Source organism: Caloenas nicobarica, chromosome 1 (genome assembly GCF_036013445.1).
Source record: "Caloenas nicobarica isolate bCalNic1 chromosome 1, bCalNic1.hap1, whole genome shotgun sequence".
NCBI classification, from domain to species: domain Eukaryota; kingdom Metazoa; phylum Chordata; class Aves; order Columbiformes; family Columbidae; genus Caloenas; species Caloenas nicobarica.
Genome location: NC_088245.1, coordinates 148,223,551 through 148,287,524, shown reverse-complemented (window position 1 = coordinate 148,287,524; position 63,974 = coordinate 148,223,551). Strand labels below are relative to the sequence as shown.

The following is a 63,974-nucleotide window of genomic DNA, read 5'->3' as shown; positions in this document are numbered from 1 at the left end:
GAACTGAAGGGGCCCAGAACTGGACACAATATTCCAGATGTGGTCTCACCAGGGCAGAGTAGAGCAGGAGGAGAGGAAAGGAGAACCTCTCCCAACCTACTATGGATATGGATATCTATGGATATGGAACTAGACATGGTGTACATTTGGAGGGACCGCTTCAAGTATCTCCAGACTTAGTGCAGACACTGAAGGTGGACACACAGGACAGGGCACAACTATAATTCATGAACCTTATACATTTCCAGGCCCTTACACAGTACTAAACTATAGTAATGATACTATATACAATAGTCCAAACTCTTTCCAAAATTTATGTTCAAATTATCAATAGATAAGAAGACTTTTTTGATACTTTTTTTCTTCCAGACTGCATTGTGTATGCTAGAAAGTGGTCAAACAGCAACACTAAAAAAATGCAGGCAGACTATGCTCTCACAGTCAGTACCATGTTGTAGCATATGCACGAAAAACATGAGTCTTCGAGACTGGTGTCTTACAACACTTGTCTCTTCACTGATCACATCTGCATCCACCTCTGGGAAATTACATATTCCAATCACCTGTTTGGATTTGGCTTTGTTTAAATTTTTCTACTGCACAAATATGACATTTATTGTTTGTGGAGAGCGGGTCTAACAACACTCTTGCTTTTTATTGCATTTTTTTCTTCTTACTATAATTTTGATTTTTTACTCTTACTGCTCTCTAACTGCAGCAAAAACAGAAGCCACAGATGTGGAGAGGGGGAAAGGAAGTTTTATTAAGTACAAAAATTGAACAAAAATGCATGATAAATCACAGGAATGTCCCATTACCTCAAACAAACTATCATGTGAATTCACTTATAAGTTGACATATGCATGATCAGGCAAATCAACACAATTACTGTTTATAAAAGTCATATTAGCAGCTCCTTTTCTATAGGGATTGGTAAACAGAAAGCAGACATTTCCAAGCCCTGATTGAAGTCAGTAATTCAGGATATAAGAGCAACAGCAACAACATCAGGTGTTAAAATGAGGATATTGTTAATTTCCCTTGTTTCCCTTTATCACAGCATGGGCAGTGATGATCAGCTATAGAGATTAAATGACTGTGTCATGATACCACTCTGTGCAAAAATACTTGCCCTTTCACAGATATTGAGCAGTTCACTGTACTACATCTGAATGTCTGTTTTGCTGGCATTCAAACGACTTTGGAGTTAATACCATTTAGCTTTCAACCTTCCTTATGTATAGTCCTCTGGTACTGTGTAAAATCTTATTGTGGTCAAATTCTGCATGGTCTCACGATCTTCAGGGTACAGCTTCCTGAGTTACAGCAGGTACATGCAGTAACATCATCTCTCCAAGCTGAAGTGAGGGGGCATTTGTGGCAAATTCAACCTCAATTTATAGTAGCTGATTCTCCTAGAGCATAGGTTCAGTCCACAGCTTTTAACAAATCACTTGTACTATCTGTATTCACATGCAGAGTACATTTGACACTTATATTGTTAAGAAGTACGTTGATGACAGCATGTGAAAGACTATGTGGCTGAGGAGCAAGTTTAAAGCCTCAATTAAGTAGCAGGAAAATTACTACCTTTTCTGTCAGCTGTTTGGCCAAGAAATGGATGTGCCCAGTATGTCCAATGGCATTTCTGAAGTAGAGGCAATCATTAGTCCTGCAAAAAACTGTTGAAACTGATCTGTGATTACAAGTTGCAAGAAACACTGGTAGAGAATAAATGAACCTTGGGAAAGATTTGGAAATACAAAGAGACATATCTACAGAGCAGAAAGCCTCTTCAGTAAGAGCTTAAGCCAGGGAATGGCTTTTGCCTAAGAATCACGTTTTAATAGTTCTTTAGTTGCCTGACAGAAAGAGAGACACCTCTTGGAGCTGATCGGAAGGACATCACAGGTGAGTGCCTTATTCTTTTGTTCCTTTTCCTCTTCATGTTAACCTGGCAACTGTGTTGTCTCCATTTTGTAAATCCACATTTAGCCTTTACTTTTACCTGAACTACTGTCAGAATCTATGCTTGATTACAAGATCTTTGACAAACAACAAGGTATTTCATTCTCATCAATCCTGAGACATGTCATTGCCATAATACCCAGCATTCCATTTGTGTTCTCAAGTGCACTGAGAAAGTAATGGAGCTCCTCCACTACAGCTGTATAAATTAAGTATCCATTTCAAAGAGAGCTCTCCTCAGAACTAGCATTAGTTGAATGCAAGATGATGATGAGACTGGGCTGAGCCTTGGTGGTCTCCTAGCAAACTGACAGAAGATCTTCCAAAATGATTCTCCATTGATTTCTCCCCATTCGTATTAGGAGGAAATACCATTCCATTTTATCCAGGAATTTGTGTCAGACTGGTATCTTCTGTCAAGCAAGTAATAATAAGGAAGATTTACCATGGCTTTGAATGGCATTTCTAACTTTGTTTTTAAAAATAATACTAAGTACAAACGTTCCAAAAGCTTAGGAGTATATGTACATACCAGAGATCTTGTTTTCACATAAATCCCTTACATCCCTCAGCTGAAGGCAGCTCAGGGTACAATGTAGATATCAGTGTCCATGAACAAAATACCATTATCTCTATCACATCCACCTCTTTTCCCTGCCAAAATGAGCATTTATAGTATTTTCAGTGGAACAGGAGGTTGGAAACAGTCTTTACCATTCCTCCAAATCACTCCCACTTGGCTTGTCTAGAACATATACAAGCCCGTAGTAAATACTGGTAGCCCAATCAAATCTGCCTTACTCTTTCTAACCTTCCTTTTCTCTGTTTTCACTTGATTTTTCTGCTTGGCATTGCCCAAAGCCTGCATGCCAGGCTCTCTGGGGCAGGGTCTGTTTGGGTCTACTCTCAAGCAGGATCCTTAGGAAATACCAAAATACAAAACCAAGAGCATCTAAATAATAATACTTTGCAAATGCTGATATATTTATTGAGGTGGCCTCAAAAAGTATGCAAGTATGACTAATATCATTCTACATTATTGGAAAATGTAAAACCAAAATGTTTTGCATTGTGCTTTGTGCCATAAGTCCTAAGCAGAATCAAATTTCTGCTCCTTGTGCAGATCGCTGAGGAAACTTTCTCTGGGACAGCATCTAGCATCAGGGTTAACATCATCCTAGCCACTGTAACGATTTCTACATTCTTCTCAAATCTCAGACTCGGCCTTTTATGAACGCTATCTTCCCAAAATAAGTGTGCAGATTGTGTTTTCAAGTAGTTAGCAAAATGCACAGTTTTCTGCAGCATCTTCTGTCTCCAGAATTGTTATACGACTGCATTAAAGTCACAGACTTCAGTCCGTGGTTGAGGCCCTTCTGAGCCTAGGTCAAGATTATTATAGTGCCCTTTGGTGTTTGTCTTGGTAGGTTTTGCTGGCATCAGGTACCGAAGGTTCTTCCAAAATCTGGAATTCACAGGAAGAGATTTATCCTTTTTCCACTTCACAACCCTCTTTGATGATAAAAGAGACAGTGATTCTGGCAAGAAATTGTAGTCACTTATAGGCATATATTCAATTAATATGATCTTAGTTTTCCTTTCAACTAGGGCTTTATGCAGTCCACTCTCAAGTTCATATATAGCTCTGTCAGAAATGTAGTTCTGGCTCAGTATAATGATTAATCTTCGGCTTTTGTCAATGAATGAATGGATATCATCAACAACCACTGCAAATTAAAGATAAATGTGTTATTAAACTAAATTGAAAGGATAGGCACTGGATTGACTTATCCTTTAACAATCACACGTACCAAAAATGTTCCACTTATAAAGTGACAGCATGTAAGCATCCTGTACCTAAGAAGAAATTAATATGCATTACAGATTAAGAGTCTGCAAAAATGAGCTCAGGTATGGCCCAAGCTAGTTCTCTGAAGCAGACAAAACCCACATACAATCTCCAGATGCCCTAGACAGCTGCCTGTCTGTAGTCACACAGATAGAAGGTAACAGCAAAATGTATTTTTCCTCCAATGAGACATATCTTTGGTTTTTCATAACAGATACTGTTGGCATGTTTACCCAGAAAGTTGCCGAAATCAACCTCTTTCCAAATATTCAGTAACTCCCAGGTTAGTCCTATGTTTATGTCACCCAAATAGCCAAATCTATTGCCAGAAACAGAAAGGTGAGAATGCTAACATGTGAAGACAGAATGAGTTCCAACAGTGTTTTAGACCCATGACTTTGTCATGACAAGCGATGCCTGAATCAAATGGTGATAAACTTCAAACAGTCATGCACCAAACTGAATTCTCACACACAACTTCCTGTGCTTGCTTCAGGACCATGGGACAACAAGGTCTACAGAAACCAGAGATCTAGAAAACATGCCTTGCAGGGAAAGGCAAAGCAAACTGCAAGAGTAGGCTAAAGAAGAGAAAACTGAGAGGAGAAGGAATCTGACAGAGGTATTACAACCCACCAAAGGCTCCTGTAAATAGAAGGAAATAGTCTTTTTTCCATATTCACAATGAATCAGACTAGATAAAAGGGAATAAGATAAAACTCTTGCCAGGAAATAAACCAAAATTATTGAAAGAAACAGGCCAAACAATTCAGAAAGCCTTTTCTTTAATCCTTAAGGAGAGAGAATAACGGGAAAAAAATATGGCTTGGGAGAATTGTGGCGTCTCTCAGGTTAGAAAAATATGTCAGGAATGGATACAAGGAGAGAAGATCCTGCCTTGTGAAGGAGGCTGACTGACCTTATTGTTCTGTGTTTTTAACAATGAAATCCTATTACTCAACTAGGTCTTTTAACTAAACGGAATACCCCACTATCTTTTTTCCAAGCATCTGCAAAAGGCCATCCATCCATAGGCCATTTAGAGAGACAAAATTCCATGTTCTCATTTCCATTTTGTTATGGCATCCATTACGCTCACAAAATGGTTTCAAGCACCACAGTGAAGATACAGAAAATATACAAGTTACATGAGAATAAGTAGTACCAAAGATACCAGCTGCTCTGTGCAGTAAATGTGAGTTCATTCATAGGCACCTGCTCTCAACAATAGTAGAACAAGAGCTTTGTGAGATATCTGACCTCTTCTGTGTTCTCACCTTAACTTTCTCCATGCTAGTTTTTTCATCTGTTCATCTTGGTTCTGTGTAATTAAAGATATGTATATGTGTGTAGGTGTATACAAACTCATAAATATATCTATAAAATATGTAAAATGTGCAGTTGAATTTTGCATTAACGTAGTTTAGATTAGATGAAAAATGTAGCATTTCAATGCAGAAGACATTTGACAGAATTCGTTCTGATTACAGACTTTTACATTTGTGTAAAAATGATGTGCCTATTTAATGATAAGAATATTCAATACGCTTACCTCCTCCAGGGGATATATCTCTCTCAAATATACATAACTTGTACCCAAAGTTTTCTTCTAGTATTGTGGGTAAAATCTTCAAAGCAAATTCTCTCTCTTCTTCAGTAGGAGAAATACAATCCTTCAGGTAAGACACAAATGCATCATATTCTTTTCCATCTGGAAAGAAATCACCAATTGTTGGCTTGTTAGCAACCATTAGAAGTATAGTATCTGATCCACCATTCTGGGTTTCAAAGTTACTGTCTCGGCAGCAAAACATCTAGAAATTCTTGTTTTTTCCTTTAATACCCTGAACAGTCTTTGAACAAAAAAGAAATCCCGAATCAGTTTAAATTTGATACAAAAGATACTGATTGCATTTGGCAAATATTTGAAATTAACATATTCTTTCTACCTTAAGGTGGTTTTTTTAAAAAAAAGGTTAATATAACCAGTCAGTGTCACATCTGTGATGATCAAGAAAATGAAGGGAAGTAAAAATGTGTCTGTAACCTGATAAGAATGCTATTTAAGTGATATTGCAAATTTCCAAATTTATTTTACTCTTTGTCTAAAACTATCAAGTAGTTCTGTAGAATGGGTACTGGGAAAAGAGAATAAACCAATTTATTATTTTAATTATGAGAGTATACCATATTTGGTTATGCTTTGATCAGTAATTTACAAACACAAAATCCAAGACTAATTCAGAGGCCAGTCAATCACATTGAGTTTCTTCCCTGTGTTTATCTGCTGTTACTGCCCCAGGTGTATAACAAACTCACTTTAACACCTGACCATCAAGTTCTTTCACATATTCTTTGCTGTTTCTACTCACAAAACTCCTGGATTTATTTTGTCTCTTCCTCATAGATTATTGTTTTATAGAACCTACCAGAAACTAATTTTTAATCAATACACTTATTTCAATTTTCAGCATTAGCCAAGTCATACCTCCAGCAGTGTCATCTCTTCTGCATATGTTCCTGTAAAATAGAACTAAGTCGACTCTAAACATCAGACAGACAAACACTGCAGCTACAGCAACACATGGAAATAGTACAGCAAGGACCATTCCAGTTGTAAACACGTACACAGGCAGATCTCTAGTGTTCCCTGTAAAACAGAATCCCAGGAAATTATAGCCTTAATGAGAGTATTATGTGACAAAATTACTGTATTCAATACTGATGGCATCTTAAAATCACTACGAAAAGATTACAATGTTGACGTGAATCCTTTCCTGCTAATATTTCAAGCATGCCATTTGTCCTGAGATTAAGAAAAACTACAGAACGTAGATTACTCTAAAAACTGGAGAAAAAATCTTGCATGCATTCATACACCCTTCACACACATAAATGAACTGCATGTGGGATCAAGACTGGCACTACAGATCCTCATCGAGGTATGGCATCCCAGCTGGTAGTCAACTACTTTTATAATGAGTTTTCTTCAGATTCTTTATTATTTCCTGTTATCCTCTACCTTTCACCCCTCTTTCAGTTGATTCATAACAGTCCTCAAAGTCTCCTTTAATCTCTTTGGCCAAGATATTCTTTTTTTCCTTGTGTCTTTGGTTTCTTTCAGGCTTTTTTTTTCTTTTTTCTTTTTTTTTTCATTATTATTCTGTTATCTTTGTATTTTTAGTTCCAAATATAGATTTTTAATCATTAAATCTTTGTGAAGTCTTTATGAAGGCACTGTCAATTCATGCTCATTGTAGTCTGTATTTAATTTGATTTATTACATGCACCATCTTTCAACTAGTCTATTTTCGCATATTTTCTCCCAGTAAAGCTAGGAAAGGTCTGAGAGAGATGCAAAACAAGAAGGGAATACCCATTTGTTATGAATCTCCAGGCTGACTGGACTATAAATGTGAAGTACTACTACAGGATAGAGGTCAGCTTTCCATAGCCAGACAAATAGAGTCCCTGACAAGAAAGAAACCATCAACCAGAACATTTCAGGCATTATCAGGTATATAAAAGATTGACTTTTCAATTTTAGAAAGAGCTGCCTAATAAACAAAGTGATCTAAACAGCAGACACTGGGCTGCACCAAGCTTTGGGTAGGTAATCCCCCTGATCCCAACAATCTGGTGAGTAGAAGAGCACAGGGAATGCTCTGTCATGGGATCTAAAGAAGTGCCATGCAGACGTAGCAGCAACCCCTGGTGCCCCTGCCTCAGAGCAGGAGGAATCATTCAGGGGGGTTGTTAGGTCCATCACTAGATGGACCAAGGCCTTCATAAGGACACGGGCAGATTTGGAGAGATGTTCTGAAATCAGTACCCTGCCCTCAGGATTGAGAAGGCTGACATGATTAATAATTACATATGAGAAGTATGATTCATAGATTATACCGTACCTTTCTTCAGTTTCACTATTTTTATTTGTGTTCTATCGTCAGTTTGCAACATGCAGGTGAAATTATGATGCATGTCCTGGTCTGTTACTTTTTTAATCCGTAGTAGCCTTGTGACATAGAACCTGTTTCCCAGCCTGCAACAAGAAATGGTGTTAGGAGAACTATCTGCACAGAAAACTACAGCCAGCCGAGAGGCAGATTTTGAGAAAAAAGTTCTAAAATAACCCCAGACTCTTTACTGAATTTGCAGTTCAGAAAGTGCAGGACATTATCACATACAAGTACAAGTGCAATATTTTCAGGAAACCTACTGTAAGTTTTTGAACTCTTCTTCACATATTGAAGGTTCATTCTCAGGGATACCCAAGCATTTTTCTGGAAACGTTTGATTAATTAACCAGTAGAGGCTGGCATCTTCTTGCATAGAATAACCTAAGAAACCTGTGCAATTGAGTATTTCTTCTTTACCTAAACAAAGCATAACATGAGAAGATCTAGTCAGAAGTAGCATTCATGTTCACAGTGTAGTAAAACGTCATCTTTCCAGGCAATATATCCCACAAGTTGTGCTCCCTTCTGGACTTCATAGCCCCTGCACAGTGTTTCATATGTGCTCCAGCTGCACTGGTGGTGGCTTCAGCAACCATACACAGGGCTCTCTTGCACCCTGTTGCAGAGTGACAGTCATCCACAGCTTTCTCTCAGATAAACTCTGTCACAGCCAGAAGAGTTCAAGTAGGCCAGTGTGTTTCAGGCTTTACACAGCTAAAAGGAGTTGGACTCAATGATCCTTTTGGCTCCTTTCCAAATTAAGGTATTATATGATTCTATTATATGAACTAGACTGTGTGCTGCAGGCAGGGAACAGGAGAGGACAACCAGTGCCCCAGGGCCAGGTGTAAGTAAGTCACTGGTAAGAGGAGTTACAACCAATTGATTCTAATAGCTGAAGTGCACACTACTGCTCAAAGGAAAAACAAAACCTGTTAGAAACCCTGCTGAAGTTTTACAGAAGAAATTCTCATCCCAGCTTCACACCTGAAAATCAGCATAATCCTGAATGTGCGAATAAATCACTTAGGCAGTCCGCTACTTTGTACCCTTTCAGAGCACTAATTGGAAGTGACAGGAACCACCCCTTAGAGTCTGGTTAATTATAAGAAAGGGCAGAAGTAAAAAGACAACTGTACGCTCAGGAAAATAAAGGCAGGAGGCTGCAGCTCTGCAGTGTGAGATTTGATGATTTGCAAGGCATTTTATTTTAAACATTGTCACGGGAAACTTGACCTGAGGTTAGCTGCAGCCTTACAACACCACTTCTAGGCTATGCCAACATCATTTCCAGGGAACACATCCAGATTGCCCTTTATTAAGCCACAAAAGCTGCATGTTAGTTCTTGTTCAGATCATCATGCACAAATGCTTTCCAGCAAGGGAGGCCTGCCCAGGAATTCTCTAAGGGCACATGTTATAAGCTGCCTTCTTGAGATTCATCAGAAGTGATGATTCCAGTGGAACCTTTAAAGTGGGATCCAGCTGAAAATCTGCTCATCTTAGATTCGGACCTTAGAAACCCAAATCGCAGTTGCACAGATTGAAACATAGACCTAAACTTCTAGTATCATCTACCTTGCAGCTCTAGCCCTTTCATCATACACTACAGCTGTTTTCAGGGAAATACTACAGAACACTGCCTAAGCAATGACAGGTTTGAAAGGCCATCCAAAATTCCCTTGAGTCCCCAACATGCCATCTGTCTCATCACTCACCAGGTAGTTCAATGACCTTATGAAATGATCTCATCAAGGAAGATAAGAGATGGAAGACAGATCATTCATAATATTTTAACGCTGAACCCTATTACTTTCTAAGGGTTGAGACAAGCACAGTAAGGAGGAAGAACTGTGCAGGAAGGGTATCCTGGGAGGCTGGTAGACATGAGGCATCATTGGATTGGGGTGGTGCCTCTGTAAAGGTGTAAATTTAGGCTACTTTTATATCAATCATGGAGTACACTAGGGAAAACATAACCAGGTGTGAAGATGCATCAGATGCAGGAGGGTGCGTAGACAATTCTTAGTTTGATTACACTTAACCAAACCACCAACCAAAAAGTGATCAGAACAAAAAGCATGTACATGCTGTAGTTACCACAAATATTCTTGTACTAATTTGATACCTATTTCTGTTTCAATTTCTTCATTGCGTCCAACTATCTCCAAAGTCACAGCCTCTGGTGCATCTAAAATACAAACAAGTATTGCTATTGAAGTAACAGCTTACTTACATTCTACCACAATAAAAATGACACATTTGCTTTATTTCTAAAACTAATCACATACATTCCATTTAATACAAAGAACAAAATCTGGACTCTGGCATTACTGAGTAGTATCTCCTGTTGAATGTTTTTCACACACGCATATATATACTGTGCACAATTTACAACGGTTAGCAAAGCTCTTCCCCAGAACTCTTAGTAAGTTTGTGTGACTTACTTACAGCAGCTAATAAAAAAAAAAAAATAGAGAATATACTAAATAAATTTTCCAAAATTGGTAATATGTCATATAAACTTCTTCTGTTGCTTTTTTATTTTTGAAATCATTGCCAGATAGTTCAGATTCCCCGATTTGATCACCCTTGTATATATTTATCAAATGAGAACTGTAATTAAAAATCTCCATAGTATGGAGAACCAAAAACCATGCTTCAAAATTTTAGAAAGCTTTCTTACCTTCTTCTACTACCAGCTTAATTGTATTTGTGCTGTGGTATGTCTTTCCTTCATGATGTATTAAAATCTTACAGGTATATATCCCAGAGTGCTGTACTGTTAAGGTTTTAAAATCCAGTTCCCGCTCTGTTTCATTTTCATAGCTCTCACAGTCCTGCATCAATAAAGACAAAAAATACTATTCTGTAGCAAACATACATTTAAAACCTTACAGAAGATAAAAATGAATTTCGAAATGAAGTGTCACCATCACTCTTTCACTATCTCAATGATATTTATTGGACCCAAAAGAGGTGGGGATCCTATTTTCAATTTTGGGCACTTAAATACAACATTTGAACATTTAACCCATTAGGAGTTGAGAACACTGCAATTCCAACTAAGTATTTGAGTATAAAAATATTGTATCAGGATTTTAAAGGCAATCATGTGCTTTTTTTCAAAATGATGGCCCGTGTCTGTAGGTATCACCTGTTCGTGGCTAAAAGTTATCTAGACTTATGAGGAGCTTTCAGGCTAAAGTAAGATGCCTCAACAATAGGGAAAGTGACCATCTCAGAGGGTGAAAAGAGTTGGACTCACATTGGCTTACTCTCCCTATCCCCCAAAACTAACTCTGGTTTGTTGTTCCTTTTTTTTTTTTTTAATTCATGGCACATGACAAGATAAATGTCCTATGAAAATCCACCAATATTTGGTTCTGGTCTGAATTACCTGAATGGGCATTTACTGGATGTATATGCTTACTACCAGGCTCTTATACAAAAGGCATGTGTGACCATCCCCGTTTTATCTCAGCTTAAGGTGTGATAGGAAGCCTTTGAAAATTTTCACCCAATCAAACACTGAAGGATATTTAGGCACAGGGGCAGCTGCTTCATCTGTCTCACACAGTATTAGGCATTAAAATATTAAGCATCGGTATACTCAGCTTAGCCATGAGACGGGTCAGTCTGGGATATGGTCCTTTAATGAGGGAAACATATCCACCTATGGCCCTGTCCATCAATGGTCCCATCCTCCCAGGTCCTGAAGCACAAGGGCTGGGACTCATTCTGCCTGGCAGAATCCAGATGCCTGTATTTAAGCTGCCAAAATCCTTTCTTGAAACTGATTCAACACAGAGCATCTGTTACTTCAACCAAGACACCTGAGAGGAATAAGGAGCACTGGTCAAGATGATGTATAGGGACAGGGTGGAAGAAACCTATTCAGGGTGCTTCATCCAATGGCTGAGTACAACACCTAACAGTTATTAGGTTGGTGCAAAAGGAATTGCAGTTTTTGCATTGTTGAAATTTGCCATTTCATATAGGAATACATTCTTAAATAAATGTGGTTATGTCACACATCATTTTAATGTGCTTTTCTTGCCTTTTTTTTTTGCTACTGACTTATTACTTACTGTTTATTTTATATTTATTTTAGATTGTGGAAATTGTGTTAGACAAAAAGCAAACTTAAGCAATGTTCTTATTCAAGTTCAAAATGGGTCATAAAGCAGCAGAGGCAACTGACAACATCAACAACGCATTTGGCCCAGGAACTGCTAACAAACATACACAACAGCAGTGGTTCAAGAAGTTTCTATAGCAAATGATTTGAGTGACACTGTTTCAGTAATTACCTTGTACCATGTTATGCTGTCATTTTCATTGACAGACAAATCACTGCATTTCAGTGAATAACCAGTTCCAGCATTTTTAGTTTCTGTGGTTAAATGATTTTTGTTGAAACAGCTGCTTTTATTTCTTTCAAGTACATTCAAGGTCCACTTTTGAATTGTGAAATTTTGTTTTCCATTGCTATGAAAAAAAATAGTAAAATCAGTTTTAGGATCTTTTTAAAGGAAGGTAACTTACTGAGTTGTGCAACAAAACACAAACAAATTCTCTAACATAACTGTTAGGTAAAAAGTACATCTACAGTGACCTATATTATTTATATTCCCCTTTATTACTTTTCCACCCCAAAATATATGTTATTTCCCATAACAAAAGAGGTTATCTAAACTAAATCATCTATCATAAAACAGTTGTCAATAGTTATATCTATAAAATATGACAATATATACTATATTGCCCAGAACAAGAACGCAACAATCTGTGGCATCATGTATAGATATAAGTGAGTATAAAAGAGTTTTAGGACCTTCAATCAGCTAGTGATTTTGCAGATTTAATCTGCTATGCATTGCTAAGGTTTAAAGCAGTAACTGAAAAGTGTATCTGTAAAATTATGTCAAAAATAAGATGGGCATCTCTGCTATTGTTCACAAAGCAGAATTATTCATTGTTGCATCCTGTGCAGTCACTGATATTTTGGAAATATTTCTAAACCATGCAAGTCTCATGAATTACAGAATCACTTATGGACTCGAGCATGTCTGCAAAATAAGGCATTTTGGAAAGGATACATCTCTTTGTCTTTTGGTCTGCACTGATCAGAGATCCACAGTAGCTGGCCAAACCAGGTTGACTGGAAGAGCCAGGTAATACCTCTTCTAAAGCAGAGTCATCATGTCCCATGCAGCATTTATAAAAGATCAGGTGAATATGCTCCAAAAATGCCTCTTTCAAATACTTAGCAGCTGACCATTCTCATCTGGATATCTACAATGCTCTATCAACATATTCCTCTAAAGAATCACATTATAGGTGTGAGTAATTTCATTGCTAGATACATCTAAATACATGGCTATCAAGGGAAAAGAAGCTGGAGGACTTCTGGCTTAAAATTGGCAAAGGTGGCCTAATTTTGACAAAGTTAGGGCTTCAGAGAAAGTCATATGCTGCTATAAGTTAATGAGTAAAATTTCTCAGTTATTGCATAAAGCCCTCATTTTTTTACTGAACAGGTGGAGTCTGACAAAGTAAAAGTAACAATCACAGAGCACTTCCCTTCTGTGCCAGTCTTCTCTTCATAAATATGTTTGAATCTTTCTTTCTGTCTCCAAGAACAGAAAAACGAATCATTCCCAGGAGAACTGAAACTAGTAAAATTCATTTTGATGAGAAGGGCTAAGGGGACAAACAGTTGAAAAGGAGAAGTAAGCCTGATGAGCCTATCAGCTTAAATGCTATTCATGACTGACATGCCTTTTACTGTTTACAAGATTCAGAAGAACTATTAGCACATCACTTATATGATGAATTTAGACGAGGTTTTAGGTTGGGGTTTCCTTCCATTTGAAGTTCTCCAAACAGATGTATTTATGTATTTTGTTCAACCTCTTCACATTGTAGCCCTTTTTCAGCCCACACGGGTTCTCCTTGTCCTCCTTACTCACTTGAGATATCCTTTACTCATAAATTGCAATTGACTAACTAAATCAAAACATACTGTTTTGGTTCCTTGATCAGTTAACTGTGGTGTCATAAACAGGAAAAACGTTATCAAAACTTCCCCATCAGAGATGTACTCATATGGGTATTCATGGTGGGTGGAGTCCATCTCACCTATTCTTCAACATCCCATTTAATCACTTAAATCAGAGCTACTAATCACAGTCAGCAGTGGGACCACAACCAATAGTCACCCTTTTAGAGTGCAGTTTACATGACCTATTTTATATGTTCAGTTTAGGACAAGGTAACCTCTGCCCCAGAAAGGCCTCTCTCCCCCTAGCAATAAAGGTGCCTAACGTAAGTAGCTTAGATGTACATATAAACATTAGTTTCAATTAATTCCACTGACTCTGTGTGCTTCTTTACACTAGTGTCTGAATACTGCTGGAGAAGCAATTATGCGATTAGCCATAAAATACATATTATTTTTTATCTAGATTCAGCAAATGGAAGAAAAGGATCAATAAAGCCACATGTTCTCCTCAGCACTGTCACTCCACAGAGGCTTTCTTCTGTGATCATATTTGGTGAAATCACTTCAACAAATACGAGGATTTCACCTGAAGTGGATAATGATATTCTACCTGATAAGCCAAAGTCTAGCAAGGAGCAGCTCCTTGGAAGGTGAAAAAACCACATCTGTGAAAACTAAGATGAATTTGGCTTACATAATTTCTAGCTGCCTGCCACATACATGGTTTTCAAAATAGTTTTAACTGCTAGGGTCTGAGCTGCTATATTTCTATCCTGGTTTTCACTTGGTGAGACTTTTTAATGATAATTTTTGAGGATCAAAGCCACTTGTGGCTTAACAGCCTTTCAGTTTCACCCCCCACACACCACCAAACCCACCAAGAAGGAAAACTAAAAACTAGCTTGGCTCTGGAGAGGTTACAGGAAAGTGAAAGTCCTTAGAGAATATAAACCAAATTTACTGGATACATAACAAACTCTAAGCCATCCCTTAGCTATTTCATTGCAACAAGCCAGTCTTATCTCAATATTTCAATCTACGGGAAGAAACTGACCCTCTGCCTTCCAAACTACAACATGAACTCTAAATGTATGTATTCCCACTGCTTTCGGCTGCTCTAAACACAGTGGAAAAGTGAGCAGTATTAGGATCTTAAAACATATCATGTGTTTATCACAGATCTCTGTACTTTCATTTTCTTCAGGAACCTGTGAGTTCCCTCAGTTTCAAGGTAACCAACACAGAGCACCCAGATGACCTGCTTTCTTGTAATCTGGTTTTTCATTTGATAACCACAGGATACAAGTTAAGAAAAAAACACACAAATTAGAAATCCTGCCAAAGGTGTGACAAAGTTTTTCTGTTTACCACTCCCATTGCAAGTGGATATGAAATCCTCTGTTTTCAAGAAATGTTGCTGCAGATGGAGACACTCAGGCTTACAGATGATGTTTATTCCTGAATGTATATCCTAAATCTACTATACTAACAAACACACATGAACACATCAATGCAAACATACATATGCTTTAGCTATCTATGGCATGTGACTTCATTCTGATCCTAACCAAAAAATTAGTATCTGTATGGGCTTAAAAGAAACTTTGGGGGGAAAAAAAAAAGTCATTTCACACTTGTCGAAATATATTATTTTAGTTAAGAAACTTTTTTTTTCCAAAATAAAAATGCTTTCTTTCAAAACTGAGTTTTCAAATGTAGTAGCATAATGTAGTCTTAGAAAATTAAACAAAAAAGCAGAAAATCAAAACTTTTAATTTCAAATGAATGCTTTGATGCACACAAAACCTTTCGTCTGAGTTTCTTGCTTAAGCAAATCAGCAAATCAAGACATTTCACAAAGGATTCAGACATTTTTGTGTTTTCCAACAAATACTTATTTTAACAAATTTCATCCTAGTAGTTTTACTTAAGGTCTTTTCCTGTCGTCTCCTTCTTCTATACATTAGACTGTATCCCTCAGTTTCGAAGTTTACATTTTTTTCATATTCATCTTACAGTGTTGTTGTAATTTACTGTGGATTTACTGTCATTACTCCAAGTCCTTGAAATATATAATCACAAAACTGCAAGGATTGTGAATTAAGGTGGGGTTATCACAGCTTTCCTCTCTTTTGTCCTTTATTTTAGACTCCTTACAACGACCTCCTTCAGTAGCCTGGCAATTCAGGTGTGCTCTCCACCTATCCTTCCCATGCCAAAAAGCGTGCATTTTATACTACTGGTTAGGTGCTGGCAGTAGAGCGAGTTGTTAGATTTAATAGCTTTTTAGCACTATATTTAGTGAAGTGACCATACAGACAGCTGATCGAGGCCACCAATAACACTAGAATTTAAAGCCAAATTCAGACTTGATATGAGAAGTAAAGGTCCATGACAACAGACAAGCCTATGTCAGGTATTATCTAATGTTAACACATTCTGTTTGCACAGAAACCATAGTTCAGCTATGCCACTCTGTGTTTGTTACTTTACTATACTATTAGACCACTTGGCTGCCTCATAGCATGAGACACACTCAACACAGTAAGAAGAACAAGTCTGGTGGAGAAGACAAGCAAATGTTTCCTTTTACTTGGCAGTGGACAGAAGGGTTACCCAGCACTCATTTTGCTTAGGTAATTAATCACAAGCCAGCAGAAATGCTACCTGCCTTATCAAAAGGTTTACAGAACTTTTTAAATGCTGCAACTGCCTATAGCTATTTGTAAAAATTACAGGTCTGCCTGGATGGTTATTGTGAAATGATGTGGAAAATGACAGTAGAGTTAATGCAGTTCCCTGTACCTCCTTTGTATGGATGCCACTAGCAATACAAAGCAAGACCAAGAAATTAGCTTCTTCACAGACAAGTGCAAAGGCAAGATGTTCACCCACCACTTGGGTACCCACCTGTGAGTGACAGAGTAACTCCCAGAGTCAGTGAGTTCAGCTGGCCAGAACTCCAGAAAATTCTTTTGGGAAACATTTCTGTGTGTTTGCTTTATCAGTTGCTGCTTTCCAGCATTTTCTTTGTACCAGTTTATTGTGTATGCTTCTTCCTGAAAATGTTCTTGCCTTGACTCAAGATAACAAAGGAAAAAATATTCCCCTTCCAGTACATCAATGGAGGCACGAAGGGGACACAGCTTCTCTTCAGAGAAAGTCGAGAAAAAGATACATTAGGGAGCCAAGTACTCCTTTCAGAAAATTACATTAGCTTGACTTTAAAGTGATTTGCTGTGCCACTGGTCATTTATAAAGTGAGTTTCCTTCAGCAGAGTAGTTTGGCAGTATGTATTATTCCAGTAATATTTTTTTCAGTCTAAGAATACAGTTTTCCAAGTCTTTATTCTACCTCACCCAACAAAACCAGAAGGAAAAGAACAGTGAAAAACCTCACATTTCCCTAAGATTCTTTCATGTGGGTCCAAGAGTGCCAAAGTCAAATGGATGCAAATGGCCAAATCTGGCCTCACTTTACAGTAAATAAGCTGCCACAAATGGAAGGGGAAAGGATAAATTCTTACATATGGTTTGACTTGTCAAATATGACTAATCCTCAGAACTGGTCAGTTACCATGACAGTAGAGATACTATGGATTAAAATCTGCATTTTCTTATCTTCTTAATTAAAACTGAGTGGTTATGCGGCTATATTTCCTAAAAATTTCAGATCTCTTTAGAAAAGGTGCCTTGGAATTAGATTATTTGTGTAAAATTTAGTCTCAAATTCTGCTTTTCCAATCAAATTTCCCAAATGTACCTTTGCTTACAGAAGTCATAAAAACTACAGACAAGGGGCCACGGTCTAGCATTAATAGTCAGGCATAAAATAAGCCTTTGGTCTCTATTCCTCCTGAGGTTCGTTGTTATTGTTTAGCAACAATTGTGACCACACTTCCGAATGGCACAAAAAGCAGCAGACTCATTCTGTTCATTGTTGTGGCTCTTCATACAGCCATACAACATCATCAGGTGTCTCCAGATAGCATCTCTGCTCTTTTTACTTCATAATTTTGGTATTTTGAACCAAAGTTCCCAAGTCTGGAGCTGGGCTGAAATTGCCAAAACTTTTAAGTTTGGGATTTGGGGTTTTTTTTAGCTGCAAAACACAGAACTTTCCCCACTGTAAGCAACTGTTAAGAAGGTGTCACATATTCAGCAAATATTTTGAAGCTTCTGCTGTTAAAATGAGGATTTATACTTACCAGTAGCACATTGAATGATAAAGATGGAAAAAAAAATCATCAGAGTCATTTTCTTGAGTTACTTCTCACTTCTTTTCCAAAAAGATGAAACTGAAGTTTCAAGTTCTTGCTTGTACCGAAAGCTTAAGAAAAACAGATTCAAAATTCATCACAAGTGCAGTGAAAGAGATTCCTTTGAGCATGTGAGCAGTGTAACTATTGCCTGGTAGTGAAGACGGTTTTCCAAATGGAAAGTTACACAATGTTATCATAACAGCTATTTTCATACATCATGTAATGTATTTAGATTTCTCTTGGAAAGTTTATTTTAAATTCAGAAAGCACTGCAGAGTTTCCTTCCTCCATTTTCTTGTTCACTAGATGTATTTCACATTTCTGATTAAACTGACAATCTTACAGAAGTTCTCAAACTTAGGTCCCAAGCCAGTAGATGCCTACCATGGGATATTACAGTGCTTTTTTCTCCACAGAGTATAAGTTTTGCAAGACTGGACCTTATAGAAATAGCTAGTAGAAACCTCCCTTGCCCCCAATGAGAACAGCACAATGTTGATAGATTTGATATCTTGATGGCTAATTTTGAGTCTGTTGGAGAGCAATGAGGTCTACAATTTTGTCGTACAGTTTTGTCTATGGAACCAATAAGCAGCAGCCAAGAGCACTAGCATTTCTACTGAGGGGGAGAAGACGAAAAAGTTCATATGCAATCGCTTTATCTGCAGTCTACTGTGTTTCAAAACATAAAGGGAAAACAGCACTAAATAATGCCGGCGTGGAGTATCTTCTCTGAGTTGCTCAGAACAGCAGGTTAACTGACAACCAAAGGCAGAGCCAGTCCTAAGACTGCCTCAGTTTTGCTTACAAATAGACAGATTAGGTGCGTAGTAAGCTCAGATCAAACTCTGCAGCCAAGACAGACAACCTGGCTTAGTCACTGACCCAAACATGCATTGACAAATGAGACATACACACACGAGACGTATTTCACAGAGAGCTGCCAAAAGAAATCGCGTTAGCATTCTGTTTGGTTAGTTTTATTACCTAAACCACTTCCAATCTGAGAAAGCACATACTTACTGTTGTAAGAGAATATTCTGAGATTTACAGTCAAAAAATTCCCATGATGTAAAGTAGCCAGAGGCAGGAGTCTACTGCATTTCCAGCAATATTCCAGAATGACATCAAAATGTGTAGCTGGTCTCTCTCTCTTGTCAGCCTTCCCAGTTCATTACAAGTATGTCATCATCCTATAAATCACTGCAAAGAAATGAAAGAACTGTTTCACATCCCCTTTTTCAGATTGACTGGTAGGCAGATCCCAATTTAGAAAGCAGCTAAAAGAAGCTGGATGCTGAGTACTGCAGCAAGCAACTTTAAAGGGTCATATAGTAAACTTGTCAGATCTGGTTTCAGTTCCCTTGTACACATCGAGATTCAAACTGCCACACTTTATAAGGAAAGAAGGGCCTCTCTCTTTATTTTCATTTCTTGATTTTACTTTTTATTTTTCACCCTGCCACATCCAGAAGAAATACAGTTGTCACAGACTATGTAACTATGATCTACTACCTAAAGATGAAATCATTTATCACCGGATTTTTAATTCTAAATCCCATTCTTTGTTGGCACGTCACATCAGCATATAGTGGAAGTTTTAATGAACGTAGAGCAGAGCCCTTCATTCCTTTAACAGGGATTAAAGAATACAATCTAATGCAAGATACTTAGTAATTACCAGGTTTGAGATAAGTGGCTACTATTAACAAGAAAAACACGTCCCTAATCTTACTCTCACACTGCTGTTGAATCTGATCAATTTGTCTCAAATTGTTCCACTCCAGGCTAACAGTATTTACATTTGAGTCAAATGGTTTGCATACTCTTTGGTGAAACATTAGGGGTACAGGGTTTTTGGAAATTATATAAAGAGATTCTTCAGGGAATAGAACAAGATTTTTAATTTTTAGAAAGAAATAGAGAGATATTGTAAAGTAAAGGCAAAGATTCTCTGCCTAAGAAAGGACTACATAAATACTGCATAGGCAAGATGCTATGGCAATAGTGAGGAACGACAGTTTCCACAACAAGAACAACAAAAGTATAAAAAAAAAGTTGTCTACAAGGCCCAAAGTGAAAATAGCTTTAAGCATGTTTTTTCAAATTTCCTACGTGCTTAAAGCCATGGATGGAATTTTAATAATGATAAATGTTTTTTTAAAATCATTGTGCCATTGTGAAGCCAACAAAATCTTTAAACGAACTAAATGTTTAAGTTCCATTAAGTGCATTAATGATATCTCATGAACTAGACAATTGTGTGTATTATGCATCATTATAATTATTCCTCACTTTCCTGGAACGCCAGAATATTTTGGAATTAAAGTGGGCTGGTACATAGATGTGATTCTCAATTTTGGTCAAGTAACTTGCTTTGATCGACACTTTTGGAAACCTGAATTTGGTCCCAAAGTCTTGTTAGTTCCTTTTTTCAAAACCAACAGATTCTTCTGAACATCAGACTGTTTGAACAAACATTTTGGAGTCAAGGGAGGAAAGCACTCATTTTACCTCTTTATGGATGGCTTCTAGTGGAATTTAAATCTTTTTCAAATATGACCATACAGTGCAATAATTCATGTAGGATTCACAAAGGAAACAACAAGGTCTAGCGAACAGTTGCCTTAACCATACTAGGTCTAATCACCATTCTGCCAGGGCTGCTATTTATTGGTTAAAACGAAAATCCATCTTCATTTCAAACAACATAAGTGAAGTTATTTAGTTACTATGCAAGTCTTGCTAGGTGGAAAGCAGACCCAGAGGCAGTCTTTCGAACTCCAGTTACACCTTGTACTTATAAATCTTCTGAACCTAATTCATCACTGAAACAGAGAGTAAAGTCTCTTGATAAGTGAGTCAATAAATAGACAACTCAGTCTGAAAAACCTCCTGAAAAAGGAAGAATGGAATTTCTCATTTCATGAACTGTTGACTGCAGGGAGGGAAATGGAAAAGGTAGATGTGAGAAATTAATTTTTAGAAGCGTTAATGGAGACGTCATAGCAAATTGCAAATATTAACTTTTCTAAATGAGTCATTTGACAGCTAGCACACAAATGTTTTAGGAATCTTCTTTTGCTGCTACCATGTACAATAGCACTTTAAGGTGCCTGTCCTGCTCCAAAATCACCTAGGTGTGAGGGAAAGGACCGGGGAAGCCCAAGGAGAGCAACTTTGCAGTGCCAGTGAGGGGCTGTGTGTTGAAACCAGCCCTTTTCAGAGCTAAATTATTTATAGTAACTCTCTAATAAAGAAAGAGTATATCACGGGCCCGGGAGAGAGTCGGAGACAGATGCCCGAGACGGGCACCTCGGGGGAGCGCGGCGCAGCGCGGCGGGCAGGGGAAGCGCGGAGAGGAAGGCAAGGCTGGGGGGACAGGCAGGATTGGGGACAGGCAGGATTGGGGATAGGCAGGAACGAGGGATAGGCAGGGTTGGGGATAGGCAGGGTTGGGGATAGGCAGGACCGAGGGATAGGCAGGGTTGGGGATAGGCAGGGTTCCCCGAAGGCGGAGCGGCCGCCCCCGGTGCCGCGCACGGCCCCAGTCAGGGACTGCCGCCCCCCAGTACGCTGTCCGAGAGGGGCTGGAGGGATGGGGTTGACGGGGCAAAGGAGGAACCCCCCCCACACACACACACACATACGCACACCCACAGAGATGCCCTGGTCACAAGCGCTCGGGTCCTCCGAAGGAGGGAAGAAGGAGCTGCCTGCACCTGGCCATCACCTCCTCAGCCCGCCCGCCCTACCTCTGCCCGCCCCTGGCCGCCCCGCTGCCCCCGGGCCCTACCTGCCCGGGGCGCTCGGTGGGAGCTCCGCTCCTCTCCGCGCCGCACCGCCCCTTCCTGCGCCCGGGTGCGGGGGCCCGGGCGGGCGCCGCGGGGTGGAAAGAAGCGCTGCCCGGTGCCGGAGCGGGGGCCGGGCAGCAGCGCGGTGAAGGCGGGTCGAAATGTTACTGGTCTCACCAAGGGTGCTGTGCTGTCACCTGGTCGTGGGTGAAACCGAGAGATTCCCTCGCCACGAGCAAAGGGAGTGAAGATCAACTTTTCTAGGAGATGTGGGTCTTCCCTCTCACAACCTTGCGGGGGAAAAAGAGGCGTAAGTAGGTGATGTCTTCAGTCGCCTTTAGAGTCGAAACGCCTCTTCCTCCGCTTTTCTGCTGAATGCCCCTCGCAGGACTTTTTCCAAGAAGTGTGATGGAAGTAGGGTGGAGGTTTAGGAGCTCATATATTAAGCTAAATGTAGCAACTTTTATCTCTGCTACAGTTTCCTCCCCCGTCGCTGGCCGTTTTGAGAATGAAGGTGTACAAAGAGATAAACTGTATCCTGACAGCCTGATATTCTTCAAAGACCTCCAAAGGGGGGGGGAAAAAAAAAAAAAAAGACAAAAAAGAAAAAAAGAAGAAAGAGAAAAAGAAATACACACACCACACACTACACCCCTCCGAAGCGTTACAACATACGGTCTGCAGGAAAAAAAAGGCAAAACAAGTTATCCGATGATACTTTGATCAGAAGTGTCCCGATTTCAGTGCTATTTTCTCTGTGATAGCATCCCCTTTGAGGAGAAAGTAATGGAAGCTTTCAAGACATGAAACATTTTGTCGCGACATTGCTGCAAAGGGAGTGTATGTATTCACTTTTAAATAAACCCTCATTCCAGTAGCTGAGCCTGCATTTCAGCCAAATGTTGATATATTGGAACTGTATTTCCATTAGGGATTTCAGACAGCCATATTTCCTACTTAAGTACTGTTCCTAACAAAATGAATGCTTGCTACTGTTTATTTCACATGAATGGCTTATTTGATATGTATTGTGCAATTATTCACGATACTTCTAAACAAAGTTATTTTGATAGCAGGAAAGTAATTTCCCATCTCCTCAGGATCTATTTTATTTTCATGTCATTCATCCTTTTCATGTTCAAAACTTGCTTGATAACAGCTACCCTTTTTTTTCTTTTTTTCCTTTTTTTCCTTTTTTTTCCCCCAGAGGTAAAACAAGCAGGTTACACTAAAAAGGGAGAGATTCCACAGAGCTGGCTTCTTTGCTCATTTTACTGCTGAGATGAAGCAAAGAAACCCTGGAGAGTTTTACTGTCTCATCTCATTTGTTTTCCTCACCACAGATTGAAAAAAAAAAGTATATAAAACCAATCAGACCATTTGCTAATGTAAACGAGCACAACCAAGAATCTGACCCACTGTAATTACATTAAAAATGTGTGCAAGATACTTTGCAGTGGCTTTTGGGTTTATGCTTCAAAGACTGATTTTAAAACTCAAAAGAAAGCATGTTTCATAAAGAAGATAACGATTTTACATGACAGTCCAAAAGTAATTTAGCAGCCAACAAATGGTAAAATAAAATGTCATCAGCTTTTTAGTTTGACAGACTAAGTCTTGATAGTGACATTTTGGAAACAACAAGATTTTCCATGATCTGTTCTCACATTCATTTACTTCCATACCCTTTTGAAATACTCACAAGTTTCTGAACTTTCATCTGTGTTGTAGAAAGTACTGTTTCAATTGCTCCTTTCCATTAATGTCACAGCTAGCTCTGAAATATGTGAATGCATATGAAAGGTGAACAAAGTTTACACTTTTTAGTCCTCAGACTAATACAATTTTAATGGAGAAGTAATAGCCTCATAAGAGAGAAGTAACTCAACCGAAAATAACTACAGCTCAAATTTTCATTATGATAATGCCATGATGAAAATGGAAGTCTGCACTAATATGGAAAAACAGATTGTTGTATGAAACTCTGACCACCTGACCAATCAGCTAGGGAGCACCAGTTACTTCTCACAGTTTTTCGCATCTTCCTTTCCATGCAACATACGCTACACAGAGATGCTAACTGAAAAGCTAAACTGTGAAACTCTTTCCGTCATAAATAACAACACATTCAGTTCTTGTAACCACAGTCTAAGCCTATTTGCTTCTAGCTGGTAATAGTCCTTTTTAATCTACTTCTTTCATCTCTGTATGCCAGTTATATTAATTCTTAGTAGAGGTTAAGTTATATTTCACAGTTTTTTTCAAAATTATCTGTCCCTGATGTCAAAAAATGGGTTCTATGTTACCACGTCTATTAGAGCCTCTGATGTTTCTCAGAATTTTTAAAATATGCAAGTTGCATATTTTAAAACTTCCTCCACATTGTAGAAACACAGAAAACTTCAGATTGGAAGAGATCTCTGGAGATCAACAGGTCTGGCTCCTGCTCAGGCCATGTACAGCTGAGACCCAAGCACCTCCAAGGATAGAGATCCCCCAGACTCTCTGGGTACATATTCCAGTGTTTCACTATGCTTATGGTGAATTTTTTTTCCTAATATGTGGTGTAAATTTCCCATGTTCTCCTTCGAGAAGTGTCTGGCTCCATCCATTCTCTATATCTTTCCATTAGATCAGGGGTGTCAAACTCATTTTCACTGGGGGCCACATCAGCCTTGCGGTTGCCTTCAAAGGGCCAAATGTAATTTTAGGACTGTATAGATGTTGACACCCCTGCATTAGATTCTTGTAGACAGAAACAGGACCTCTTGTCCTCTCCCTCTGTTCCTGTGCTCTTGGTGGTCTTTTCCTGGGCTCAATCCAGTATGTCGGTGACTTACTCATACTGGGGGGACCAACAATTATTTACCTCAACTACACTCTCATCAGCAAGGTGCAGGGTGCAGTTGATCATCTTTGTGACAAGGATACACTGCTGACTCATATTCATCTTAGTGTCAACCAGTACATCCCCTTTCTTTCCACCAGCCTACTTCAAGTTGGGTTGACCTCCAGGCTGGGTTGTTGAATGGGTTTGTTCCATCCCAGATGCAGCACTTTGCATGTGCCTTGGGTTGAACCTCGTGAGTTTCCCATCAGTCAATTTCTTCAGCCTGTTGCTGTCCAAAACAACAATCCTGTGCTCCATGCCTCCCCAGTTTGGTTTTCTGTCTGAAAAATCTATTGATTGTGCAGTCTGTCCCATTACCAAGGTCATTAATAAGAGTGCTAAACAGTACTACAACCAACATCAGTCCCTGAGGGATGCTACTAGTTATTTGTTGTGAACTGAGGTTTGTATGCTGATCACAACACATTGATCCTGCATGGGCTTCAGTCCCACTGCTTTTCCACTCATCTTTGTCCACTTATCTGTATCTCACCAACAGAGACTGTGTCAAAGGCCTTGCTCAAGATATGCAGTATCCATTGTTCTCCCATTGTCCACAGTGCAGCTGGATACACATGGTGTGCTTTTTGTAAATCCAGTCGCCTTCTTCTCCTTTGTGCACTTTGCAATGGCTTCAAGGAGGATTGCTTCATAATCTTCCCAGGAAATCAATAAAGACTGGAAACAGTTTTAAAGAATAAATTGCTATACAATAAATTCTATCTTTCATACAAAATCAGGTATGTATCTCATGGTTTAAAGTGGGAAAAAGGAACACACGAGCACGTTTCTAACACAACAGCTGTAGTTTTTCAACACTTTCAGCCCTTGAAAGTTGTACATATACCATTTTTCAATAGGATACACTATCAATTGTACATGATATCTTCCAAACATACCTTTGTCCAATGCTGTAAGAAATCAATGTTGCATACACTACAAAAAATAGCTTGCTACAAAAACTTCTAACTTCCTTTTGGTAGTCAGTCTCTTGGGCTTCACAACCATGTGGAGCAAATATAGGTAAAACTCTTTCCCTGTATGTGGCAGGAGCCATAGTTAGGCTGGCGTTTCAGGACTGTGATTTAATTGTAGAAGCCAGCAGGGGTCATGGTTCACTGAGCTGTAGGAACATTGAATCTCAACTGTATAGGAGACCTCAGGGTCAAACCATTAAGTATGTTCACATAAAGGGCCAATGTATACCAAGTGCATAGGTGAGGAAGACAGTACATTCTATATGCTGTCTGCAGTTATCCTATGTCATATTAGTAGGAGCTGGTTTTCATACGTTGGAAGTCACCAGAAGCTTCACCAGTGACATCAGTGTCAGTTAAGTCAATACTTGTTCCTGTCTCATTGTTATCTCTTTATTGTCAGCAAGGTAGCATATACTTTTCAGATATGAGGTATCCAGAGATAAGATTTTACAACTGGGGACATAATTCTGAGTGACTGCAGTTATATGGCAAGGAGTCACTTCTGTTCCTTCAGAACAGATTATAAGAAACTCAGCACCATATTCTCAATGCTAGATTCTGAGGCACTGCTTACAAGTAATGCTGTATGTGTTTGGGGAGATTACAGCAGTACGCACATCCTGAAAATCTCACTGTGTTTAATTCTAATGCTGTTGGACCGATTTCTAGCTGGTCAGAATCTCTTAATGGCTGTTCATCCACTAGATGGCATGAAGACTCTGCTCTACTAACAAGTGAGAGTAAATCTGCTTTCCTGGGTCCCTTGAGACGCCATGACCAGGGAAGCACAGGGCAGAAATTAAAGGGCATTAAATCTCTACGTGGAAGTTATAATTCAGCAACAAAATTACCTTTGATCTGTGTAGTTTAAGCATCCAAACTGATTCTTCTATGAAATTTCTATAGGGAAAGGAGAGATTTTTTGCACAGGGCAGATTGTCCTTCTGTTATTCAACTAAGGCAGACTGCCTAGTGTAAAAACCATCAAATTTCTTTAAAAACATGTTTTTAAAAATTTAGACCCTTTGAAAGTCCCATATCACAGAATCAAAGAATGGTTGAGGTTGGAAGGGACCTCTGGAGGTTATCTAGTCCAACCTCCCTGCTCAATCAGGGCCACCTAGAGCCAGTTGCCCAGAACCGTGTCCAGGCAGCTTTTGACTGTCTCCAAGGATGCAGAGTCCACAACTTCCTGGGCAACTTGTGCCAGTGCTGGGTCACCCTCACTGTAAAAAAAATGTTTCCTGGTGTTCAGAGGGCACATTCTGTGTTTCAGGTTGTGCCTGTCACCTCCGTTCCTGTCACTAGCCATCAAGAGCCTCACTCCCTCTTCACTCTTCCTTCAGATGAGAGCTTTCTCTTCTCCAGGATGAAGAGTCACAGCTTTTTCAGCTTTTCTTCACAGGAGAGTTGCTTCAGTCTCTTCACCAATTTTGTGGCCATTTGTTGGACTCTCTCCACTCTGTTCATGTCTCTCTTCTACTGAGGAGCCCAGAATTGGACACAGGACTCCAGGTGTGGCCTCAGCAGTTCTGATGTTGGAATGATGTTGGAAAGGTAGTCCACAGTTCTTTTTGCGTTTTCTCTGTAACACTACAAACGTGATAACATCGGTAGAAAGGCATTAATTTTAATGCATATCTCAGATTTCTTTAGTAACCACCAAGGAATACAAAAAGAAATGACAACTACAGCATTTTTTTGTTATTATTACAGTCACATACTCACCCTGGGTTCTGTAAAATTTCTTTGCCTCTCTCAGAATTTGCCCCTTTTCTTTCTGCCAAAGCCATACTGTTCACTGCTGGTAAACCACAGTAAGAGGTGTCTGACTTTGCTTGATATTGTTTTCTTCTTTTTTCTTGGTTGACCATGAGGCTTGACACAAAAGGCCTGTCCCCACAAGACCCATTTAGTGAGTTTATTTTTCACCATCATAACTACATGGCTGGCTGATAGAAGTCAATGAGATATCAGGATGTTTCAGATTAATTTGATTCATTGCTGACCCCATGAACTTGATCATTATACCTTCTACTCTTATCCCTTTCCAGCTTCAAAATTTGTCCCAGATTTTTTGTTTCTGAGACACCCAGCTATCATCCTTTCTTCCTTGTTAAGTGCGCAGGACTCAAACTCTATTAAAAAATTATCTTGTGATAATCTTGGAAGTTAATATTCTGTCTTGCTCAGAAGCTGCTATGGAAAATCTTCACAGTGAAAAACAACAGTCTTTCCTGCTTTACACAGGCCCTAGTATTAGTATTTTTTTCTGTGAGAAGAAGTGTTACTCTCTTACACTGGCATGCATACATTTTGTGGAACTTCCATAGAGACAATGGGGTTTATCCAGAGGGATCTTTTGGAACAAGGCCTAACACTGCATACAACCTAACAAAGCAATAAAAAATGCAACAGTAGATATTTTGTAGTTGTGCTGAATTGAATGATGAATGCATGAACACTTGAAAATATAACTCATCTATGAAAAGCTGTTTAGTTTGTCATTGATCTTTTAATTTCATATTGAAAAAAAATCTATACATATATTGAATATACATTTTTCCTATTCCAGATATCTAGCCATAAGTCTGAAGATCCACATTCAATAAAAACTTACAGTACAAGGAAAGGACTTGCCTGCTCTGTAAGCCTGGACTTGGTAAACATTATGTGTTCTCATCTAATTTTCACTTTTTAAGTCCATCTCTGTAGCAGGCCTGAAGCTCAAAACCAAACATACTCCAACAGTAAAAAAACCCTATTTGTAAGAAGCTAAGAAGATTAAAGTTTGCAAGGATATCTGTACTAGAACATATTTTGTTCATACTCCCCTGACGTAGGAGGAGATTTGGCTCTGACCTTTGCATCTCAGGGTATTCACTATCAGAAGAAAGTATAACTGTACATAAGGTCAAAGCAAGGGGAAAAAAAAGTTAATACTGCCTGTTATAAAAATGCGGTCTCTTTTTTTCAGTAGCGTAAAGAATGTTATCAGTGTACAAAAACCACTGTAAATTTTAAAATGTTATTTCAATCCAGAGATTACAATAACAATAGTAACAGCAGGGTCTGCTGTACTTAAAATATTTAAAATTTCCCCTTTGTGTGAGATTCATGTTAATATATTCATTAAAATATAAAAAAACACATATGGATATGTACTAGTGTGTTATTTCCCTTAAAAGTGCTAATTTTTTTTACATGCTGTATTCACATCAGTCTCAAAAGAGCCTTTACTTAAGCATCCATACTAAGGAAATATAGAATCTCATCGTATTATTATTGCTATAGAATTAAAAAGGAAAAAGTGGTGGAATTAAAAAGGAAAAAGTGGTGGAATAATATTTAAAAAGCACAGCATTATATTTTCTACTTGCATAATATACAGTATGCTTTTTAGTCAAATAATATAGAAGGCGTTTATGTTTGATCAAATGTATTAGAAAGGTAAAACAAACCTGCAGGACATTTAGCTATTCAGAATAACTTTCAGTTATATGTACAACTATACATAGGAAGAGTACGGGCACATTTTGCTTCCTGTGACATGCACAATTCTGCACACAGCCTAGAATGCTTTATTTACAGAACTCCCGCACCTATAAAACTTCCCTCAGTTCCTCAGACCTCTTCCATCAGTTTACCTTATCGTTACTCAATTGAAGGACTGAAAAAAAGTCCAAAAACACAGCCAGACTTCCAGGCTGTAAAATCGTGTACCTGAAGAAAGGAAGAAGAGCTGCAGGCATGTGGTCCATCCTGTTAGTGCATCACTATTTCCACAGACAGTTCACCCAGCATTAGCTGAGTATGAGGACTTCAGTGTCAGTGGCATATGGTACCTCACCTGTTTCCAGAACTTAGAATTCAATGACTGTGGGTGCACAGTGTGTTGCTCTTTCCATTTGATGGTACCTTGCTGCTTAACAATAAATCTAAGAGATTCTTGAAGCTTCTCGTAATTCCCAATTGTCTCCATTTCCAGAAGGATCACCTTTGTGTCATTTTGAATGAGGGCATTGTATAAAGCAATATGTTGATCATAAGCAGATTCTTTACAATTAATAAGCTGGTGTGTTAGAAGGATGATCAGCCGTCTGCTCTTCTGCATCCTCTTCTCAATTGCAGTGGCTGTATCTAGGAATTTACAAAAAAATGATGAGACCCTGAAATTTCTTTTATAAACCCTTTTGTGTTCAGGCATTTCATTTTCTTTGCTTTTTAACCAGAAATAACTTCCATCTCACTTCAGTTTGGTACTGTTTATTCAGTAGAAAATGAGCAATAAAATAAAATAAAATAAAATAAAATAAAATAAAATAAAATAAAACCAACAACAATAACCAAAAAAGCTTTCCTTTCAAATGTTTTCTTTGGTTGAAACATTAATATTTTCACTGCTCTTAATTATTAGGAATTTCTAATCCAGCAACTTAAGGCCAAGTTCAGTAGATCTGGATTGCATCAAATTTGTGCTTGATCAATAGTCTCCATGTAAAGAAGGATGTCGTATCAAGTTTGGTGCTTTATAGACTGATCCTGCCATACTTCCCAATGAAAATGAATCATTTGGAAACTTTTGGGTGATTTACTTCTAAGAGACTTACTTACTGACAGAGGGAGTATTAATTCTCCTGAGCTATGGCAGGCTAATTTATACACTAACCTGTGCATTGGATTGGGGGTGGATCCAGACTTTCAGGGCATTTGTATGTCAGCACGACTAAAGGTGTTTTTCTATCCCACTACCATGTTAGGGAGACCTGATCAACTGCAACTGGGGCCATGATGCTGGAGGTGTTGAACCTCGCAAACTCATGCTATGTGAGAAACTTCTGGGCCGACTTAGAAAGCTCCACATCAGGCCTCCAGGAGCTGCTTTTTTTCAACGTCCTGTGTGATGTCTACGGGAGGATGATTGCAGATGAATGCCTGTCCAGTGAAATGCTTGCCCATGTTAGAAGATTTTCCTGTGGTCTGTAGGATGAAAGCTGGAGTTGTTTCAGTGGGAGCATGTCATCCTGGGCCAAAGGAAAGGAGATAGGAGCTGAGCTAAGGAAATTCAATGTATCAATTATTTAACAAAGACATTTATTTGCAGAAGTCATCAGCCAGCTGCATATGCATCTTCTTTTCCTTTGCTGGGGACTACCAGCCCTTTGGGAGGGTCTTCTCAGTATGAGAGGCCCAGCTTTTCCAGCTCCTGGGTCAGAAAGAGAGCCTTTTCAATGTCTTCTCTGTCCTGTTTCTTGTCTCTGAGGGTATTCAATGAAAACAATTTGCCTTTCTGTGATGTTTACCAATTCAAATATTTTCTTCTTTTTAATGAATTTTTCCTGATGTTAGGAGAATAAATCCTTTAGAGAGTGAAAAATTTAAGGTAAGCAACTACTGTCATGTTTAATTCCCACAATAACAAAACTTTTTTTAAAAAAGTGCATGCATCTTTATTAGTTTTGAGGTGCAGTCTGTTGTGCTCAGAACTGAACGACCATTGACTTGGGGAGGTTTTCACTTCCCCATTTGGATTTCTGAAGCCATACTTGAGGAAAGATGGGGCTGCATGCTGTAAATACTTTAACTGAGGGATTCATTGCAACTTGTTTCATGAATACTAGAACGAGTTCTGAAAGTGGCAGAAAACATTGTGAAAGAAAAATCCATCAACAGATGCTACACACAAAAATTTGAGCATCTGAAGTCCACAAAGTGCTAGGAGAGTACCTTAGTGGAAGTACAGAATAAGCTTGCCCTGTTCTTAAAGTCTTTTCCAGTCCTTCGCGCATGACCACTGCTGAAGATAGGACACTTGGCCACACAAAACATTGCTTGAGTGAAGTATGTTCATTCCTTTGTTGTTTTTTCATGGTTTTGTCTATTACAGATACAGCAGCTCCAATGGTGTTTTATCATATTCTGCAGCAAAAATGCAGTTGGCAAGACAATGAGACCATCAGAAGGACAGAGTAGAAGGTGATGCTGGTGAAAGCTTTTGATTTGCTGGGTAGTACTTGCATTTGCACCTCTTCAGGTAACTATTAGGTTGCAGAAAATGCCATTAAACAGTTAAGACCAGGAAACAAAAAGAGTGATAGTTCAGGGAAGCATAATGGGAGTCCAACAGCTATGCAGTGCTGTTTATCACTTGAATCACTCTGTTTAACTTTCTTTTTTACTGGAACAACACAAGTTTCAAGTAACAAAGCTTTGCTCTGGAACTAAGAGTCATAAGCATGCCTTGCAATAATAATTCTATTTTATATCCTCACTGCATTTTTTTTCTGGAAATACATGGAATTTTACACTGAAAAATATGATTCATTAAATGCTATGATAGATGTTCAGGAAGGATCACAGTAACTTGAAGTGGCATTTCCTGTTTCACTCTGCTTAGCATATTTTAATTGTAAGGTTTTGGATTTGGAAATCTGGTAATGAAAGGCTCAAGGTCAGAAGACAAACAAGAGTGGGGATTGCATGCATAAAGTCCATCTGCCTGGAAACAAAGAACTTTTAAGAGTTCCCAGTGGCAGGCAGATTCTGAATATATTTTCCAGCCAAGTGGAAGCATTTGGGGGCATTAAAGTGGGCAAGGAAGAGAAAAGCAGAAGGCTGGGAAAGTAGGCAGGAAGAGAAATAGAAGGATAATGGTCAACGCTCAGGACATTTTTAGAGTTTTGATTAAATAAGACTAAACGTGTGAACCCAATGTTACTCGCTGTCCAAGGCTGGCTTGGTGAGTCTTCTGTCTGTCACTCCTGTGTTACAGGCCTTTGTACAGTGAAAATGTCTTTGTTTTCAGCCAACTCACTACAGTCCCTGTTGGTCCCACAGTCGTCACCCCAGTTGCATGCCATGCTCAGTTTTCTTCAGGATTGCCAGCCACAAACCACAGTTTGAGAGTAGTGTCTCATAACAAAATCTTGTACTGTCCCTAATCACCTGAAGAGGTGGCATAAGTTTTGGTCATTGACAGTTTTGTAAGCTACTGTAAGTTGCTTGTTCTGGATCTGGGAATGGTCTGGCTTAAAAACTCTTGCAGCTATTTTTACCTTCTTGTTGCAGTGGCTTTTCCCAAGGTCAGGCAGCACTTTTGATACTCTCCAGAAGAGAAGGACATCAGAGATCTCAGCCCAGCTCTGGGCAGATGAATGACAACTGACAACAATGCAGATGATTTCAGAAACGTGCAACAGAAAATGTGCCGGCTTCGGCTTCATGCCTGCTTACTGACAGGGAGAGAAGCTCTGGTCCACAGAACAACCAGAGCACAAGACAAACAGAGCAGTCAGCTCTGGAGGAAAGCAGATAGCACCTAGATGACAGCAATCGTAAGAAGTGTAGAGGTGTCCATATTGAGATTAGCACAGGTAAATTAACATGATTCCATTTTGGAAGACAAGGAAGTTGTAATAAAGAATACCAACTCCCATGATTTAGTGCTGGAAATTATGTGAAGTGAAAGCACGTCACGTCACTTAACAGAAACTGAACTTCCTGTGACTCTTAGCACCGCCAAAACAGCTTGAAAAACCCTGAGTGATAACAGCAAGGTTAATTCCTCAACTTATTTTGTGGTTTTCTCCTCTTCCATGTCTTGTAGACTTACTCACATACAGATTGGTTGTGGCTTTGCCCAGATAATGCCTGTGCAGAGTTACTCTACTGAAGGAACGGATATATATTTAAAAGTCACACTTGGGTTCACATTTCCTGTATGACCCAAGAAGACAATAAGCAACCTGAACTCCTGCCCTATAGCTTGATCTTCTTAGCACACCAGCAAGCACAGAGTGTCATTGTGCCACCCTGCCTGAAAGAGCAGCTGCTGAGGAGATGAGCAGCAAGCTAAAGAACATAAAGAGACCCCCTAAACGGGTCTAAAACCACAATTTGCTCAAGCTTCACAAGTCATTCAGTGCGTTATCTGATCTGAAACTTACCTTCTCCAGGATATATGTCTCTCCCATGAATACAGAGTTTATAGCCACATTTATTTTCTAGAATATCTGGCATGATTTGGTAAACAAAATATTCCACAAAATTAGCTTCATTGGTATGGTTTCTGGGGTAGATTACATATGCATCATAAATCTTCCCATCTGTAAGGCCAAGAAAGAGGAAAGCATATTGTGTTAACATGAATTAGAACTGTCTACTGCAAAAGCTAGAAGATAAGTAAAAATATCAGTCTTTGAAGTAGATCTAAGTAGAAGTTCCTGTTAGTCTGAATAGTGTATATCATTGGGTGCATGTTTGGAAATTAGAGACTGTGCAGATTCAGTGTTTTCCATGCTCAATTGTTGTGTCCTGTGTGTTTGTAACTTTGGAGAACCCAACCTTTGTATCATGGAGGCTATATCCTAAAGCATATAGAGTAAGAATTCAACTGATTGATGCATATTAGCATGAAACAGAGATGAAGCTCAGCATTTATTTTTTCCACTGATACAATAGGCTGTTAACAGCCTTTGTCCTTCAGGACACTTGAATTCTTCCTCCTTGAAGAAATTACTCATCACTCCCACAACATATCATATTTCTGAGTGAAAAGCTCTGTTACTCAGGAAGTAGTCTTACAGTCATAACCAAGTACAAAGTCAAATATTTCTTTTGTTCTTTTCTTCATTTCTCTCAAATATATTTTCCATTACAGCATCTATTTTCTAATTCCAAATGTTCATTTTCAGTGGAGATGATCATATATCTTCTTTTGTTGCTATCTCAGGTTCTTGTGCAGACCATCTTTACAATAAAAAAGAAAGAGCCATTTCCAGAGTCTGATTAATTTCATCATAAAATATACTTAAGTGGAAACTGCCCTAAAAACCATAATTTTTTCCTCTTTAAAGAGAATGTAAGTAACTAGATCACTTGTAGACATCTACTGTGCAGACGTCTGTGGTAGGAGTCAGTTTTGGATTTAAAAAATGTAAATTTAGGTGTCTACATGAAAGCTAGGTGTCTAAACTCCTGCTACAATCAGTGGAGAACTGGCCACTGCAGTTAGTGAATCCTAGAGTGATTCAGACTGCTATCGTGTAAATGCCAGGGGCCCAGGAGATCTGCCTAATCATAGGCATCTAGTGTCATTTGAGACTTCCTATGGTACCCTGCCTAATCTCCAGACCCTGTTTCAGAAGTCTGAAACATATGGTAGATCTGTATTACGTGTCCAGTTTTTCAGCCATCCCAAATGACTCTGGATGACCATGTTTAGACCACTGATGCAAGGTCCCAGTGTCTAGTTAGCTCAGCTGATTTCGTTGATGAAGAGCTGGATTTGGACACCTAAAACCATATACCACACAGTATCATTAGGCACTGCCTGCCCTTCAGCTGCTGCTGCAGAGGAGTTCAGGTGTCTCCTAAGGCCCAAGGGAGTTCCAGCAGCACTAGTTGCTTGCAGATAGACAGCTGAACCCAGCCCCAGGTCTCCAGGTTTCATGTCCATTACGGGAATTTGCACATATGCACTTTTGTTGCTTGCAAATTAATTTGGATGTCTCCATCTTGAGCTGAAGTCCACCCCTAAAGTTGGATGGGATGTAGTCCACCCAAAATTGTCTTCCACAATATTAGTACCTTTCTCTTTGGCTTGTAAAAACTGTATTGCTCTAACACATGCCTGTTAATACCTTAGCCAGCAGGCTGGATCCTTTGCTTTAGAGAGCACATAAGAAGCACAGTTAATAGCACTATAAATCAGACTTTCACTGTCATTCAATATTTTGGCAAATATTTTCTTAGAAAAATATGAAACCAGGACTGAATCCTTGTTTTATGTAATACATCACTAAAGAACTCATGAAACAAGGGTATGTAAAGCACCACCAGAGTTATGTCTGTCCCCTCTTATCTAAACGATTTCAGAAACTATGAGAAAGCAAAGGATCAGACTCAGGTGTCATATGAATTAGTAAGCAGCTATCAAATGAATCAGTTTCCAGATTATTTGCCTTTTTCCCTTTTTTAAACTTTCTTGTTTGATTTTTACTCACCATCCTTGACTGAGTAGGGCTGAAATACCTCCCGATACAATAAGACGATATCAACTCGGAAGAACTGATAAAGTATAACAGAGACTGCTATTGCAACTAGCAGAACTAGAGATCCTGTGATCAAGAGGATGTTAGGAAGACCCACTGCAAAGGAGAGGAATATATTGTTAGCCATAGAGAAGTTAATCTGTGGGCTGAAGCCTCAGCCTCTCGTATCCTTGCTTCCGTTGCAGATTTAAGGAGCTCACAGCAGAGACAACAATGATTTTTCCTTCCCCAGCTGGCGTAGGCAACACAGAGATCCCTAAGATAGAAGCATACTAGGCAGTATACAATTAATATTTACTTCTGTTGAATTTAGTCCTACCTACACTAAATACCACAGCTGACAACGATGTTTACGTATTTTGTGACATTGCAAAACTGTTAATAACACAACCAGCAACAACGTTCAGGGCATCTAAGCCCACACATGACAACCCTAAGCATCCACAAAAGGACAAACGGAGGTTTCTGGCATGGTTGCACAAACAGGGCACAAAGAAACATGTGCAAAGAATGAAATCTGCAAGATAAGAGCAAAGTACACAAACAAGCTATAAAACAGAACATGTCCTGGTCACAAAAATAAACTAAACTATGCTAGAGGTAGATGATGTCCTCCCCATCTTTTCCTTTGAAGGAGGTCAAGGAGTGTAAAATAGCAATGACAAGTAGAGAAAATTAGGAAAGAAAGGAGCCACCCACGTTAGTTCCAGCTTCCCTCATGGAAGAGCTCCTGAATCTGACCATCTCAGAGATGAAGAGTTATCGAGCATAGATTCAGACTAAATATGAGGCAGAAATTCACAATGAGAGTGGTGAAACACTGGAACAAGGTGCCCAGAGAGGTGGTAGATGCCCCATCCCTGGAAAAATTCAAGGCTAGGCTGGACGCGGCTCTGAGCAACCTGATCTAGTTGAAGACGTTCCTGCTCATTGCAGGAGTTTGGACTAGATGACCTTTGAAGGTCCCTTCCAACCCAAACCATTCTGTGGTTTTGTGATTCTATAAGGGTGGCAGTCACCATCCCTGTGCTATTGTGTGCACACAGCCAGTCTAGGACAAGATTATGATTACCACTCTTCCAAAAGCCAAAGCCAACTTTGAAATTAAAATGTCAAAGAATTTATACCACAGTTACACAAAAAGGCTTTGTTATTTCCTTGGAGGGAAGATTAATGGCAACTCTCTCATAGCAGAAATAGGCTTCTAAGCAAATTAAAGATGTCTAAATCTACTCAACTTGATTTTAACATGTAGACTCAGAGCAGTTCCATACATGTTTTCTCTAAAAACTAAACCCATCTCCAGGAAATGTTGAATAAGGCAGTTTATGTAATATTTATGGAGGAAACCTAAAAATATTAGTGCCTGAGAAATTCCACTGAAAAGCTACATAAATAAAGAGTTTACAAGTACATTTTCCCTCTCCTCTGGTAGGATGCAAGGTAAATCTGACATGATTTTCACATTTTCCTGTGTCTTTCTTTGCCATTCAAAGGGAGAAAGAAACACCAGGCACATGATGAAGCCTACCCCACTGGAACTAGGACATCAGGGGAAACTACCTTCCAATAAGATTGAAGTGGGTAAGAAAACAACCAGTTTCTTTTATAGCAAACCGATTTCTTTTATAGTGAACTTTGGCTTTTTTGTAGTTTTAACAGTGTCATGTGATGCTCATGAAGAACTTTGTCCTTGTGGACACCTTCAGATTTTATTATTTGATCTATTTTCCTGGTCAATACACTCACATGCAGAGACAAAATCAGAAAACCCTTTCCATTACCTGGTGAGAGTCACCCAAGGATCAGAGACCGCCATTATTTCCTATTGTTTCATTTGTTGACAGTGTGCTTGCCATGACTTTACAAATACTGTTGTAACACATTGAGTAAATATCTGTAAAACATCTAGAGAAGAAATAGATTTGAACAACAACTTGTGCAATCATGAACCTGAAAACCACTGTTTACTTTTGGTTTTCCACTATTAGACCAAGGCTTATAAATTTCCTGTGCTTATACAGCTTGTAAAGCATCAGACAAGAACTCCACAGGAGTTTTCCTGGAAGAGCAGGTTCAGTTCCCAGTAAGGCTGACTCAGCCTTTCATTTCTCTGAAACAGATCATCTGTCTTCAACACAATGGGAACAAGGGCCAGAAGCCACTTCTTGAGACCCCGAAAAAGGCTGAACAGATCCTGTTGTTCTGTTTGACTTTTCTGCATCATTGAGTGGCAGAGAGTTCATGACTGTCTTCTGATACTATTTATTTATATTCAAGAGCAATGGGAATACAGAACTATCAGCTAACAAGAAACAATACTGGACAGGCCAGAGAAAACAAGTCAGAAAGCAACATTTGAAGGGTTTCCTGACAAACTCTGGAAGAATAGCAGTTTTTTGTAACTTCTCTGGCTTCTAAGATCGATACACTTTCAGACACTAAAGGCAGAGGTCTGAGTCTGGAATTCCTGTCCACATCCGTCTAGCAGAGATGAGCCAAAAGGTTAGGTTTGACGTTCAATATCTTTGAGGAAGAACAGAGCTGATGTTCTGGGCTGAACTTTATCTCCGCTATAAAAGACTGGAATTTCTGGCATTTTCCAGAGAAGAGGGTTCATGCCAAAAAGATTTGTGGTCCTCTGGGCATTTTACGCTTCTTTGTGAATGAGAACCGAAGAATGCCCAGGGACAAATAAGATGATGATTGTGGGTCAGACACAAGAAAAGCCACCTCCAGTTATTTAACCAGTCCTGAATCAAGATGAGGAACTAAAAGCCAGTGGCAACTTCTATATTAAAAAAAAAAAAAAGGGAAGGACTTGGAAGGTATTCAGACAGCCTGTGTATTCCTTAGCAGGCAGATTAAAGGGGACACTGAAAGGATGTTCCTGTCCTGACCCAGCTCTGCTGGTAGAAGTTAACATTTCCAGCATTTCTCTGATTACTTGTCATTGCCTCTGTCTCAGGAGCTATAATAACAGCTTCTCTCCTTATGCCAGCAGAGCTGCTTTTGTGAACATTGATCCACTGCAGTTATCAACGACCTGAACTGGCACGGACAGTGTCGCCAATTAGTTTTCTCCTTCTTGAGAGGTGGCATCTTCCAGTGTGAGAAATACCAAGCAGCTGTGGAGGGCAACTGGGAGTAGTCTGGCAGGCAGAGTCGCTGTTTCTTGCCAGATGTCCAGCAAGGTGAGCTACATCTTTGTCAGGAAAGGTGGAAGAAAAGGGAATTAAAAGTTGCCTCAAATTCCTCAGCCTTACAGTGACCAGAGGCACACCACAGAACAAGCTATGCAGATTATCTCAGAGCACATGAGAGGATATGTCTTGTGATAGAGAGGGAGTATAAAATGTGGGATGATCACCATCTCTGGAATTAAAAAGGGAGATACAGGACTGAAAAATCTGGAAGAAATGAGACGGCCTATATTTTCTGTAAAGAGGTATTATGAGACATGAAAAATGTGTTTATGAGCAAGTGTTGGTGATAGAGTCAGAAGATAGCAAATAACTTCAAGCAAAGAGGCGAGAGAAAGGATGGAAAATAGTGTGGAAGAATGGGTTCCGTATTGACTGGGGGTGATCAAAGACTAGGCAGGAGGTGGATGAGAAAAAAATGGAGAACGATCTTCCTCAGCAGGAGGAGAAGCAACCTCTGAATGAAGCAGCAGCAACAGCAGCTAAAAGTTGCGGGGACATTAGCACCTCCTAATGGGAGCAAGAGTATAGCTGCAGAGACTGTCAAAATTCATAGCCAAGTCCTCGTTAAACTCTCCTGTTAAAACAAAGAGAGAATGTGCCTGAATTCTCTGAATCTAAAAGACATAGTGTGTCCTGTCTGAATACCACCAAGTCACACCAAAAGGAACTGACTGCATTGCATCACACCTGATAACTGAGGTACTCAGGTCATGTATTTATAGCTCATTTCTAAAGAGCTGATCAACTTCTCTTAGTAGCATTTATCTCCCATTTAAAAATATAAGTGAAAAGACACTTGAGACACCTTTTTCACAATACAGTGCTTTTCTTCATAGACATATGTGGATACACGTGTGCACAGCATATATTCTAAACTGGAAAATACAGTTTTTTCCCTGTGAAATGTCAACAAGCTTTCCAATGACATCTGTTCCTGGCAGTATTAAGGAAGTATTTTTGTTTTCCATGGAGACAAAATCAAACAGCTCTCGCCATTGTTGACTGTGAAAGAAAATCCTCCTTTTCTCATAACTCCTGTCTGGCAATTTTTTTAATTCTTATGTGGATTACAATTGTTACCAAAGCACATTGCTAGGGTTAATTACAATGATGTTGCCAACAGCAAAATAAGACTTAAAGTATTTGACTATTACTCAGAGAAACACATTTAATTCCTGGTTCCCATTGAAAATTTCCATGTGGTGAGCCAAATCATTCATTCAGCAGGTTTCTGAAGACAGAGACTATTGCTCTAAAACTGAACAGCAACTCCAATGCAATTGCTTACAGCATCTTTATTTCCTCCCTTAATCTGTAACCTGTGCAGCTAAACACTATTTATCTAGTCCATTAAATACCCCCAAAATGACTGATTTGAGTAGTAAGTGGCACAACACCTATTCATCTCTTACCTCTTATCATAGGTCTGTACCACAAATAATGATAACACAAGCAATACTGAATGCCCTCAAAAAACCCCACGAGAATACAGAGCAGAAACTTGTGTAAAAAGCACATTAACAGGACAGTAGTTAGCAGACACAATTTGTGCTGTGGGAAACACTAAGGAACAACCACATATTTTTAAAAAAATCCAGGAAACACAAGCAAACAAAACACTAAAAATAAGTAGAGTACACATTTTTATTACACATTTACAAGATGTGAGGCGCAAGAAAACCCTACAGCATTTTCATTATACTCAGAGGTAAGCCGTCATTGTTTTAGTGTAAATATTGCTCAGCTGTGTAGGGAGTGAGTGCAGAAAACTAAAGCAGAGCACAACTATTTCTGGACGTAGCGTTGCTTACACCAACAGCGCTGAGTAGCAGAAGCAGGCATCTTGACAACAACAGCAACAAGGAGAAGGGGACAGACACCCACACAAAACAGGCAGCAGCAAAGGGGAGGTCACAGTCAAGAGCTTTCATGAACATTTACGGAAGACCTATGGATGAAAAAACAAAATAAGAGTTGTCTACGACAAAAATCAGAATTAATTAATCATTTGATGAATACAGAATTTAAAATACATTCTTTCCTTCATGTAGTTTGTAATATGGGGCCCATAAAGGACTTGTATAATATTACCTGAACTAGAGCAAGCAGGAACTGTTATTAGTTTTCCTTCCCTTTCATTGCAAATACTCTCCCACACTCATATAATTCAGTGCAGAACTGATGTGTTTCCAGCTTCCTGAGTGATGCTACACTCACACTCATTTAGTAATATCCAACCAAAACATCTCCTGCCACCTTCCTCTGGCGGGAATCGGTGCTGTCCTGCTGGGCAATGACCCATCCTCTCTTATAATTCACCTACATCCCTTCTTAGGGCTGTGGCAAGGGAATAGGTCTATGCTTTGAAGCCATAATCCTGTAGGAAGTTATGAACAGTCAAGAATACTGCAGAACATGGAGCTGTGCACACCCTGTGATCACAATACACTTGATTTTACTTTTTTTATTATTTTTTTCTTCTCATAGAAAACTAATCCCTATTAAAGACCTTAGGACATCCTTGGTGGTTCAGCATATCTGAAGGGATAAGAAAGGAAACCATTGAGCACAGTTTCTTGTGCCTTCACAGACACAATAACATATTCTGCCATAAAAATAAAATTCAATGGTGCTGGTGACAGTGCTTTCACAGGGATCTGGCTATCCCTATTAAAAAAAAAAATCCTATAGGAGTTAAAGCTCATCCCACTTCCCATCATTTACTGACCTCAATTTTCCTTCTTTGGCAGAAGTTACTAGAATCATGAATTTAAAAACAAAGCCAAGGGAAAGCCTTCCAAGAGTTACTCACACCCCTGTGTGGCATGCAGTGAACACAGTGCTGCTCAGAGTGGGAGAGTATGAAGCCAGACCTTGCAGAAGTTAGTCATGCCACTTAACATTTGGCCAAAAACCAAGGCACTACAGTAGATGTGGTATGGGAGGGGAGGCAAGTAAACTGGCAGCTGAAACTCCTGTTTTTAAAGTTGACCTGTTTTCTGCCATAGTTACACACCAGAAACAATAGTTTGATTCCCAAAAGAAGATGAATCTCTGCTCCTCATAATGCATTGTAATGCTGATGACCAAAGGAGAGGTCAGTTCCTTGCCCAGCTCTCGCCTGCAGAGGTTCCTCTACAGCCTGCGTATTTCATGAAGCAGACTGCACTACATTAGGGTGCTTCAAATTCAAGTGGACTGCCTATCTTAGAGGCAAGGGGCATTTGTCACTGAGCAGAAATATCCTAGAAACAGGATCTTCTTATCACAGGGCTGATACAGTTGTGCTCTTTATATTTAATCTGTCACTGATACCATTTGAGTAATGCCCCTGACTCCTGGTAGAATTTACCCCAAGGACTTTCTTGACCTAATGAAGCTATAAGAATTTTGTCACTGGCTTGAACGTATAGGGAGAAAGCAGGCTTCTTTATTTTTTTTTTAACTGAACAGAAACTTCCTTACTAACAGAAAGAAATAATAAAATCAAATTACCAACATATTTCAAACTGAGTGCAAAGTGTAACAAAACAAAACTAAAAAAATCCTACCCTCACATGGTGCTTTGAGCTGCAACGTCACCGTGGCTTTTGTGTTGTGCATTTCGTTCACTGCGACACATGTGAAATTTGCCTGCAGATCCTCCTTTTTTATTTCAGTAATATGCAAAGTGGTCTCTCTGTAATATTCTTGCTCACGTCCTTCAAAACTAATAGAGAGAGAAAGACCTGGTACCGTTGGCTTTAGTGGCTATGTACGGTTTGCATAGAAGAAAGATTATTCTGTGTTACATATACTTACGAATTAGTTTTTTCATGAAATCTTGAAAAATCTAAGTATTTCACCGGGACATTATCCACATCCCATGTGACAACAGCTATTGGCTGTTTCTTAATCCCAAGGCGGGCCTGACATTTCAGAGACAAAGTAGCGCCTAATCAAGATACAGAGAGATGCAAACATTCATTGATGAAAAACAAGTATAATTTTATTTTCCTGATAACATATTTTTCTACAAACCTTCATACCACCTGTGAGTTTTGTCTCTTAATTTTGGCATATTTATCTGAACTATTGCTGACAAAATGATGCATAGAAGAGACTTGAAAAGAAATAGTACCATGAGATTTTTAACAAATGATCTAATCAAGGATTACAAAAGGAATTGTTTGTTTTCATTATGATGAAGGCAATGTAGACTTTATTTGTGATGCTTAACACATGTAATCAACTATTGAGGAAAGTAACTCTGGTTTACACACAAATGTACCTTGAAATAACATCGTTAAACTTCAGTATATATTATTTGTGTAAGTCTGGCGTGCAGAGTCTCATCTTGGATTTTATTCAAGATGGAAAAAAGTAAAGTAAACCAGGCCAAACAAAACTAAACCAGGAAATTACGTATTAAGTATTTGACATTAGGAAATATTTATTCCAAAGTTAGAGTCATGGTTGCACTGGAAGAGGTATAATTAAAACACTGTAAATTATTTCCATGTAAATCTGCATCTGAGCAGGGTTTAGATAAGATTAACTTACATCCTGAATTGATTTTAGGTGGCATGGAGAAATCCCTTCATTTGTGCAAATCAGAGACAATAAACCAGTGCAGAAATGATTTTTAAATGTAAAGCGAATACCCAGTAAGAGTAGAATGTGTTATTTAAATTCCCTGAAATTGATGCTTAATACCTAAGTAACCCATCAGTTATATATAATTTCACATGACTGTGCCTGGGGTTAATTGAATCTGGAAAACATTATGGTACAAAAATGAAATGAAAAATCCCATCATTAAATTTTCTTGAAGATGCCCATGTTCACTAGACCATCACAAAATATTAATTTAAAAACAATTTAAAGTCCATACGTACCAAGCTCCACTTCTATTACATCTTTATCTTTTGGAAATAAAATTTGAGGAGGTAGAGGTGAGGGTTTTTCTTTAGAAATTAAGAAGGAAAATAAAGCACATATTAGAAAGTTGTGAAAAAGCATTTTGTACAATAATTATTATAATCTGTACAGTTAATATTTTAAGATCCCAGAGAAGAATTATAAACTAACACTCAACAGTGTTTCACATGTCTGTTGGGATTGTCTGATTTCATTCCAATGACCAAATATTACTAGGGAGTCTGTACATGTTAATAGTTTAACTATTTTTTCCTCATTTATTTAATTTTTACCTTTGTACATAAGAAACAAGGAAGTTTTTTACTTTCTCAGATACTGTCTTAGGTGCTGAGTAGGAAAAAAAAAAGGCAAATGCAGTTATATGTTTGTGTGTTTTCTTGGTTGCTTATTTTGGGGTTTTTTGTGTGTGTTGTTTTTTTCTTTAAAAAAAAGAGATCAAGAAATTCCTTCAGACATTCGGGAAGTTACTCATCTCCATTATATGAAATAGCGAATACGTACTTCCATGCAGTATCAGAATTGGCGACCCTCGAGCCCACAGCTGCCTGCCCATGTTGCCCTGGTTCCCAGGCCTTTCTCTGCTGCCACACAACTGCTTCCCATCACACCAGCCTGCCATGACACTGAGCATCCCTTATCATTATCTTTTAGAAGGAATACTACTCTTCCTTAGACATATTCATTTTCTGTCCCCACTGTTAATTATTATGGACAGGTCCAAGCTACATCCAGCTGCTTGACTTGTATTAGGTATTCAGATCTTTAAGATTTTTTTTCCCTTTATGCATTTTTCTTCTTTTCTTGTCCTTTATGCTGTCTCATATTTCCCACCCCAAACACATTGCTTGCCATCTTTTCCCTCATTAACCACTTCAATTTCAAGGCAATTCCGTGAAAGGCTTAACCATATTTCCCTAAAAACTCTTCAGGAACTCACTTAACCCCCTGCTTCCCAGGCTGCCAGAAGATGAATTCTCTTTACCCATCCTAACTGTTTCTAGTTTTCATTAGCTGGATCTGGTAGAGAAGAATTGGGGAGAAAGTCAGTAACTTCCTAGCTAGCTGACTATGCTAAGTTCTTAGCTGCCAGCATTCGGAGGCAGAAGGCCTTCTGGGTCAGTGTGGATCTGCAAGGCAACAGCAATGTACATCATAAGGCAGTATTATCAAAACATAACAGCTCCACTCATCAGCATAGTAATTTTAAGGGCTGATAAGAACTCAAAGAAATTGTCATTAAGTACTTTGAACTGAGTAAAAACTGGAGCAGACATGGCAGTCACAGCTCAGATGTCACATGTCAAGTTGCAATCCCTTCTTTCTGCAGTGATTTCAAAAGGAAAGCCAGATTAACTTTGAAATGAAGTAATCTGCTTGGATGCAACAAAGGCTTTTTTTATAAATTTGGATGCCTTTCTGTCTAATAAAACCCAGCAGTTTTCACTATAACCCAGCCATAACAATATCCATGACCATCTAGAGAAGCTTTGATGAAAGTACATTCAGACAAAAATTAAGTGTTAGGCAGAGATGTGCATGTAAACCAACAAGGTATTACAGGTAAGGGGAGGAGGAACGGCATGACACCTCCTAAGTTACTGTACTGGTTCTCAGCTCAAATCTGTCTTCTGTCCAGCTAAGAACAGTCCAAACAAACTCTGCTGCCGAGATCTGGTCACGGTGGCAAAAACTGCAATCAAGGCTGCTACGCTCCAAACTTGCATTCTGCCCACAAAGCTGGGGGGTTCCACACAGCAAAAAGATCTGATATTAGTCTGCAAATTAACACTATCTATTTTTGAAAAACAAAACGAAAATCTAAACCCGAAGCCCCCTCCACCCCCCATCTCCTAACACCCAACAATCTTTCTGACTGTTTTTCTACTGATCTGATTGCAGCACTGAAGACACATCTTGAAGTCTTGCAAGTTGATACAACCTGGAACTGCTGATTGCTGCAAGCTCTTCCCCTGACCATCCAAATACAAAGCTCCCTCTGAGGAGGTTGCATTCTAGAGGCACTCCAATGTCCACACATTTCAGCCATGTTGGCTACGTTCAAAACAGTAAGGACACAGTATTCACTAAGCTCCACTCATTTTCTGCCTCTATATATATCGCTCATTTTGTCTCATTCAAGACAAATCGAAAAGTTTTTTCAGGCCTACTATCAAATAAATGCTAAATAATCGAGATGGACGAGAAGGTATTGAGTTGTAGGTCATCGACACACCAGTGATCCAATGATCACCAGATGATCCTCACTAGCTACAAATTCTTCTCCCCTCAAATAAAAAGGAAGCAGAGCTTTGTGACATCCCACAGAGGAGACTCTTCCTTTCAGAAATAAGTGCTACTAGACAACTCTACCAACTCCAGTGTGTAACCAGGCCTGTCAGAGGCTTTTCGCAAAAAAATGAGTGTGACCTGGTCTGAATCTACCCCCATCTTGATCCATTTGGATCCCCATCCACAAAATTCACCTACAAAAGCGGATCTAAAGTTTCATTAAGACAAAGCAAACCAACAGGAACTCTTTTTAATGTACAAAAGAAGCTTCCTTTGCTTTGAGATGGAATCAGTCTTTTTTATCTTAGCAATCTACAAAAATGACTGTCTTACCCTTACTTATGAAAATCCTTGTTGCTGATACATTAAACATATTTCCTTTATGAGTGTAGATAAATTGACAAGTATAATAACCGTCATCCTCCTTTCTTGGGTTGTTAATAAAAATATATTTTTCTGCCTTGAAGTATCTCTCTCCCTGAAGAGGTTTGCAGTCCTGGAAAATAAAACTTTCTTTATGTGGCTGCAAATAGCTTTTCATCGCAATCTGATCTGCAACTGTCACTATCAGGGTTTTATTTACCTTATACCACTGGATGATAGTAGCATTCTTATAATTGTCAATTGTAGGACAAACAATTTTTCCTCTTCCAGTGTCATTTGGGTAACGAATCTGACTTGGGAAACATATTCCTTCCTTATATGGATGCACATGAACACTCATGTCAAATGACTTTGTGCGATTATTTGAACTTTAAAAAAGGAATAAAGATATGTCAATAATAGTATTTTTATAAGAGATATACTAAATATTTGTAACAAATGTGAGTTTTGTTTTTCATAAACATACAGATGGTTATTGTAGTTCAGTCACAGATTGATTTTTAATGACCTGTCATAAAAATAGCAATTACAGAATGAAAAGTTACATTAAATGGTGTATGCCATGAAAAAAATGCATCATTTCCGCAGCTAATAATTAGACTGTATTATTAAAACTTTTTTTTTCAGTCTTACACTTTTCATTTTCAGTGTTGCACTTACAAATGTATAACACAAGTATAGTTTCCAGAATCCTCTCTAGAAGTTGGCAGAAACCAAAGAAATCTTTTTGAGGAAAATATTCGCGATCCCTCTTCTTCTGCAGGAATTATTTTGCTAGTGTCCATGTGATACCAGGTGACTTTCACAGATGAACTCCATCGGGGACATTTTATAACTAAAGCCTCACCTTCCATTGCTTCAACTGCAAATGAACAAATGATTAAAATTTCAGATTAATTAAACCTTAGGCCCACTAAGAGGAGAACATGGCATTCCTGTATCAGTAGGCTGGTCATGTACAGCTAAATACTTTCCTTGAGATTTTTCAGAGATTATATGTACCAAACTTCATCTCACTGGATTTTTTTCAAGAAAAAAAATTGTTTACTGTGAGTTATAGAGCCATTTGTTTCTGTGGGACATAAGGAAAAAAAAAAAAAGAACCCTTGATTCAAATCAGAGATACACTAAAAGATATGAGGGTTTAAGTAAAAAACTGTGATTTCTTGAAATGAACTTCTTATTCAAATCTTTGCTTGAAATCCTGGTTTTATTCAAAACAGGAATTTAAACACAAATAAAAGCACTGGCTTTAATGCTGTACTATGAAGTTAGCTTTCCTTACTTCAGTATAATTTATTTATACTGCACAAAAGAGCTCTTGATCTACCTTTTTAATATAGAAAAAGGAAATCAATATTTTTTTCTTTTACTGAAGAAAAAACTAGTAGAAGGAGGAAGCCTGTAGATAAGATCATGAAAAAAATAAAATAAAAAAGACAAAATCCAGATAAGCTTCTCTCCAAAGTTCATAAAAAATGTGAAAAAAATGAAAGCAATGTAACAGACTAAAAGGAAGAATCTGATGGGAAGGTAAAATGATGCCAGAGAGGAATAAGTGCCAAGTAAGAAACACAGGGAGACAAACCACTCACACACAAAAGAAGAAAGACAAAGGAGTTGGGGGTAAAGCATTATTTTTTTTATTTTTTGTTTTAACTGTGTATATTTCTACTTCTGAATACTGAACGGGGTACAGAGAAACTTGAATCAAGCAATTTTGACAGATATTTAGGTTCCCAGGCGCTTGAATAACGAACTGGCCGCTGAAAACAGAAATGTTAATCTGAAAGTTAAATCGCATTTTCAAGAAGATAAAGATGAGAAAATAAGCAAGGATGAAGACTAGACAAAGATGAAGATTGGCAGAGGAGCTACAGTAGATAAGGGAGCATGAAAATGAGAGCAGGCAACCAAATAGCTAAACAAAATGGACAGACTCTATCAAAAATTACACTTCGTGGGAATATTGCCACCACCTGGCTTTAGACACATACATGCACAAATCAGGTGGTGAGTCCCTGTACATGGTGAACACTTGGCTTCTGCTCTGGTTCTTTCTAAAGAAGTGGTCCATCTCAACTGTCTCACTAATTTAGGCACCTAAATTAGCCACATCAGATATGAGTACCCTTAAACCCATCATTTTACCAGCATTTCCATTCATGAGCCTTGCAAAAACAGTGGCATTTATCAGTGAAAACGATCTTGGCAAATTCTTCAGCAGAATTTGGTCTCATAAGAAATCATATCTGTTTGAAACATAGCATTCACATTGTAAAACTGAGACTATGAGGAAATACTTAGAGATGATATCTCACAATATTTTTCAGACAAATAAGCAACTCAGACTGGAACTACACGAGCGCTATGTAATAGTGTGTCACTGCTCAGCATTATATAGATAAGTCAGCAGAGCTGTCCCATCAAGAGAGAGCTTACTTTTTTGAATATCCCTCACGTGCAGGGAAACGTTACTGCTGCATTGCACTTGTGAGTTAACACCCCCAAAAGTGGGACATTAAAAAACATTATTAATGAATGATGCACCCAGTTACATCCCTGGTTCAGCAGGCTGCATACACATATGCCCTGTTCAGTGCAGTGTAAGCGCCTTATTGGAGACTTTGCCCAGCTGGGGACTGGAACACCAGCTATTCTCAAATCCTTTCTAAAAGACCTTTTTTTCTGCTTGCAGAGGTAGAATCTAGACTTTAGGTCACAGAAATGGACAGTACTCAGTGCATTTTAATATACAGAGAAAACGAATGAAGCTAGTTTTTAAGCTGTGATTTGTGGTTTGAGGTAAACTAGCTAATTTTAGGTTTGAAAAATCTGGGAACAACCTACATATTTCTACAGAATACAACTCATCAGGAAGTATTTTTAAAATGTGACTTACATGTTTCAGATGTCATGGAAACAGAGACGAAGGTAGATAGGAAGATCAAATGTACATACACCATCATACTTCTAAACCGAAAAGAAAAACATTGATATCTCAGAATATATTTTGACTGTATCAGTTATGCTATTGCTATGGTACTGATATACATCTGCTAATAGATAATGGTTTAATGTGGTGATAAACTGCATCATATGAGCTGCTCTGCACAGTGTTTGTGTGTGTGTCACAGTGGTTTTGCAGCTTTGAGATCATAGAATGATAGAATCATTCTGGTTGGAAGAGACCCTTAAGATCATCAGGTCCAAACAGATGATGCTCTTTGTGCTATGATCAATTCAATAGTCATGTTCCATTGAAACTACTGTTATGACTTAGTTTAATGGATGTGGGGGAAATACTCTGCCATGGTGGGCCTCAGACAGAAGCCTCTTCTTGCTTGATCACTTTTGTTTTTCTAAGAAAGCTAAATGTACATTGGCATTCTCTTCATAGTGAAGTGCAGAAAAATTATACCTTGATTTAAAAAACAATAGGTCCTGGATTTGAAAATATATACCCTGGCTATGAGTTAAGCTTATATTCAATCAAGTGCTGAAGTGCACAACACCTTTTTGTCTTTCTGTGCAAGTAGAGGTATCCTTAGTGATAGCTTCTCTAGGTAAGAACAAAACCAGATAAGTGCCATCAGCAATGCTAACCTGAAGGGGGATTGAAGAAATATGCTGGAAAGGTAAATAAAGGAACATATACCCATGTAACAGCAGTAGAGTAGATCATGTGTCTCACTTATGCTTTCACTTGTGTCCAACTGACTGATACACACCTGCTGTAATTCACACCTCACACTGTGGCTCAGGCACTCTCCAGCAAACCCCTTTATTAAAGAAACTGGTTACTTGTCCATGGATATTAGTGTTGAGCTAGTCTAGGAATATCTCAGGAGACAGCAGATATGCAACCCAGCCATACTATGCAACAATAAGCATTCTACTTACCATTAATAAACTCTTCACTTGAATGCTGGCCTTTACAGCAGATCACAGAGCGATGGGTTACACTATCCTACATGAGGAAGAAGCCGTCCCATGGTACTATCGAGAGAAGATAAGTTTTCAAGAGAAACCAATTTAGAAGCTAATTATAATTTATCTTGCTGATAGTGAGCACAAGAGGAGTAGTGAAAAATAGGCAAGAAATGTACAGGCAGCATAAGCAGTGTCATCACACTTACTGCAAGGAATTTTTATTTCAGTGCCAAAGTTTTCCAGACTAAACAAACATTGAAAGACCTTATGAAGACCTACGTTTTTGCCAAGTCTGAAATTCAGAACAAACTCGATTTTGAGCTTGCAGAAACGTCATTGGCTTTGTGTTGATATGGAAAGTTTCTTTTTTAAGAAAGTTTAGTAACATCTACAGGCTTATTCTTAAACTCTTAAAAATAATAGCAAAACTCAGGGTTGGAAGAGAAAGCATGAGAATTTCAATGTAAGAATTTTGCAGGGATACTCACAAATCACAGAAAATATGAGATTTAGACCAAATAAGCATCATCCCAGCATTAACATCAGGGCAAGGCTGGTGCCATGCTTTTCATGGGAAGCAAGTGACCAGCCAGCAGCTCCAAGAAACAATTTGCATGAGGAGTTGCTCATTTTCATTAGAGCTGGAGAAAAGCACCATGTACAAGCATATGTGATCTACTGACTTCTTTAACTTTAAGGAAATCTTAGGCCAGGTTAATAGATTTTTGTAAAGTACTTTCCAGCACGACAAACATCAGGAGGTTTGTCCTGGAAGGAATGAATGAACTGGCCCAAATGAGGGTTCAGGAGTGACCTGGGACAGGGTAGGCCCTCAGGGAAGAAAGATACAGAGCAAAACAACATACAACAAAACTCACAGCAACAACACAGCAAAGCATTTGTCTTTGTTCATCCTTTAAAGGAGGAGGCTTGTTCCTATAACTTATTTCTGACACTACAAGGGAGCAAACTAGATTGGCAGGTGGGAATGGGAAACCAAGTTTCACACATCTCAATTATTAGAGGCCTGGATCCAATTCAGGACCTAAACAGATTTATATTTGCCAACAACTCTGTTGACTTCATGATGAATGAAGCTAAGGTCTACTTCAATCACAGCTGGAAAATGATATGGAGACACATGGCTCCACATTCTCCTGAGAAATAAAAGAGAGGTGCAAGTGCAAATGCCCTGCACGTATTTGTAACCCTGTTCACTGCTGACATGATAAGAGCAACATATGACAGATATATAATGTCTCAATCACCTGAACAGCACATGAGGAGCAAGTGATGAAAGTTTCTCTAGCATACTGCAGTGAGCACCTCATTTCCTCAATCCATGAGATACCTCCCCTCTCCATTTCTGTCTCTCTGGGTACACTGCCATCTAGCTCTAATCTTCTGGAGAAGATTTTCCTCGACTTGGTTTCACTGAGCCTTGTTATGATAGAGATCTGCTCTAAAACACTGTGGCAATGCACTGTCCGAACGAGGACATGACAACAGCCTCGTGGGCTATCCACCGAGCCTTGCTGCTGGAGGAGACATGAAGGCGGGAGCTGGCAGAAAGCAGACGACTGCTACAATGCAAAGCAGTTAACTGCAATAATGTAAACAGTTACCATAGATGGGGACGCCTGATGCAGTAGCAAGAGCCAATCAGCAGTGTGGCTATGCGCGTGAACAGCTCGTGGACAGGCTGTGTGCCCAACCAGGGAGCAGCGTGTCTCGTGGACTGACTTCGGATAGATATAAGTATAGCTCTGTAGAATAATAAAGTGGCTTCAACTGTGACCATATTGGTACGTCATTGAGTCCAATATTCTGCTCCCGCAAAACACAACTTCATTCTTTGCACTAATTTCCACTCTAGCTAACTGTCTTTCGCTACCTGTTACTGTATGTAATCTTATCAGTTCAAATCAGCTTGGGTTAGCCTATGTCTCACTACTTGCAGCTCACAAGAGCCATTATTGATCATAGAATCATTTTGGTTGGAAGAGACCCTTAAGGTCAAGTACAACCATAACCTAACTCTGGCACTAAACCACATCCCTGAGAACCTCATCTCTACATCTTTTAAACACCTCCAGGGATGGTGACTCAACCAGTTCCCTGGGCAGCCTGTTCCACTGCTTCACAACCCTTTCCATGAAGAATCAACTCCCAATAATTCACCATCTCCAGATACTTGTGGCTTTGCTACTTAGCATTGGCTTATGCAGATGAGACCTTTTATTTCTAAATGGTCCTTCTAACCAGCCAGATGGCCAGTTTTGCAAGCTGACTTTAAAGTATTTGGTACCCACATACATTTGGAATGACTCACTTTTTCTAGAGAGACACTGGCTGACACATCTGGACATACACAGAACTATCAGTGTAGGAAGGGAAGGTGAATCCCTCCAAAGGGTATTTATGCAGCCTTCCAGAGCACTGTGCCATCAGATGCTGAACACCTACATCTATGTGTATAAACATAAGCAAACATGATATGTAAAACACTGGCCAAAGCAGGTTTAGTTCATACAACTGAGACTGGATACATCCATATCAACAGAATCTCCACATTGAAGTCTCCAAATAGGCCCTAAGAATCAGCTAAGTGAAGAACTCTATGCTGCATAATAAATAAAATTTAATATAATTAGATTATTTGAGTAATTAAGTAGACATTAAAAATATTCAGTGTATTCCTTCTCTGCTGGGAGCCTTTTCCCTCCAAGTGTTTGTTTCTGTTCCATGGATGCATTTTGCCCCCGATGAGGTATACCAGCAATTATACTAACTGTCCTACTACTTTTTAGAGCTATTAATATTTTTAGAGCTACTAATTATAAACAAATATTATTGATTAATTAAATATTAATTAGTTAATTAATATTAAGCTCTTAATTATAAACAAATATTTTAGAGCTATTAATATTTTGTTTAAGCAAGCAGATACATTGTCATGAAGACAAAAAGTGAAGTGATGGATTTTTAAGAAAAATAATTTTCACAGACGATTTGAAGACTGTCTGAAATTAGGTTCTTTCTCATATGATATTTTATTTGTATGTGTCTGGTTTGTATTTGGGCACAACTGATGCCACTATTGGAGATACTGGTGAGTCCCTTATTGCCAGTGCTATTGCAGCCCTACAAATGGAAGGCTGGTGATTAACAAAAAGTTGCAAGAAGTTGTGCTTTGCACGTTTTTGAGATTTGGCTTTGTCCAGGAATGGAGACAGCCAATTACTTGCCCTCATCAACTCCTCTGACAAGTGCCAGAATGATCCAGGAGTAAGAGACTTGTATTTGCCTACCATTTTACTTGCCCTTTGTTGCATTTAGCTTTCTGTTTCTTGAAAAAGTATGTCCTTGAGAGACCTTACACATACTTGGCTACCAGCCTTCTCCAAAACAGTGCAAAATACTATAGTTGTGCTGAAAGGACAAATTCTCCCTGCCTAACTTTGATGATTGTTTATTGATTTTCCCCCTATTTTTAAGTTCCCGTGTATTGGTGACAGTTTAAGTAGCGTTTGGGGCTTGTGTGTGCCAATATGTTCAATATATGGAGCTCTAATTAAAAAGGAATGTTCCCTGAAAATACAAAGAACTCGGGCAATTAAAAGAACAATGTGATTCTATTTGCATTTTCCAAAGTCAGCAGCAAACTGCCAAATTGCCTCAACAAAAACTGAGGCAGAGGTTGCAGTTCTAGAGAGCAAATAGCAAGACTGAATAGCAAAGCAAAACAAAAGTATCCACACATCCATGATACTTAGATCAAACAAAAAGCACATTATGAGGCACAAGACAAAGGCACTAAGACACTTCACATCCTACAATTAAAAGGAAGAATCTCCTGTAGCTTGAATCATTGAGAGACAAAGGACATAATTTATGGAAATAGTTATCATTTTTGTTTCTTCTTTTACAGATTTATTTAGAACTTATGTTTTATTACATTTGTCTGAAGTAAAACCTGCATAACAGATTTTGGGGTTCTCAGTATACCATAAATTTAGATTGCTAATATTCAGGAGAAAAAAAAATATGCAAGAAGACATTTTCTATTAATATCTCTCTTCCTATAGCTCACAATAACTATATGTTATGAGCTAAATTCTAAGCTCTGTGAAGGAAAACTTCAGTATGATGCTGAAAAAGCACTAGATACAAATACAGATATTTGGGATAACTACTTGAGTATGTCAAAACCCAGGCCCTAATGATCCAATATCAAAGGAAAATGAAAGAACTGGGAATCCTCTACTTATATTGAAGAAGCAGTAGTCTATAGAGCTTAATTCCATGCTTCTCCAAAGGTAAATGTGTTAGAAACATACTTGTCATTTTTCTCCCAAAATTGTGTTTGGCAACAAATTGTTTACAGTACTGTTTGTGTAAGTGAACAAACATAATAAAAGCACCATACCTCACATATTAACAAAACTTGGAAATGTTATTGCAATTTCTACTTTAAAAAGCTTGAAAGACTTTACAACATGAACATACCATGAAATAGTAGTTGTGTGAGATTTGTTTACTAAGACAAAGAATTCATTCATTTATTCACCTTTTGAAAGTTATTTTTATTCTTTTCTCAAACCAGAAAACCCCTTCCGACCAAAAATAAGCTATTAAAATAGTGACAGTAACACTGAATTTATTCCAGAACTAGCACTCACAACACATACACTAATTAGAGTTGTAAGTGCAAAATTTAGGAATTTCAATATTAAAGTATGGAAATGCTAGAATTGAAATACGAATTCTTTTTACAAAACATTTTGAAGCAAAAAAGTACATATATACACTAAAGTCTGAAAAATCTATTGCAGAGTAAATATTTTTGTGCCTTTGAATAATTAGTAAAAATATCTGCCAGAAAACTGAGGGCATATCTATTTCTAAGCACATAGAAACACAGAACAGTGCACTTCATTATAACATAAATCTTTATGTTGGTCCCAAAATTATTTGTGTTTCACATAATTGTTTTCACTATTTTAATCTATTTTTTAATTGAGATAAAGAAATATGTAAGCGAACTGAAATAAACTTTCTTATAAAATACTTCGGTTATTTTTGGTTAAATGATAATACAAAAATTTGACCTACCATCTGGAAAATTCACAAAGCAGAGAAATGGCTTGCTCTCTGTGGCTTGGTCCTTTGCACTGATTTCTCTGCTGTAGCTTGTACCAGATATTTCTGAGAACTCTTTTTAACTGGCTTGTGCAATTCTTATCTGTAGGAGAAAGATATACAGCTTCATTTCAAGACACCTCCCACTGAACAGAGCAGAACATGCAAATTACTGTGGCTACCTATTAGAGATGACACCTCACAGTTCCAATTAATCAGATATCTTTTACCAATAGCATAGGTTTTCCACTAATCACAAAATATTCTATTTTAGCATGATTATTCTGCAATAAACCTGTTGGCTGGTTATTGGCTTTCTCACATGCCTGGGGAGAAGAAGGGACCCTGAGCCAGCAGAGGGAGCTTTGAAACAGATTTTGTTTGAAAACAAGTGGCAGCTTTACCAAGTCTAGTCAGCCAGCATCTCCTGGAGAACAGCTCTAAAAGTTCCAAGAGCACCAGGAACACTTTTCAGTGAAGGAAATTGCTTCACTGAAACTAAGCTGATAAAAGAAGGCTGCTGAGACCATTGTTCAAGACTGCTGAGCAGCCTTCCAAGCATCAACACTAAACCTGGACCCACCAGATCAAAGGCCCCAAACTATCCCCTTTTGTGCAGCAGCCAGCCTAAAGAGGCAATTTCAGCACCAAATCAGCCAAATTCCAGGGGACAAATCAGCTTGCACATCTTAGTAGAATAACCCCTAAAGACATTTTGGGAATCAACTGTTCATTCTTTCTTTCTTGAACTAAAAAAAGATTTTATACTATGCTCATTCAAACTCTGATTTTCCCCTGGGGGAGTTATGAACACCATTTGTCACCTCCAGTGTTACTGGGATTCTGCTGTCAGCGTGCAGCGTCTCGACATCAAGATACAAAGATGTAGCAATTATATGCCAGTATGCAAAAATCTTACTGATGTCAAACCCATGCTTTCGTTAGTTCTTAGTATAGCATTTCCTTTGGAGTGGCCTGGGGGTTGCACTTCTCATATGACACAGAAAATGCAGAGAAGCCTAGAGAAAAATACCACCAGCAACAATGAAATCTCACAATGCTTGGGTTGGCTGGTCAGGGTCAGCTCAAATCCCTACCTTGAAAAGCTCACAAACCATGCCTGCTCAGGTTTGTGCAGTTTCAGCAGAATCAAGGCCTTCCTCATTTCCTGACATAAGTAACCATCTGCATTCAGTGGCAGACTCAGTATCCTCTCGCAACAACATGTCAGGTTACTCTAGGGAAAGGTTAAATATATTCAGGACAAGCTAACTTCCATTGTCTGAACACAGAATAAGTTCTTCTGTCATGAAGTCCACTGAAACCTAGATCAGAGAGGCTCACTGTGTTGGTCCATACCTCACAAGAGCCCTTAATTCCATAATCTGTTTCCCATCCCCAGGTTACTCCCAGATCAAGATGCAGGAAGGAAACTGAGCTCATGGCTGAAGGAGATATTGCCTGCTGAGCAAAGGCCATTCTGCAGCTTTCGTAAGAAACTACAATCAATGTTGAATGCTTCATAACTGCTGGCCCAGCTTCTAAAAAATTTCCTATTTGATAGGTATGTAGAAAAATGTGCTTACAGAAATACGTAAAAAGTTTACTTGAGGAGTTAGATTCATCATACTCCTTTGGCAACCCGTACGCATAGCACTTCAGTAAGGAAGAGCATCATCCATTCTCCAAGCAAAGAGGTCAAGAAGTGATGTACTTATACTGAAGCAGGGAACAGTTAGGCAAGACAGCAGGAAACATCTTTTAACAGGATAGGTAGTGAAGCACTGGAAGAGTTTGCTGGGAACCTAGTGGAGCTGTCAACCAGGTGTTAGTGTTCTGGTATTGGTATCAAGATGCTGTAGCTGGCCTTACAGGTCCCTACTAGCACTATGAGTCAGTGGTCCAGAGACTCAGCTCTCTGTGATTCAATGGCTGGTTTTGGTGCAGTATGGCTGTATGAACTTAGCATAACTGTGTTGGCAAAATTACTTCTGACTTGTGAATCGTATGCAAGTTAAAGCCATGCTAGATACAGAAAGTGAAAACACAGATAGAATGAAGATACTGAGATCACAAGAGTTAGGAGTTCAAGCATTCAAGGGGAAAAAAGATGACAAGAAAAAAGATAAAATCCTGTGATAAAAAGCTGAGATAGGAAAAGAGCAACTCAGCAACCTCAGGTTTCACCCTGCTCCAAGAAACAATGCTTAGTCTAGCAGTGTATTAGCCCTGGCTGTCTAATACCTCTATGAACCAGGAAATAATTGCTGTGTGCATTTCTTGCACCCTGCTTGCAGACTGTCATTGCACATAGCAGAGGACACCTGGACAGAAGTGACCCTGGCAGGGAAAGTTTCACTATCTACGTTTGTTGAGGCCAACCTAGGGAAGTACTGATGGAGTTAGCAAATGGTCGGATGTCAGGAAAAGCTGTCGTTGGGTGTGTCCATACCCAATGGTAGGTCAAGTGTTTTTTAGCTGGTGGGGATCCACCCTACTGATGTTGCAGTGCCCTTCCTGTTCCTCTGTGTTATGATGCCCTACTTGCAGCTAGCATAGCTAGCTTTGTGCAAAATCTGAATCATGCTTTGTGCAAAAGAGAAATTTAAAATATTTTTTCAATGGTTATAATATTCTGAGGGTGATAGACTCCTTTTCTCCCAAGATAAGAGTTGCCCCTGGTCTTTAGCATTAATCGTGCAATCCTATTACCACCCACATTGTGACAAAGATGAATGGCCTGCTCCCCAAATAGCTCTGCTGGTTCCTGTCATTGAGAAGTTGGAGACAGTTATCCCAAGAAGACACTGTTAGGGGGTACATGCCCAATCAGAGTGTATTGGGTTTATGTAGCAAGACTTGGGGGTTTGCAGCAGTGGCTTCACATATTTATGAAGGGGTAAAAGCTGCTGTACAGCAACTGTGAGAGACTAGTGAGAGAATGTGAGAGAAACAACCCTGCAGACACCAAGGTCAGTGAAGAGGGATGGGAAGGGGCTGCTCTAGGCACCAGAGTAGAGATTTCCCTGCAGCCTGTGGAGAAGATCATCGTGACACAGGTTGTTCCCTTGCAGCCCATGGAGGACAACGGTGGATTGTGTGGCAGTTGCGCTTTCCCCCCACCACATCCTGAGAACTGGTGCGGCAGTTGCACTGGTAGCTGCCCATCCCCTCTCAGAACTGGGACCTTCAATAGGGCAGCTAATGGCTCTCTTCATGAATGCCCACACTCGGGAGCCGGGGGGTGGGGGGCGCGTAGAGAAGCTGAGAAGCTTCTGGAATGCCCACAGTCAGATCTGAACAGACTATAAATGGAGTTCCCACCAGGGACTCCCTTTGTGTGGTCTCCTCGGAGCTGCGGGTCTGCCGTGCTGCCGGAGTCCCTCCCCTTAGACGGAGAAGCCATCCAAGGTAACCTCCCGGGATGGGGAGCGCCTCACCTCCACGTGTGGGTGAGTGATAAATTACTGAATATATGCTTTAATAAGTCCTCGCCTGGTAGGCGAGTGTAAATTCCTCGTCTGGGGCAGACGAATGTAAAGTCCTGGCCACAGCAGGCTAGTGTTTATCTCTTATGGGCAAAATGGGGCAGAGAAGGCTCTGGTTTGTTTTCTTGTGAGTGCGTATATGCACCCTGTGGATCCTCATTATTCTTATTTCACTGCACCCCAAATAATCTCCTAACCTAATATCTGAACCTGTATCTCATGTTATCGGAGTGCTAACTAATTGTATAAACCCCATTTCTAATTGGTTTATCAGCGGTACTTTTCCAGCCAGAATAAAGTTTGTTTTGGACCTTGTTGTCCACCTAAACTTATTTTGGAATGCCTCCATGACATTTAAATGGCGCAGTGAGCAGGGTATTAAAAATAGAATTATTTCGGGATTACAGCTGTAATAATCCTCCCGCAACTGCCTGCATTCAGGCTGAAGTGAAGTGATTTGGTCCTGAAATTATCGTAGCTGTGTGTGCTGTGTTCTGTATTGCCGTGTGTGTGCTACTGTTTGTCCTGCGTGAATGCCTTAAGCAAACACAGGACCAGTCAGGGAGATGTGATTATAAGAGGCAGCTGGAAATAGATCATTTGAGAAGGAGGTTGTATTTGTTAGAAATAAAGTGGTTGAGGGCGGAATCGCTATGGGAGGAAAAGCACATGCGTTTGTTAGAACAAAGGAGATGGTGTTTGTTAACCCAGGCAAGACCCCCGCCCAGAGCTCCCCAAATCCGGGAAGTAATTGCGAGCCTGGGGCACCGGTGTGTAAACGAGGACTGGGATGGAGATACCTGGGGAGATTCTGAAAATAGTGCTGATAAGGAGGAGGTGGAGACATAGTATGTGCGTCCTCTCATTAGAACTGAGACCCATGCAGGACCACGGGGTGGAAACCCCACCCCAGACGGCTTCCTCCGGACAGCTCCCCGGCGCCCCGGGAACCTGAACTCGGCGACTTGCAATCTAAATTCTCACACAAGCCGGGCGAGATAGACACTGAATATCTTTGGTATGTTCCACTTATGGGGGTTGATCAGATATCACTGAGTAATGAGGAAGTTGCGGGCTTTTGGGAACTTGATGTGTTTTCAAGTGATAGTCTGGAAGGCTCACCCCCCACTCCGGGAACGTGATGGGAACAAAAGAGTTTGGAGAACAGGCTGCGAGTCTCCCCCAGGCAGCTCCCCCCCAGCTGAGGAAGGTGGAAAGACCGACACCATTAGTGTAGAAGGGTTGCCGGAGCTAGTTGAGGGCGTTCAGGGTCTGAGAGAGGGTTACAGGGACTTCCCCCCCGCTGTGGCTGCACCGGTAAATCTGACCCACCTTCAGCCGCTTGAGCTGCCGAACGCCTTAAAGATACATGTCCAGTCCCGCAGGGAGAGAATCCAGGCGGCCATCTACCTTAGCATGCAGAACCCCCGAAATCCTCCTGCACGTGTATTAACCTGGGCTGAAATCCTGCACAATTTAGGCACCATGCAGACAATGAACCCTCGCTTCCTGTGGGACCCGGGAGGTCACACGGAGAAAACGAGTCGCGATCCTCCCCCGCTCCGCGATCGGCGGAGCGGAGCGGAGCGGAGCCGCCTGTGGCGCCCGGCCTCGCCAGCAACCCCCCCACGGAGGTAGAGGGGAAAAAAAAAAAAAACAGAAGCTGCGGCTTGGGACCTGGACCGCCCAGCCCGCTTAGTAGCTGATAAGGGTGCTTAGAGTTTGAGAGGCACAGGGCAGAAGCAGCTGCCAATCAGGACCTTGCAATTTACCTCTGCGCTGTTGCAGCTTAAGGGAGCTGCTAATATTAAGGTTTTGCAAATTGCTCCTGCTTTGCTATCTAAGTAACCTGCACTCCTAATATCCCCTGCTGAATGCAGCAAAACGAGGCATTATGGAGGTCGTTAATGATCTTGAAAAAAAGATAATCAGCCACACCCATTCTTCCCATGTCTGATGAGCAGTGGTGCTTGACGAAGATATGCTTTTCATGATTCCCCTCCAAGGGAGGAAGGCAAAGCATAATTTGCTTTTCTCCAAAATCAGGGCATCTTGCCCTGAGAGGTTGCTAACAGACAAAGGGTCACCGCCCCCACTCCTCGAGGGGGTGGCACAGAAAGCAACAGTAAAATGGGAAAACCCACTGCATTAGGGAACTGCTGGAGGGAGTCCAGCGCAGGGCCACGAAGATGATTAAGGGAGTGGAGCATCTCCCTTATGAGGAAAAGCTGAGGGAGCTGGGTCTCTTTAGCTTGGAGAAGAGGAGACTGAGGGGTGACCTCATTAATGTTTATAAATATATAAAGGGTGAGTGTCACGAGGATGGAGCCAGGCTGTTCTCGGTGACAACCAACAGTAAGACAAGGGGTAATGGGTTCAAGCTGGAACACAAGAGGTTCCACTGAAATTTGAGAAGAAACTTCTTCTCAGTGAGGGTGACGGAACACTGGAACAGGCTGCCCAGGGAGGTTGTGGAATCTCCTTCTCTTGAGATATTCAAAACCTGCCTGGACACATTCCTGTGTAACCTCATCTGGGTGTTCCTGCTCTGGCAGGGGGATTGGACTAGATGATCTTTTGAGGTCCCTTCCAATCCCTAACATTCTGTGATTCTGTGATTCTGTGATTCTGTGATTAGTGTCCAGTGGATAGTCCCGGACTTCTAACAGCTACAAAGCCCGGTTCCAAAGGGACCAAGGTCTGTCTTTGTGTTCTCTTGCAGGACAAAAGGCAGATGAACAATCCTGACCGCTCCAACATAAGGACGGGGTGGAAGAAGCTCCAGCTGAAACTGGGTGGTGGTTAAAGTCAGTCTTTGGAATGAGAGTCATGCCAGGGTGACATCAACAAACCATTGAGGAAGATCTGTGCCTGCGTGTGTAAGCAATTGGTCTTAACAGAACCCTGTCACCTGAAATGTGCTTTTAGAGGCTCCCTAAACAGAATGACTGTCCAAAGCCAGGCCATATTACACTTGATCCTATTGAAGGAAAAGGTGTATACTGGAAGCTGTCTACATCCTGAGCATCTGGGTGCCATCACAAGAACCACCACAAGGACAAATAACAGAGGACACAGGGGCAATTGTTGCCATGCTGGGGACCAACTGATAAGAACTTTCACTGTATTTGTTTTCTTTATCAGGATGGCTAACCAGCCTCCTCCAATATTTGTTAATAACTGTAATTGTTGTAATTTGCACTATTCTATTGTTTATTAACAGGTTGATTTGTGATGATAATGATAACAAGGAGATGACACATAAGGTATGGTGATCCACAGCGGACATTAAAACTCACCAACAGAATACCCCCTTTGACTTTGGAGGCAAGAGGTGACTGCACCACCACTCCAAAGTGGTCTATCAGATCATGACTGTGGTCACGGGGTGGATTGTGTGGCAGTTGCACTTTCCCCCGCCCCATGCCCTGAGAACTGGTGCAGCAGTCGCACTGGTATCTGCCCATCCCCCTCTCAGAACTGGGACCTTCAATGGGGCAGCTGACGGCTGTCTTCGTGAAGGCCCACACTCGGGGTGCGGGGTGTAGAGAAGCCAAGAAGCATCTGGAATGCCCACAGTCAGATCTGATCAGACTATAAATGGGGTTCCCGCCGGCGACTCCCTTTGTGTGGTCTCCTCGGAGCTGCGGGTCTGCCGTGCTGCCGGAGTCCCTCTCCTTAGGCGGAGAAGCCGTCTAAGGTAACCTCCCGGGATGGGGAATGCCTCAGCTCTGCATATGAGTGAGTGATAAATTACTGAATATATGCTTTAATAAGTCCTCGCCTGGTAGGCGAGTGTAAATTCCTCATCTGGGGCAGACGAGTGTAAAGTCCTGGCCACAGCAGGCTAGTGTTTATCTCTTATGGGCAAAATGGGACAGAGAGGGCTCTGGTTTGTTTTCTTGTGAGTGCGTATATGCACGCTGTGGATCCTCATTATTCTTATTTCGCTGCACCCCAAATAATCTCCTAACCTAATATCTGAACCTGTATCTTATGTTATCGGAGTGCTATCTAATTGTATAAACCCTATTTCTAATTGGTGTATCAGCGGTACTTTTCCAGCCAGAATAAAGTTTGTTTTGGACCTTGTTGTCTGCCTAAACTTATTTTGGGGTGCCTCTGTGACAAGCAGATACTCACCTGCAGCTCACTGAGCACTCCATGCTGGAGCAGGTAGATGTGCCCTGAGGAAGCTGTAGCCCATAGAGAGCCCATGTGGGGGGGCAGGCTCCTGGCAGGAGCTGAGGTCATGGAGAGGAGCCCACCACTCACACTGGAGCAGTATGTTCCTGAAGGCTGCACGTCATGGAAAGGACCCACACTGGAGTAGTTCATGAAGAACTGTAGCCCGTGGGAAGAGTCCACATTGGAGAAGTTTGTGAAGGATTGTCTCCCATGGGAGAGACCTCACACTGCAGCAGGGGAAGAAAGTGAGGAGGAAGAAGCAGCAGAAGCAAAATGTTTTGAACTGACCACAACCCTTGTTCACCATCCACCTGTGCTGCTTGGGGGAAGGAGGTAGAAGGGTTGGGAGTGAAGGTGAGCCTGGGAAGAAGGGAGGGGTGGTGGGAGCGTGGTTTTAGTTTTGTTTTATCTCTCATTATCCTACTCCGTTATTAATTTACAATAAATTAAATTAATTTCCCCAAGCTGAGTCTCATTTGCCCTTGACGGTAATCGGTAAGGGATCACCCTGTCCTTATTCAACCCGTGAGCTTTTCTTAGTATTTCCTCCCCCTGTACTTTTGAGGGAGTGGGGGTGACAAAGCAGTTCAGTGGGCACCTGGCAGCCAGCTAAGGTTGACTGGCATGGCAGGGTACTACACAACAGTAGATAAGGATGTGCAT

At 39.8% G+C, this 63,974-nt stretch overlaps 2 protein-coding genes across 4 annotated transcripts; both read right to left on the bottom strand.

Moving 5' to 3' along the window:
• Window positions 1–3,294: 3,294 nt before the first annotated feature.
• IL18R1 (interleukin 18 receptor 1) lies at window positions 3,295–18,040 on the bottom strand. The gene is made up of 10 exons (XM_065656868.1): window positions 17,992–18,040; window positions 16,694–16,934; window positions 12,090–12,267; window positions 10,463–10,616; window positions 9,905–9,967; window positions 8,037–8,193; window positions 7,726–7,859; window positions 6,306–6,467; window positions 5,370–5,528; window positions 3,295–3,695 (listed from the first exon to the last, which is right to left on the bottom strand). Exons 1-10 carry the CDS (start codon window positions 18,038–18,040, stop codon window positions 3,295–3,297), a joined length of 1,698 nt encoding a protein of 565 aa, XP_065512940.1.
• An 11,462-nt stretch (window positions 18,041–29,502) lies between these two features.
• Window positions 29,503–49,529, bottom strand: IL1RL1 (interleukin 1 receptor like 1). Of its 3 annotated transcripts, none has more exons than XM_065656308.1 (10): window positions 49,463–49,529; window positions 47,221–47,422; window positions 46,760–46,928; window positions 46,510–46,672; window positions 43,845–43,913; window positions 42,769–42,901; window positions 42,519–42,676; window positions 35,714–35,857; window positions 33,656–33,814; window positions 29,503–29,849 (listed from the first exon to the last, which is right to left on the bottom strand). In XM_065656308.1, the coding sequence occupies exons 1-10, from the start codon at window positions 49,527–49,529 to the stop codon at window positions 29,503–29,505; spliced, it is 1,611 nt and encodes a 536-aa protein (XP_065512380.1). The 3 variants fall into 3 exon arrangements, with proteins under 3 accessions (XP_065512380.1, XP_065512389.1, XP_065512397.1); XM_065656317.1 differs by having other exon boundaries at window positions 42,525–42,676; XM_065656325.1 differs by lacking the exon at window positions 35,714–35,857 and having other exon boundaries at window positions 42,525–42,676.
• Window positions 49,530–63,974: the final 14,445 nt, after the last annotated feature.

What these genes read in the sequence shown, in the direction of transcription:
- IL18R1 (XM_065656868.1), bottom strand. Translation starts at nt 18,040, where the DNA reads ATGACTCTGATGATTTTTTTTTCCATCTTTATCATTCAATGTGCTACT. An exon ending in AGAAATTGAAACAGAAATAG is followed by an intron (nt 8,194 to 9,904) that starts GTATCAAATTAG and finishes TGCTTTGTTTAG; the next exon opens with GTAAAGAAGAAATACTCAAT. An exon ending in GAAGAGTTCAAAAACTTACA is followed by an intron (nt 7,860 to 8,036) that starts GTAGGTTTCCTG and finishes TTCTTGTTGCAG; the next exon opens with GCTGGGAAACAGGTTCTATG.
- IL1RL1 (XM_065656308.1), bottom strand. Translation starts at nt 49,529, where the DNA reads ATGATGGTGTATGTACATTTGATCTTCCTATCTACCTTCGTCTCTGTT. An exon ending in TATACTTGTGTTATACATTT is followed by an intron (nt 46,929 to 47,220) that starts GTAAGTGCAACA and finishes CCTTTTTTAAAG; the next exon opens with TTCAAATAATCGCACAAAGT. An exon ending in GCTCAAAGCACCATGTGAGG is followed by an intron (nt 35,858 to 42,518) that starts GTAGGATTTTTT and finishes TCTCCTTTGCAG; the next exon opens with TGGGTCTTCCTAACATCCTC.